Here is a 72089-nt window from a genome sequence, read left to right as displayed (position 1 = left end):
TCATTCACTCATAATTTCCACCAATCCTTGTGGAGACGATACTCACTCATCACTTCACTACTTATTGTGATTGTGGATAGTTGCACATCTTTTGCGTATAATTTATTGGTACTCACAACACGCAACAATATTCCAAGTAAGAAATTATAGGTCGGGTTAATGTATATTACCACAAACTCGATATTGTAGACTATGGGTTCTATCAGTAATGTCACCTCAATCTTTCTATGTACATCCTTTTTAGTTCAATCAAATGGTCCAACAACATTTTGATAGGCCTTCGTATGTGAAGTATCTGTAGGTATCTGTTACAGCGTAGCCATTTTCATAACATTAAGTTTAGAACCATTGTATATCAGAACCTCTTGCAGGACATTGTCATGACAATGAGTGGTGTTATTCAATGCTTTAATAGATACCATTCTACCTTCAGGAATCTCATCATCGTTGAAAGTGATTTACTTGTCGCCAGCTATGTGCCCCACAATCTGATCTTATTTATGGATATATATCTAGGCATAAATGTTTGATTAAGCACTTTTAGAATGCCATTTCGGTGTACTTTTGAGTTATGCTTGTTGTTTGTAGAGCATCTCAAAACTGTTGTGCTCATTGTAATTTAAAAATTTTAAAAACTCTTGTGCCTAAGCCTCTGTCACTAGTTCATTAATTATTGGTGGAGGTTCATCATTAAATATTTTTGGTGCCATTGATACCTTCGCCTTTTCCATCACTTTCTCTCATTACTTTGAGGTTTCACGAGAGTAACATCTCTCACTTCTTGTGAAGTACCTCACTTCACTTACTGTCTCTATTGTTGGTTTGCCCTATGCTACTCTTTTCACTTCTTCTAGCTTTGGTCTTTCAACTAACCTTTTCCTTCTAGTATCAACACATTACCAATGTAATTCTAAGGAGCATTTCAAGGGTAACTCCGTAAAAATACTATATTTAGAGCATTTTCACTTAAGTTATTAATGATCTTGAGGCACGTATAGGTTCATATAGATGCATTTAGGAGCATAATATTGCATTTGGTGGATTCTATTTGTCGTGGCATTTTATTTTGAAATTGGTGTTACTTAAGGAGGAAGGTAGTGCTAACTGATGATGTGCAGGTTTATGAAGCCAATGGTGAGCTAGGAGAATATCCGCAACAAATTTAGATGATAAGGCAAATGCAAATGCAAATGTCGTGGCATTTTGGACAACATTTTTTAGTGCAGAAAAAGACAAAAGCTAAAGATATTTTCATCAAAACATCAGTTTTCCAGACCTCACATGATTTATGATATCAACCACCTAAAAGGGGACCACTGTCACCCTTGTACTCACTTTCACGTGAGGGAAATATCACCTAAGGCACTAAAGGAATTTTGTCACAAAACCCTAAGACATTTGTATAGACTCATTTTCATCCGGGAGTTTAAGGGGTTTTATGACCGTATTTATAGTAAATATGATAACATATATATATATAATAAATTCAATATATATATATATATATAGTTTTTGAAAACATGTTATATAGTTTTTCGAAACATATTATATAGTTTTTTAAATATATGTATAGTATACATAATATTATTATTATTATTATTATTTTAATTTTTTATTTTTATTTTTATTTTATATATTATTATTACTTGTGTTTTCAAGTCATGTCCAATAAAAGTCCAATCCATGATCCAACAAAGGTTCAGTGATAGTACAAATGTCCAGAGGTCCAAAACCCACAAGGCAAGCCTGACCCAATAAGCCTTGAGAGTCAGCTAGGGTTTCTAAACAATGCTCTAGTGCAACAAGCATGTCTGCCCTTGGAGTAGGGTATAACTGGACGGTCAAGATCGAAGCAACGTAAATTTACAAAACCCTAGAAGTTATGCACAGCTGTACCGTGACCATTGGATCTACAATTCAATCCAATGGTCTGGGAGACCGCAGAGTATTCCAGAATGCACAGAGGATGCTTAAAAGTCCTAATCGCTCATCGATTGACGTGTGAAGACCATACACTGACAAAACAGAATCTATTCATCAAAAATTACGAAAGGAATTCCCAATCAGACCAAATCATGAACGAAAATGGAAAGAAAATAGCGTGCAAATTGGAATTGAAACAACAGTGTTGTAAATCGGACATAACAAGTAAACTAAATCAAATAAGACCTAAAATTAAAGATTAAACAAGTATGGAAGAACAAAACAGAGATAAAAGAATCAAGTTATTCCCGTATCACTCGAGACCGAAGCAAATCCCTTGAATCCAGGGATTCAAGAGTTCCAAAACAAAGGGGATTTATCTCCCCAAAGCCTCCTATAAAAATGAACAACAAAAAAGAGAAGAGGCATCAGTTTTCAGGGAAGAGAAAACCATAAAAATAGAAGAAAAATCGAAGAAATAAGAGAGAGAAGGCAAACTTATTTTTGGTCGTCAGGAGGTAAAAAGACACCTTTTAGTAGTCCAAACGCCATTGGAATCTTCAAAAGCTGCCCAAAAAAGTCAGCAAATCGAACACTGTCAAGTGATATCTACGCCGAGGGGGTTATTGTTTCGTTATTTAGTCGATGGAGTTTTCTTGAGGGGAAAGAGCTTTTGGTTGGGATAGGTTAGGATTCTACGGCCAACACGGTGGATGGAGTGAAGGTGGTGGGAGGGGTTTTCGGTCATCGGATTCTTAAAAATAGGGAAAGGGATGAGAGAACTTTGAGAGAAGAGGGGGAGAGTTTTTCAGAAATGTGAGAAATGAGTAAAAAATTGGGTTTTGGGGGTTTTAAATACGAGAGCCCCCCTTGTAATTTCAAGTTTCTTAAATTATTTCCCTGTCCTGGTATTTTGAAACGTAATTCAATTCACTCACTATTTGTAATTTCACTCTTAAATTTTATTTTAAATTAAATTTATCCTTTTTATTTTATAGATTGGTACTGTGATTCAATTTTCTTGTTTTCCAACATTTTATTCACTTTCTTTTATTTATTTGCTTTATTACATATTTATGTTATTATTTTTGTTGCTAATTTTTATTTTTTACTTTAACACTAATTTTATTTTTTAAGGGAACCAAATTAAAGCTCATTAAAGGTAAATAAGTTTGGGATCGAATTTAAATTTTTATTTAAATTTATAATATTCACAATTAAGAGAACCTATTAATCATGTGGTACTAAAAGGGTGATTCAAGGGTTTTTATCCTTCCTAAATCGTAAATGACACCCGGAGACATCTCTGGTAAGACGTAGATCCAGTAAATGGTAAGTAGGTGCCCGATCTACCTAATTCGAAATGATATGTGGTGACTCCAACACATGATTCCAAGTCGAAGCGTAAACCCGAGACCACCTGAAGGGCCGCTACGATAGCTTGGCAACTCTGCTGGGGACACAAGAGAGTCATGCTAAATATCGATTATTTGGTTGTCTTCTTAGGCAAAAATAGAAAGTTTAAATTTCAATTTATTTTCGATCCACTTTATTTACCATTGATTATTTTTTAAATAAATAGTTGTATTGATGGTTTCTTTTATTGTTTTCAGATTTTTCAAAAAATTTCATTCCAAGCTCCAAACCCGAGCTCTGAACCCGTTTAAGTGGGGGTGAAAGAAAAGCCTTCGTGAGAATTTATTCTCCGTGTCAGGCCTAGCATTTAGACTCCGAGATTCATATGTCTAATGTCTTTGTGATAAATTATTCTCCGTGTCAAGCCTAGCAATTAGCCTCCGGGATTCATATGTCTTGTGTCTTTGTAGGAATTTATTCATCATGTTAGACATAGGGAAATGTGTTTCGGATCGAGGTTCTGGCAGGCTCAAGGGGGCACCAGCGAGGAGAACTCAATTCCGTTTTTTAAAACCCAAACCATGTCAATGCGAGAATTAGAGTCCACCCTTAAACCTCATGCAAACCTAGGGATAATGTTGTTTTATTTCTTTCATTTATTTTACAAAGAATGTGAACTAGAGATATATAATGCTTGGATTATTTTTGCCAAAAAGCATATGGGATTAGAAATCATGATTGGGTAGGAATGAAAGCATGTGAGGTAGATATAATGAGGTGTAAGAATTAATTTCTTCCTTAATTATTAATTCACTATACTAACGTATTTTCTTCTGTTTTTTTCTTTCCCTTTTTTATTGATTGTTATTTGCATCATTTCATAAGAGGTATTAATATGTGATGTATTTGTCGTCTCTAAATAGTTTTCATTAATAGACAAGGGGGTTGTGATGCAAGAGGCTAAAAACAGAGGGAAAAACTATGATCTAAGAAGATTCAAAAAAGAGAAAAACTACGTGATGGCTAAGTTAGCTGGCTTCACATAATGGCATCCAGAAACTGCGAAACATATGGGGCAAACGTAAGAACGAGAAGAGGTATTAATACCATTACGTAGCTCTTACACAGTTTAAAAATACGTGGAGATATGTTGAAATTTCAAATCTAACAAAGATTGTGGGAGTAGATTGAGTCAAAAGGTGATGAGGATAAAGAAAAAAGCGTTGAACATAGAGTCTTGGAAAAATGTAAAGCGAGAAACGAGTAAGCTTCAGATAGTCCCTTAAGATGGAGGACTTCAATAAGTGACAAACCCAATGAAAGTAAAGGATAGAGATGCAGTCATCCAGAGATCCTGGTGCAAGTTCACAAAATCACTCATTACTTGCAGGGTTTGATTAAAGACGTTGGGGTAATGAAACAAAGCACTCAGCCTGTGACTAGTGGAATATGAAGACTAATCAACCTACTATAAATTATCTAAAGTTTGAAGAATCTAGCAAGTGTACCTCAAAATGTTTCTATCCTCATTGTAATAACACTTTTATTTCAATGAAGGTTATTTCATCATGACAAACACTTTTTGGATCAATGCCTCAAAATCTTCTTGCATTCATCATACATTTTGTATTCTTGCACTTTAATTTAACAAGGTTATTAACATGCATCCATAAAGAATTGATGAAGATTGTTTTATTCATTGAAAAGGGGAACAATATTGGACCCACCTTAAACGCATAATACTTTACTTATAATTATACAAATAGAAGCCAGGCTCAGGGAAATTGAGGAAAACTTCGCTAGATTGCAAAGAGATGGTTGAAAACTACAAGAACACCATGGACACCATTGAAAAGGACTAGAGAAGCCTCAATGTGGCTAGGCTATCAGGGCTGAACCTTAGGACAAGAACATTTAAAGGAGTAGAGAAGAAACTAGTTACAAAGCTGGTTATCATATTCAAAATTTTCCAATGAATTATTCTACAAAAAAGGGGCAACTTTCGATGACGAATCCTCAAAATAATCTCGAGAATTATCGCATCTTAGATATTTGAGGAGTAATAGGACATTCTAATGTACTTGCATTCTATCTTGTTCGAATTTTTTCTTTTACCTTAAAATTTGTAAGTCGCTTGACGTTTAAACACATTGAATGAAATGCTACCGTTTGAGGTTATGAGCAATGGGCAATTTTTAATCTTTGAGTTCTTTAAATATCAACTGAATTAAAGACTCTTTTAATAATTTGGGTTATAGATCTTTCACAATTGACTTGATTACACGCATCCTAAGAATAGATCCCTTTGATCTTTCACCCAACACAAAATCACTTAATTTTATACCAAAAACAAAATACTCAAAAGACTCCAAACTCACAACCTAGCCTTCTCAGGCACGAAGGAGTTCTTCTTTAGATTTGAATTGTAAGTGAAATACGGGTCTTCCAGCAAACATATAAGATGGGGCATTCGACGTACGTGATATTGCTAGACCATTTAGGCTATAGTTCTATTTAGGATGTTCAATGATGATTCATAATCTACATAGTTGGAATGGTGGAGTAGATAACTTCAACTTAGTCCAATTTGTTGGAAATTGAGCTCTAAAGATGAAATTTCTTGATTTTCACTGACACCTAGACTATAACATATTCTTCTTGATGAGCTTAATAAATATTAAAATTGAAAACTCAAGGAATAATGTGGTTCTAATGAAAGTTAATTTTTATTATTACTTGGGGCACTCTGCTAAAAGTAGTAACTTGTTAGTCTTCGGAGGTAATGTCTGAAGCAACTATGGAGGTAATGTTTGAGCTTTATTAAGTGAGTTTTGTTTGAGTTGTCAAGTCGACTACTTTCTGACGCTTGGATCCTTTAATTAACTGTATTTTGCTTAAGTAATGGGCCATGTCAATAGTCCTAACTTTATGAATATGATTACATTCAGATCATGACACTAGTCTCTATGTGTCAAGATGAATCTCCTAGAAAAAATCTAAGGTGAGGACATCAAAGTTAATGAAGAATAATTTAAAGAAAGGTGGTAAGGCATAATGTAAATGTGAATTGAGATTGAGTTTCAATGAAAGGTGGACTAAGAGAGTTAAAAAACATATGTTATAGTCGACTACACAAAAGCATTCATGAATTCTATTTTTAGATTAATATTTTTGCACTGTATTTGCTAAACGATTCTACGATATATGAACAAATGGAATATTTTAGTGAACTAAAACATGAACGCTCTTTAAAATGTCTAGCACTACAATACCGAATACGCCCACACGGCCATTTCAAGCAATTGCCGGTGATTTGCAAGATTAATAGAGGTTGGGGGCATCTCAAAGGTATACTATCACCATACCAATGAACCCTAAAAAACCAATATAAACCTTTCTCAAATCAACTTTTACTATTAATCTTGAAACTTGTCAAAGAACTATAACTTTGAAAGATTAAATGAGCATTTAATTCTTTTGATATGTAATGAACTCATGTTTTAAAATTTGCTTCAATTGTGAGCCTAAAGCAATGGGCATAATTTCATCTTTTCAAAAATCACATTTTTAAAAAATAAAAAAAGAAGGAAATATTTTCGAACAAGATAGTTTCTCTAGGGATTGCATCTTGAAAATTGGAATGTCGCTTAGACAATGTAGCCCAAGATCAATGGTGGGGAAAGAGTTTGTTGAAGCATTAAAAATATTTTTTCAAGCAAATAATTAGATAAAATACTCGACCAAGATGAGAAAGAATATTGGAGATTTCGAGAATGCAGACTAATAACTCCGTAAAAATACTATAGTTTAGGTCTTCTTAATTAAGTTATTGATTGTATAAAAGCCATTGACATAGCATTTTAGCTGCATATAGTTGCATTTAGGACATATTTGCATGTGGTGGATAAGTTTTGTCGAGCGAAGTTTATTTGACTAAACTGATGCTACTGAGGAGAAAGGTTGTTTGTTGGTTGAGACGATACAAATTAATTTGCTAGGGCTAGTGGAATAGAATATGACGACAATGAGGAACAAATTTTTTTGCAATGCGACTTTTATCTCACTAGTCTGGTGCAGTACGAGACAAAATTGCTGATTTCATATGGCCAGTTGTCCAATGTACCTCTTGTGAACCTCTGCCCCTGCTAATAATTTGGGACCACTGCCAGCTACCATTTTATCCACACAATGGGTATGAAACCAAGGGTATTTATGGAATTTCCAAGGGCACTAAACCCTAGAAATTCCCACTATAAATATCTCATTATACCTCTTCAGAAGGAGGAGGAAATAAGGGAAAAGAGAGAAAAAATCCATAAAGAAAAGCTTGGAGAAATGTGGCTGCAACACCTTTTTTCCACCGTCCCCCTCTAGTTCGTCCTTGGTGCCCTCTATAGTTAGGCTTCGCTGGAGCAATGGCCAATCCCTCGAGAGAGACTGGTGCAATATAACAATCATGGTTGTGGTCTGATGTCATGAAAGAGCTCTTTTCTGGGAGTTTTTCTTCATTTGTTCTTCATTTTCTATTTTTCTAAGGGCTTGTACTTAATAAACATTTTTGGGATGATGTTAACCACACCATAAATTGTTTTATTTGGTGTTGGAAAAGCTTGGATGATATTTTATTTTACTGTAATGAATGATTAAGTATGTTTTAGTTAAGCGTTGTTTTGTTCATTGTTTTAATCTTTTTCCTTGACATTGTAAGATCTTTTGAGAGATTGTCTGGTGCCATGGCAAAGCATTCCTAGTCTTTGTAAGTGTTTTTGAGAGATTGCCATTTTTCTAGGAGTTGATACCTAATATCGAGAGAGCTAGATTAGATCTACGTGAACAAGGGAACTAATCCGGGATGGTGAGGTTCTAATCCTCCTTAGTGATAAGGAGAGAATTTCATTGAAATAAAAATAGTAAATGCTTGAGTAGATAGGCTAGAGCTACAGTTTACACTGAGGGGTATTGACATAGCAACAGTTTGACAAACCATGGGTTGCAATTCACGCTGGGTAGTATTGACGTAGTAATAATTCTAGGAATACTATAGTAAATCATATCAATTAGCATAGGCATAGTATACTAAATCATCTTAGACATAGAATAATTTCTCGCCGTAGCAAATCCAATCCAAATGCTCTGTTAGAATTCTGATTGTGTGACTAGTCTATTAACAGAGTTTCGATAACTTTAGCCTTGACAACTTTTATTTGTTTACCTTTGCATATTTTTCTTTCCATGACAAAACTTTTCTGCTCACTTCACTTTACAATTTTTCTTGCCTCGGCTAAACTTTTTCCATCTGTTCATACCATTTGCAATTGTATATTTTCCTTGTTTATATCATTAAAATTAGAAACTTAGGATTAGTTAGTGACACTTATTCCTAGATATATCAATCTTTTAAAAGACCTTCAATCCCTGTGGAGAAGATACTCACTCACTACTATATTACTTGCATTGATTGTGTATACTTGCACAAATTTATGTGCCACAATACATACATTTACAATCGATCAAGTTTTTGACGTTGTTAATGGGTATTGGCAATTGGTGTTTTTAAAAGTTTTGTTATAGCATTATCTTGTTTCTTTATTATTTTTTCTTTATGTATTTATTCCCTATTTTTGTTTACCCTTTTCGATGTTGTGAGGTTGCATGACTTGTAAGTCTCAAGGAACCATTATCTCATATCAACCTAAGTTCGAAAAAAAATTCTATCAAAGAAGATGTGTTCAAGGAGCTCAAATAACTATATATAAAGTTCAAAATAAAGTGGAGGAACCTAAAGAATTAAATGTTGTGGCAAATAAAAATGCAAAGAATGCTGCAAGGCCACGAACTTTTAGAGATCACTTAGCTCACACCGTGGACGACCTAAAACCTGCTATTGTAGCTCCCAAGATTCAAGCATCTTACTTCGAGCTCAAGCCGATTATATTTGACATGTTGGACTTGATTGGATAGTTTGGTATTGTTCCTCAAGAGGATACAAGGCAACATGTTCGAGTATTTTTTGAGTTCTGTGATTCATTTCGACAACAAGGTGTGCCTGAATATGTGTTGAAATTAAAGCTATTTCCATGTTATTTGAAAGATCATGCCAGGGCATGACTTAATGAACTACCTTCCGGCTCGATAAGGTCCTGGGTATACTTGTGTAAAAAATATTTTCTATGGTATAATCTACCCAATATAAACATTCATCTTAGGAATTCCATAACATCTTTTTGCCAAGGCGATGAAGATTATATGTACGAGTGCTATGGCCGATACAAAAGTTTACTTCGCACGTGCACCAATCATGGATTCCACGACTGGACTCAAGTTGTGATGTTATACAATGGAGTCAACGCACCTACTCGCATGATGTTGGATGCCTCGACGAATGGTATTATGCTTGACAAATCACCCAAGGAAGCCATTGATATCCTTGATAGGATGGCCAACAAAGATTATCAATTCCCGTCTACAAGGCTTGGAACCAGAAGGAAAGTGTATGGGCATTTGAAATTGATGCCAAGGATTTAGTGTCTTCCCAACTTTCTACCATAGTAAATATGTTGAAAATATTACATCGTTCCAGTGAGGTGAAGGAAGTCAAGGTAACCAGCTCAGCATGTAATTTTTTTCACGACAACCATCATGAAAGTGAATGCCCAGAAAATCATGAGTCTATAAATTTTGTGGGCATTTTCAATAGAAGCAACAACAACCCCTACTCTAATACCTATAATCCTAGATTGTGTCAGCATCCAAAATTTTCTTAGGGTTATCAAGGAACCAACAACAACTATGTAGGCAACCTTAACAGGCCACAACAAAATATTTTCTAAACCTACAAATTTTCAGCATCAACAGATGCCTTGGTAAAATATTAACAAGGGTTCAACATCTTCCTCAAATTCTAATTCCCTCAAAGCTTCACTGGAAGATTTTATGGCCTCCGTAAAAGATTTCATGGCTTCAACAAAGGTCTTAATGCATGAACACTCATCAACAATTAAAAGACAGGGCACATTATTGTAAAGTCAGGCAGCCTTATTGAAACGTCATAGCTCGTGTTTTAGAGCATTGGAGAACCAAGTGGGCAAAATTGTCACAGTATTACATGCTCTCCCATAAAGAAGCCTCCCTAGTGATACTGAGGTCACTAAGCCTTACGAAAATGAGAAATGCAGTGAGCTTACAATGAGGAGTGGTACCCAGCTCAATCAAGAAGACAAGTTTTGGGGGAAGAAAGAAATTGTTTGCTGCGACACTATATTAGAAGAATCCGAAGGTCAAACTAAACTTGATGTACAACAAAAATTGTCTATGGAGAAGGACAAGGACGAGGGTTCAACCAATCTCTCTACTGATGGAGAAAAATTGTTTGTCACAGACAAAGTTTCACCTTCACCCACAGCAGATGAAGTCAGACTCCCACCATCTTTCCCTCAAAGGTTGAAGAAGCATAACGAAGAGATCATATTCCACTACGATTTAAATTTATGTAGAGAGAACTTTAAAGGAGAGAGGACTACTGCAAAGGTCCTATAATTCAGATGTGAAAGACATGAAATGTCAGGTAAAATATTTTGAAGGTGTAACTGTTATATGTGTGGGATTTTTTGGTGTATACTAGTGCTCTAATCGAACGCGACAAAACTGCCATATCAATTCAGGATGTTTGGAGTTTGTATCCCTTCAACCCTTTTTCTTTCTTTATTATTTTTTTGTTATGGTAAAATTATTTTTCTTTGTTTGTTTCTGTGTTTGTTTTTTTTTTTTTGCTTTATTTATTTATTTATTTACTTTTAATATTATTTTTTAGAAGAACATGCTCCCAGGTATATGAATAAAGGTAAAGCTCATATGGATGTTGCACCCGTTTAGAAAGAAGACTCAATTGGTGTTGGCACAAATAATGACATTACTGATGATGTCCACCCATTTGGATAAATACCACGATGAATTGTGACACCTCTGATCAAGAATCGCCTGAAGAGGACAACCAATCACGTTTAGACTTCTCCACCTGAGGAATATGCGCAAAATAACCCTACCACCATCAAAGTAGATGTTAGTCAATGTACCTTGCATTGCATTTCATCTTTAATTTAGTCTTCATGCATTAAAGACAATGCATCTCTCAAGTTTGGGTGAGGTATTGTTCATACTTAGTCATTTGCATTGATAATGTTTAGTAGAAATTTTTTTGTTATGGCATTAGTTAGGATTAGGCTAGTTATTTGGAATAAGTTGATGATGCCCGATGAAAAAAATTTGCCTTGTCCAGAATTATTGTACATGACTGTTGAGGAGGATAGAACCAACCTTAAGAATTTATTCTTTGTGATTCTTTTAGCACAACTGTATGTTTTCTATGCTTAAGGTGCTTAGAAAATTTTGAGGATATAACTTTTATGCGACATGGCATCAAATGATTGAAAATATTAAGTTGAACTCCTTAGCGTTATGAATTGCAAATAAATGCCTCAACATAACTATAGAGTGTCACTAACTAAGACCTAATCCACCTTAGAGATAAGGATAGGATTTCAACGACTAAAAGGAGTAGTGCTTATTCGATATGTTTTATGCTACTATTCAATCCGAGAGGTACTGTCGTGGCATTTTTATCTGTCAGGTCCCTTACTAGACATAGCCTAGGGACACTCTTAGTAAACTCTGTCTAGCAAATAAACCATAGAAGTTTGAATCATTCTAAAAGGCAAGGCTTAGGATTCCTTAGTAACCCCACTAATCATTCTCGTTATAGCTTGTTTATGTGAGGATTGTCAAGTTATCTTACTCATTTCTCGATTCTCAATTAAATTTGCCTCAGCATTTTCAATTGGTTAAGCTATATACAATTCATTTTGCCATAACATTTCTATTTTCTACTCATCCACACTACCACTGAGATTCCATCTCCACACATTTCATCTTGACATTACATATTCATTTGTTCATACCATAATACTAACTATACTTAGATAATTTATTCTAGTGTTATAACTTAACTTGCAAATTCATCCAATCCCTGTGGGAACTATACTCACTCATCACTTTATTATTTGTTTGATGTATATACTTGAACAATTTACACATTAGATTTAGTATACCTACGCACGTGACAAGTTTTTGGTATCGTTGTTGGGGATTACAAATAGAAGTCTAACAATTTTGTTATAGCATTTTTATTTTACTTCTTTATTTTTGTATAGTTTTACTTGTTATTTTCTTTGTTTGTCCTTTTTAGATTTTGCTGTTATATGCCCCGAAAAAGATATGGAGGTCTAATCTTACCAATTGAACATGAGATTGAACGACTTTTTCATCAAAGGAGACGTGTTCAATGTACCCAAAGAGACATATATAGATTACAAAATCAAGTAGGTGACCAAGTAGAGGATCTTGAAGATCCAAATGTTGCAGTAAATGCAAATGCTAGGAATGTTGCTCGACCTTGTGCTATTAGAGATCACCTAGCTTCTATCTTGGATGATCTCAACCCTGGCATTGTAGCACCCGAGATCCAGGTAGCCCACTTTGAACTCAAACCATTCATGTTCAACATGCTAAACTTAATTGGATAATTTGGGGGCATGCCTCATGAAGATGCAAGGCAGCATATTCATGCCTTCTTGGAAGTTTGTGGCTCATTTAAATAGCAAGGAGTGCATAAAGATGTGTTAAAGCTAAAGTTGTTTCCTTATTCTTTTCATGACCGAGCGAGGGATTGGTTTACTGGAGTTCCATCTGACTCGATTGATTCATGGTCGGATCTGTGCAAAAGTTTTTTCTTGCAGTATAATACATCGAAAATGGATACTCAACTCAGAAATGACATATCATCTTTCTTTCAAGATGATGAAGAATCAATGTATGAGTATTGGGACCAATATAAGGTATTGATTTCTAAGTGTATTAATCATGGATTCCACGACTGGACTCAAGTTGTGATGTTTTACAATGGAGTCAATGCACCCACCAGAATGATGTTGGATGCCTCAACAAATGTAACTTTGCTAGACAAATCACCTGAAGAGGCTTTTGACATTCTTGACAGGATAGCAACTTGATTACTAGATTCCCTCTTCAAGGCTTGGAAACGGGAGGAAGGCACCAGGAACATTTGAGCTAGATATTAAGGATTCAGTATCCACCTCACTCTCCGTTATCATAAATATGTTGAAGAACTTGCAACGTTCCAATGAGGTGAAAGAAGTAAAGGTAGCTAGCTAAGTATGTTTTTTATGTCGTGGCAATCACCATGAAAGTGAATTCTCGGACAATCAAGAATCCATCAACTATGTGGGGAATTTCAACCAAAGTAGCAACAACAACCCCTACTCCAACACGTATAACCCAGGATGGCGTCATCATCCTAATTTTTTGTGGGGAAATCAAAGAGCCACTAATGCTAATCACTCAACTTTGTAGAATAATGTAAATGATCCCCCCAAATTTTCAAACGAATATGCCGTGGAAAAATTCTAACAAGAGGGTAGTGCCTTTATCTAATACCAACTCGCTGGAGGTTACAATGCAAGATTTTTTTAGCAACTACAATAATTATGCTACAAGAATAGTATACATCTATCAAGAATCAAGGAGTTTTAGTACAAAGTCAAGGAACATTGTTGTAAAGCCATAACTCATCTCTGAGAGCTCTGGAGGGTCTGGTAGGACAAATTACTGCATGATTACAAGAACGCCAACCATGTTGTCTACCTAGTTACACTGAAGTCACTAAAGCTTATGGAAATGAGCAATGTAGTGCACTTACACTAAGGAATGGCACCAAATCAACCAACAAGATAAGTTTGGGAGAAGAAGTACTAATTATTCCAACCCCATGATTGAGCCATTAGAATTAGAATTGTAAGAAGATATATTTGTGAAGAGTGACAAGGGTGAGAGTTCAACTATTGCACCTACTGAGGGATTAAATAAAAATAACACAAAAAAGTTGTTCCCACACCATCAGTAGAACAAGTCAGAATCCCACCACCCTTCCCTCAAAGACTGAAGAAACATAATGATGACATTCAGTTTAAGAAGTTTGTAGACATCTTTGACCAGCTATATATTAATGTCCCACTCTTGGAGGCCATTGAACAAATGGCCACATATGCCAAATTTCTCAAGGAAATTGTCACCAAGAAGAGAAAAGTTTATACGTACGAGACAATACCACGACAAAAGAATTTTTTTCCATATTGAGTAAGCTACCGCCGAAGCAAAAAGATCCCGACAACTTTATTATTCCCTGTTTTATAGGAGACAAATATGTTGGGAAGGCATTATGTGACCTTGGATCAAGTATGATCTAATGCCCAAGTCAATATATTTGAAGCTTGGGATGACAGATGCAAGACTTGCCTCCGTTATTTTATAATTAATCTATCGATCCCATGTTCATCCTGATGGAATCATAGAAGATGTCATAGTGAGGGTGGATAAATTTGTGTTCCCAACTGACTTTCTTATACTTGATTGCGAGGTTGATGCCAATGCACCCATAATTTTTGGGAGAACTTTCCTAGCTACAGGCCGCATCCTTATTGATTATGAGAATAGTGAACTCACTATGTGGGTAGCTGGTCAAAGTGTGACTGCGAATGTTTTTCATTCTCTCAAGTATGTGGATGATTCTGAAGAATGCCATAGTATTTTAGAAAGGAACTCAATGATAGAAGGGAAAGCAAAATAACCGTTTTGTAGGAATTTCATACAGTTGGCAAACTATGAGAAGCTCACTAAAGAGAAAACCATAGAGGAGCCCGAGGAATTTCCATTGGAGGTGCATCAATCTAACTTACTCTTAGTGTAATACCTCAAATATCATGTCATTAACATTTTTGAAAAGATTTAAAATTTGAGGATTTAGTTGAATAAATGATAAAGGATAAGAAATGATTTGGAAATAGTGTTTAAGACCAATTAGTAACAATGGATGAATAAAGAGGGCATTTTGGTCTTTTAAGGGGAAAAGAATTTAAAATGTATTTCCTTATTAGGGATTTAAGAAGGGGAAAATGAGAAAGTTAAAACAAACAAAATTATATCTTCTTCTTCTCGTGTTCACGTGCTCTCTTCATAGCCAAGGCAAGTTTTCTTTGAGTTAGTTTATTCTTTAGTTTATGGACAAGTTTTGAAACCTTAAGTAATATAGAGGCTTAAGGAAAGTTCAAGGATGTTTAAAACTAAGTAATTAGTGAAATATTTTAGATTGAATGAAGTGGGTTTTTGAATGATTTGTTGGTATATGAGTTTTTATTGATGTTTACTAGTATATTTGACATGTCAAAGAAGTAAATAAGAGATTAGAAGTATTGAATGTGATTAAAAACATGTTAGAAAAAGTGGTATGATTCTTGGTTTGAGATGTTCTTTGGAGATTTTAGATGTTATAAGAAGCTAAATAAAGGAAATTTAGTTGGGATAAGTAAAGAAGAGTTTAATAATATTGTTGGAGGTAAAAATAACAGAATTTAACCAAATATAGGTAAAAATTGAGCTAAAAACGAAAAATCTAGGTAAGGGTATCGGTACTGGAAGAACAGTACCGATACTATAGGTTTAAATTTGGGAAAATAAGATGAATAGTATCGATACTGATGCAATTAGTATCGATACTGATATGGGTATCGATACTATGAGAAAGGTATCGATACCATAGATTCCAGAATGCAGAAATGGTATTGATACTTCAAAGGAGTGTCAGTACCATAGTAGAGAAGTATCGATACAATAGTAGGGGTACCGATACTATTGAGTCTGAAAAATTAAAATAGGATGAATTTTGATAGAAATTGAATATAATATTACTTTTAAGTATTATCAAAAGTATAAATGTTAGAGAGTATACTGACATTGGTATGATATGTGAACTTAATGGATGCTTGTATAGATCATAATCAAGCTTCTGAGTCAAGCAAGAAAAAGGGTAAAGATAAAGTTGTTGAATAGCTGGACATTCTCAAAGCATACTAACGAGGCATATCAGGTCAGTGCATTTATTATGTACATTAAGAGTTATAGATGTATGTTGTTAAAGGTATATGTTACATTTATATATCAATACCATGTGTACTATAGGCACTAAGTGTGCAACCCACGGAATTCATCATATGTTGATGAGCAACCATATAGGCACTAAGTGTGCAACCCACGGAATTCATCATATGTTGATGAACAACCGTATAGGCACTAATTATGCAACCCACGAAATTCATCATATGTTGATAAATAACCGTATAGGCACTAATTGTGCAACCCACAGAATTCATCATATGTTGATCAACGACCGTATAGGCACTAAGTGTGCAACCCACATAATTCATTATATGTTGATGAACGACCATATAGGCACTAAGTGTGCAACCTACAAAATTCATCATATGTTGATGAACGACCGTATCAGCACTACGTGTGCACCCAGAGAACTTATAATGTTATGAAAACAATGGATTTTGATATATATAATATACTTAGGTTTTAATTAAGGCATTTAGGTGCAACTCAGGTACCATGTATTTTGATTCATCATATATTGGGCAAACATAGGATAAATTAGAAAATACTGATTTAAAGGTATGCTAGGCATACTAAAGATAGTTATCATGTTATTTGATTGAAGATTGATTCGCCAAGCCTATTTGATGTATTGATTTGTTCATTTGTATTTTGATAATTTGGAATATGCTTATAATTAAGTATAATTCATTTTGAATTACTATGCCCACTAAGTAAACACTTAACGTGTGTTGGTTTCACGCGTAGGTAAAAGCCAAGATTAGAAGTAAAGAGTACCGAGCAACTCCAAGCATCAATGAATATACTACAATATCAGTAAGACATCCTATGATGCAATTTTTGACTTAGTTTAGTGGCATGTACATATGAATGTCCTATTAGCTCTATTTCAAAATTTTGGAAAATGGTTTGTAATAGATTAACTAAATTGTTTTATATTGATTTTAATATGTATAACATGAACTAGTATTACGGGAAAATCAGATGAATAGTATTGATACTGATGCAATTAGTATCAATACTGATATGGGTATCGATACTATGAGAAAGGTATCGATACCATAGATTCCAGAATGCAGAAATGGTATTGATACTTCAAGGGAGTGTCAGTACTATAGTAGAGAAGTATCGATACCATAGATTCCAGAATGCAGAAATGGTATTGATACTTCATGGGAGTGTCAGTACTATAGTAGAGAAGTATCGATACCATAGTAGTGGTACCGATACTATTGAGTCTAAAAAATTAAAATAGGATGAATTTTGATAGAAATTAAATATAATATTACTTTTAAGTATTATCAAAAGTATAAATGTTAGAGAGTATACTGACATTGGTATGATATGTGTACTTAATGGATGCTTGTATAGATCATAATCAAGCTTCTGAGTTAAGCAATAAAAAGGGTAAAGATAAAGTTGTCGAATAGCTGGAAATTCTCAAAGCATACTAACGAGGCATATCAGGTGAGTGCATTTATTATGTACATTAAGAGTTATAGATGTATGTTGTTAAAGTTATATGTTACATTTATATATCAGTAATATGTGTACTATAGGTACTAAGTGTGCAACCCATGGAATTCATCATATGTTGATGAACAACCGTATAGGCACTAAGTGTGCAACCCACAGAATTCATCATATGTTGATGAACAACCGTATAGGCACTAATTATGCAACCCACAGAATTCATCATATATTGATAAATAACCGTATAGGCACTAATTGTGCAACCCACAGAATTCATCATATGTTGATAAATGACCATATAGGCACTAAGTGTGCAACCCAAAGAATTCATTATATATTGATGAATGACTATATAGGAACTAAGTGTGTAACCTACAAAATTCATCATATGTTTATGAACGACCGTATCAGCACTACGTGTGCACCCAGAGAACTTATAATGTTATGAAAACAATGGATTTTGATGTATATGATATACTTAGGTTTTAACTAAGGCATTTAGGTGCAACTCAGGTACCATGTATTTTGATTCATCATATATTGGGCAAACATAGGATAAATTAGAAAATACTGATATAAAGGTATGCTAGGCATACTAAAGATAGTTATCATGTTATTTGATTGAAGATTGATTCGCCAAGCCTATTTGATGTATTGATTTGAATTATACGATTTTCATTTGTATTTTGATAATTTGGAATATGCTTATAATTAAGTATAATTCATTTTGAATTACCATACCCCACTAAGTAAACACTTAATTTGTGTTGGTTTCACGCGTAGGTAAAAGCAGAGATTAGAAGTAAAGAGTACCGAGCAACTCCAAGCATCAAGGAATATACTGCAATATCAGTAAGACATCCTATGATGCAATTTTTGACTTAGTTTAGTGGCATGTACATATGAATGTCCTATTAGCTCTATTTCAAAATTTTGGAAACTGGTTTGTAATAGATTAACTGAATCGTTTTATATTGATTTTAATATGGATAATATGAACTAGTATTGCTAATCGGAGTAAAAGTGTTTAACATCTTATTAAATGGTTTTATTTAAAGAAAATGAAAAATTTTACTGATTTTTAAGTATAGAGAATGTTTCAAAAGTTATGTGACATATGTGTCTCGTGTATGGAAACGTATATAGAAAATGGGTGTTACACTTAGCTAGACCAGGTATGCAATTTGAACTTACTGATTTTGATGAATTTATTCCTCCAAACCCTCATTATAGCATGCACCCAACTTGGAACTAAAAACTTTGCCATCACATCTTTAATATTCTTACTTGGGTAATGATGACACTTTACATGTTATTATTTCTTCTAGTATTAAGTCTGACAAGGAACGTTGCTTACTAAAGTTTTGTCACAGCATAAGAAAATGTTAGGAGGGATAATGGCTGATTTGAAAGGGATAAGTCCTACTATCTGCGTGCATAAAACTTCACTGGATGAATGACACAGTAATTCAATTGAGCCACAAAGAAGGCTCAACCCTCTTATGAAGAAGATGATGATGAAAGAGATCATAAAGTGGCTTGATGATGGAGTTGTCTACCCAATATTCGATAGTTCATGGGTGAGCTTGATGCAATTCGCCCCCAAGAAATGAGGCATAACCTTGGTGAGCGATGAGGACAATGAGCTCCTACCCACGCACAGCATCAGATAGAGGATTTGCATAGACTACAACAAGCTCAACAAGGTGACTAAGAATGACTATTTTCTTTTACCTTTCATTGATCAAATGCTAAATCGATTGGCGGGTAAGGCATATTATTGCTTTCTAGATAAATATTATAGGTATAATCAAATTGCAATAGTGCTAGAGGACTAGGAGAAAAAAATATTCACATGTCCTTATGGTACTTATGCCTTTAGGAGGATGCCCTATGGACTTTACAATGCTCTAAAAACTTTCTAAAGATGCATGAAATCCATTTTCTTAGACATGGTTAAAGTTTTCTTTGAAATATTCATAGATGATTTCTCCGTCTCTAGAGATAGCTTCGAAAAATTCCTTGGCAATCTGGCAAGGGTAATTAAGCGGTGTGTTTGCATGTTATTATGAAAATTCCTTGGCAATCTGGCAAGGGAAATTTGGAAAGGGTAATTAAGCTTCAAAAAACTTTTTAAAGATTCATGAAATCCATTTGAGCTAATGTGTGATGCCAACGACTATACTGTGGGAACAGTCCTTGGGAAGTACTAAGGTAAGATCTTTCATGTTATTTATTATGCTAGTCGTACCTTGAATTATGCTTAACTTAACTACATAACCACTGAGAAAGAATTCCTTGCATTTAGGGCATACTTGATAAGCACCAAAGTTATTGTTCATATTGATCACTCAACTATCAAATACTTAGTGAAAAAAATAATGTTAAACCCAAACTTATTATGTGGATACTACTCTTGCAAGAATTTGACTTAGAGGTTAAGGATAGGAAAGGTACTGAGAACCAAGTTACTGATCATCTTTCTAGGCTAGAGAATAATTTAGAATGCAATGGTAATTTAGAAATCAAAGAAAAATTCCCTGTTGAGAAGGTTTTATTTGCCAAAACAATTTTGTGGTATGCTGACATTGTTAACTTCCTTGTTAGTGGAATTTTACCTTATGATTTGAGCAGCCAAGGAAAGAAGAAATTCAAGGCTGAGACTCTTTCCTTGTTAGTGGAATTTTACCTTATGATTTTACCAAAATATTTTTCTGCGGCATTTTCATAAAGGTCAGTGGGTGCTCCTTCACAACTTAAGGCTGAGACTCTTTCCTGGTAAGCTTAAATCGAGATGGTATGTACCCTTTGAGGTGCACCAAGTATACCCCCCACGGAGCTGTAGACATTAAAAATTTGGATTATAGGGAAAATTTTCAAGGTCAATGGCCAATGATTGAAGGCATACGATGGAGCTCCCAACTTGTGTGACAAGCCAACACTATACTTGCATGACGCTTTAGTTTGCTTCTCTAACCATTCAAAATTGCCACGACATTTATGTTTTGCCATTGTATCATAAATAACACGTGCAATTTTATTTTATTTTGTTATTTTATTTTTTATGTTAATATTTTAGTTATTTTAACTATTTCTATTTTTTCCTTTAGGGAAATATTTTATTTCATATATGTTAGGGGCGATTAAGGAGAATATGGACAAAAAGAAGGACAAAACCCTACTCTTTAGCTTTTGGGCGATAAAAGAAAAAGGGAAGGAGGGAGTTATTTTTTTTTAATTTTCAAATACCCACATTTATTTTTATTATTTTCTTTCTAACACTTTTCACCCCTTATTTATTACTTTTCACATTTTCATCTTCACTCACCCCTAGTAAAACCACCTATTATTTTTGAAGACCCTTTTTACTCTCTATCTTTTTACTTTCCTCCCATCAAAATTTTCACTTATTTCTTCTCTCTCAAGATCGTGTACTCTATAGCCAAAAGTTTCAAGCTTTTGCTTTATTCTTTGTCCATTTTAGCAAGTATGGTGAGAAACCGATCAATAATGCAAAACCTCCCTTCCCACAGTAGTTTAAAGATGAAACAGATGAGGAATGCTTCTAAATCATCAAAGGCCAAAGAGTTTCTTCGAGCAATGGCTTATCTTTCTCGGTGAAAACGATGGTGATATAGGGCCAGACGTGACAGACGTGGTAACTAGGCATAAATGGCAAAATTTTGCAAGGCACCCGAGAAATGTAAACATTTCTCCTTTTAAAGAGTTTTATGTGAACATTTTTGACCCAATGCAACATTCCTTCTATATGTGAGGTAAAAATATTCGCTTTATACCTTATGTGATTAACTATTATTTTAGGCTTCAAGATGTTGTCGATCGTCATATGAAGTTTGAGAATGATGTCGAATATGAGACATATCAAGGTATATTAGAGGATTTATGTTTTCAAAACTCTAAGTGGAATGGTAAACAAATGAGTCAATGATCGGTGGAACAGGGCAGGCTCCAACCAAAGGATAAGTTGTGGAACCACTTTATGGAAACCAAATTAATGCCAACTTCTCACAACTTGACCGTGTCGCTACCCCATATGATGTTTTTGCCTTTGATACTCATGGGACGCACAATAGATGTTGGGAAGACCATTATGGAGCAAGCATATTCATGTATAAAATGATTAGTGAGTCCCTTGATCATTCCAAACCTCATCACCGCACTTCGCCGAAAGAAGTAAGTTATTAAGGATGAATTTGATGAAATCTTACTTGGGTTAATGCACAACACAAAGGCAAAGTTGCCTGTGCTATTGGGATTCAATGAATACAAGCTCGAGGAAACTCTGGAAGATGGTGCGATAACAAATGCCACAACAAGATTAATTGTCATCGTTGCATATTCTAGGTATACGAGGGAATAAGTAGAGGCTCTATCCATTGCCTAAGTATATATGTATAATGGTATGACCAAATGAAATTGATGTTATGGCAGACCGTATGTATAAATGTCAATGGAATGTTATGACAATTATGGTGTGAAATGGAGTGAAATTGTTGTGGCCAAAGTATGATGAAAATATAAAAATGTGTTCAGGCAAGAATTAGTAACTTGTAAAAAGTTGTTGAAGCAGTAAAATAAAATGAATCATAAGAATTGAAATAAGACTGATAACCTCACACAATCAAGCTTCTCTATGGGTAAATGGCATAGATTTTCTATGGAGATTATATTATGTGTTAAGAATGGTCTCTGCACCTATGAGTATGCTTCTCAAAAGGATTAGCTAAAAATCCTCCTAAACTATCTCTGGAAAGGAACCTGATAAAACTAATGCTAGAGCAGCGTAAACTGCAACACTAGTATATCGACTAAGCACTATCCATTTTAGTCGCTTGAAAATCTCTTTATCCATAAGGTGAATTAGAACCTCACCATCCCAGTTTAGTTCCCTTACTCACGTAGATCTAGCCTATCTCTCTCAATACTAGGTATCTATACTTAGAAAATGACAATCTCTCAAAAACTCTTACAATGCTAAAGCGCATAAAATGAAAAAAATGAGCAAAACAACATTTAAACATAAAATCATCAAGCCATACATTAACCATTAAAAAAATCATCCAACACAAATCCAACACCAAATAAGTTAGTTCATGGCGTGCCTAAGTTCATCCAAGATCATTCGATTTAAGAACAAGCCCAAAATAAGATAAAGAATAAAAGCACAAAGAGAATAACACTCCCAATGTGTTGTTGTCGTGACACTTAGCTCCACCGCTATGCACCACTTTAGCAAGCTATCCTCTCTCAAGGTCTTAGCTGTTACCACTTCAAATCTCGACTATGGAGGACACCACCAAAAAGGTTGAAGAATGAAGAAAAATGGAAGATAATGGAGTTCTTTGTTTACCTCTTGTAGCCTCTTTTTTCTCTCTCTTCTCTTAGTTATATTCAAAATATAAAAAAAAGTCTTCAATTCCTAAGAAGTTTTTAAATTCACATCTAACTTCTAAGAGGCTCTTATATTCTCATTAATTCAAAAACTCCCAAAAAACTAATAAATTACCCAATATTCTCTAACTCCCAGACTCTTTAATTATCATAAATTACCTAACTCCTCCTTAATAATGGGATATCCTTATCTCTTAGAAGTTGACTATTCCCTTCACATGTAAGGGCTAGATGGGTTGGAAAAGGAACTCAGGTGCGGGATGGAAAGCTGGTAGCAAAATATCTTTGTCATTCAATCTTTTTCTACACCCAGGAATTTTCTTCCAAAATTGTTGTAGAATTTTGTTGTCTCTGTCATCTTCTGCAGTTCTCCAGATCTCCTTATCCATAATGTTATGACAAATTTTCTCTTTTAAATTTCCTTACATGCACATCATCAACTAAACATGTCCTTTCCCACTAAGCAGCACCAGGTTTGTCAATAAAAAATGTTGTAGCAAAACATTACTACCACTTACAACTAAATGACTCTAAATGCAACTAAATTCTATAAAATGAAATTTAAAGTAACCAATAACCTAAGTAAAAAGGGGAAAAATATAGCTTTTTATAGGGTTATCACAACTCTAAACTTAAGATATTGTTTGTCCTCAAATAATGGATAGCGATCAACGAAAAAAAATGTCACAACAAAGTTTAGATCAAGATAGTTATATGGAATAAAATTTCAGCCCTCAGAAACAATTGGCTTCAACATGCTAGACAAGTTAAGAATTCAAAAACTTTTCCCTAAAATAAATCCTTTGCGTAACAAAGTTAGAAAAATTCTAGTCAATTTCTCTTTTCTATTGTAGCATTTATTCAACCTTTAAGCACATAATTACTCCCATTTTCTTAAGATTTTAATTTTTTATTGCTACAAGAAGTGTCAGCCTATCAAAACTACCATCCCACACTCTAGATGAACTGGAGCAAACATTTCATCCCCGAGCTAGTCAGGTAGAGTCATCTTGTGACTACTTTCATTCACGTGTATGTTGAGCTGCCATTTATTAAAGGTGGTTTCCAGGCAATGTTATAACAAAGAGTAGTGTCCCTATACAATTATGCCAAATCATTTATTAACATATCAACACATTTTATAACATAAGGGAGTTCAATTTAGCCTTTTAAGATATCATTTATTATTTATGTTCATTAACAACAATTTCTGCTAAGGCATGCAAGAGTCTTTTAATAAAAAAACTTTCTAATTTCCTTAAGCATAGAAGCATACAATCATGTATTGATTTGAACGCAAAGAATCAAGTCCTATAGTTGGTTCTATCAATCTTAACAGCCACATACATTTAATCAATTACAGCCTTAAAAATATTCATCATCATTGGCCATCATCAATTTATTCTAAAAACTATTTCAAAACCTTATAATTGTTGTAGCAAAAATTCTGCTACCAACTACCAAATGCAAATGCTTAACTATGAACACTACCTCCCCCAAACTTGAAGAATGCATTGTCCTCAATGCATGAAAATCAAACTAAACTAAACTAATTACGTGAATGAAAATGCTAATGCAATTGAGGTACCTCACTGTAGTGGTGTGTTGCTTTTCAAACACCTGGTGCGCTTCTTTCTCGGATTGGTTAGGCTCGTCTCGGCGCTGCGGGGTGTGTTCCTCTCTCGATTCATAAATTATAAAAGCTCAAAGAAATATTAAAATAAAGGCTAAAAAGATAAAAAGAAAACATTTAAGATAAAATAAATAATTTATTTATGCACAACACACGAAATAAAAATGATATAGCAAATGAGAAAAAGATAGTGGGAGCAAATACGTCATGAGGGAGGATGAAAGACTTGTCTCGAAGGATAGGGGCACCAGTGTAGGCCTTCAGTTGTTGGACATTGACCTTGAAGATTGTGCCATCATCAAGGTTCTTAATATCAGTAGGGTAAACCTTGTGTGCCTCGAATAGGCCTGACCAAAGTGATTAAAACTTTTGAGGGAACAGTTTGAGCCTAGAGTTGTAGAGGACAACTTATTGGCCTTCATGAAAATGTTATGGGAACATATGTTTAACATGCTACTTCTTGATTTTCTCTTTGTACAACCAGGCATTCTCATAGGTTTGGGATCTGAATTTGTTCATCTTGTTTAGCTCCAATAATCTTTTCTCACTAGCGAGTTGAACATTGAAGTTAAGGTTCTTGATCGCCTAATATGCTTTATGCTCTAGCTCCACAAGAAGGTGGCATGCCTTTCCATAGAAAAACTTTAAAGGTGACATCCCAAGTGGTATTTTGAATGTTGTTTGATATGCATATAATGCCTCCTCAAGCTTTGGAGACTAGTCTTTTCTTTTGGGGTTGACCACCTTCTCAATGATTTACTTTATCTCCTAGTTAGAGACCTCAACTTACCATTGGTTTATGGATGGTATGTAGTAGTAATCGTGGGTCGTACCAAGTATCTCTGTAATGTCTTAACAATCAACTTGTTGTCAAAATGGGTACATTTATCGCTTATAATGGCTCTAGGTGCTCTAAATCGTGTGAAGATGTTCTTGTCAATGAACTTGAGCACAATCTTAGGGTCATTTTATGGTGTTTCCATGGCGTCAACCCACTTAGATACATAGTCCACTGCTAAGAGAATGTAAAGATCGTGAAAGGATGATGGGAAGGATCCCATTAAATATATTCCCCACATGTTAAAAATATATATCTCTAACATATTTGCAATGGCATTTCATGTCTCTTCGAAATATTCCCAATGCATTGACATCGATCACATGCCTTGTAGAACTCGTGTGCATCTTTGAAAAGCGTGGGCCATTAGAATCCAGAATGTAAGACCTTTACAGCAGTTATAACACCTCGAAAGTGGCCTCCACTCGGGGAGCTATGGAAATAGAATAGAATATCCTTTTGCTCTTCTTCACGGATGCATTTTAAAATCACTTGGTCAGTATATTGCTTGAGTAAAAAAGGCTCATCCTATTGGTAATGTTGCACATCATGTCTGAACTTTCTTTTGCCCTGGATATTTAAATCAGGAGGCAAAACACAACTAACAAGAAAGTTAACTATGTCAACATACCACAGACATGCAGTGACAAATAAAATTTTCTCGTCAGGGAATTCCACTTTGATTTCAAGATTATCATGGCATTCATTTATGTTGTCTAGCCTAGATAGATGATTAGCAACCTGATTTTCAGTTTCTTTTCTATCTTGAATCTCTAAGTCAAATTCTTGCAATAGAAAAATCCATCTAATAAGTCTAGGTTTGGCATACTTCTTGTTAATTAAGTATTTAATGGTCGAGTGATTAGTATGAAATATGAATTTAGTGCCTATTAAATATGCCCTAAACTTATCAAAACAAAATACTACATCAAGTAATTCTTTCTCAGTGGTTGTATAATTTATTTGTACTTCATTTAATGCACGACTAGCATATTAAACAACATGAAAAATTGTACCTCGCCATTACCCTAGCACTGCTCCCATTGTGTAGTCACTTGCACCGCACATCAGTTCAAATGAAGCAGTCTAATGAGGTATAACAACTATAGGTACTGAGATCAGCCTCTCCTCTAGTTCTGTGAATGTGTTGTAGCAATCTTTGTCAAACACGAAGGGTTGATTTTTTTATATAAGAAGATACAAGGTCTTTGAGATTTTTTAGAAGTGTTTTATGAATCTCCTATAAAAGATTACATGTCCCAAAAAGATTCTTATACCCTTCATTGTAGTGGGATGAGGTAGCTTTTCAATTACTTCGACCTTTTCTTTGTTCACCTCTATTCATTTCTATGAAATCTTATACTCTAACACAATTCCTTCAGTCACAATAAAGTGACACTTCTCCCAGTTCAACACTAGGTTGTCTTCTTCGTATCTCTTCAGTACATTCGCTAAATTACCAAGGCATTTCTCGAAATCATTGTCTGAGATGTAGAAGTCATCTATAAAAATATCCAAAAAGTCTTCCATCATGTTTGAATAGATGTCCATCATACACCATTGGAAAGTTGCTGGAGCATTCCAAAGTCCAAACAACATCCTTCTAAAGGCATAGGTTCCATACAAGTTGTCTTCTCTTGATCCTCCAGCTCTACAGCAATCTGGTTGTACTTGTACCCTGAATATCCATCGAGAGAACAATAATAGGCTTTTCCCACTAATCGATCCATCATTTGATAGATAAAAGGAAGAGGGAAATGATCATTCATCATCGCCTTGCTGAGCTTTTGATAATCTATACATATCCTCCATCTTCTGAAAGTTCTCGTCAGTAATAGTTCATTGTCTTCATTGCTCATCACAATCATGCCTCTTTTCTTGGGCACGTATTGAACCAGCCTGACCCATGAATTATTGGATATTGGGTAGATTACTCCAATATCGATCCACTTGATGATTTCCATCACCATCATCACCACTTTATTTAATAATGCGTTAGCTCTTTTTTGGGGTTCAATAGAGTTATATTGGAATTAATCGATCCAGCATTTGATAGATAAAAGGAAGAGGGAAATGATCATTCCTCATCGCCTTGCTGAGCTTTTGATAATCTATACATATCCTCCATCTTGTGAAAGTTCTCGTCAGTAATAGTTCATTGTCTTCATTACTCATCACAATCACGCCTCCTTTCTTGGGCACGCATTGCACCAGCCTGACCCATGAATTATTGGATATTGGGTAGATTACTCCAATATCGATCCACTTGATGATTTCCATCATCACCACTTTCTTTAATAAAGGGTTAGCTCTTTTTTGGGGTTCAATAGAGTTATATTAGAATTAATCGAGTTGGATCTTATGCATACATATCGTAGGTCTTATTCCCTTCAAGTCAACCATAGTTCAAGCTAGAGTTTTGTTATGTTACACTAAGACATTTATCAAACTGTGTTCTTGCTCAGGGTTAAGACTAGCAGATATTATAACAGTCAAAGATTCATCACTACCTAGATAAGAATACTTTAATTGTAATGCAAAGGTTTAAGTTCCAAGGTAGGTGCATATTGTAGCGAAGGTTTTGGAGGAACAAATTCATCAAAGTCTAAAGGTTTGCATTGCGTACCTAGTCTAGCTAGAAGAAAACTAGACTATTGCACCTTTGATGAAAAATTCTTGGGCTTCTCCATACCTTCATCCTCTTTATTAAGCCTCTCCTAGTCTTCAAGCTATAAAAGTTGCTTCAGTAAAACTGTTGAACTATGTTTTATAATATTTTGATATAACAAATTAAGGCAAAATGTTTTTGGACTTGATTGAATTTGTTCAAATTTTTCAAAAATAATTCAAAGTCCATTAAACTAGAATTTAAGCACAAAACAGTTTTCTAGGTACATAGTATCGATACTGTTCTTACAGTATCGATACTACATGAACAGTATTGATACTATTCATGTGGTACTGATGCTAAAGGTAAGAGAAGTAACGATTCTAGGTAGTATCGATACTACCAGTTGTTTTACAAATTGTTCAAATCTAGAATGTAAAATAGGTATTGATACTCAAGGGGTACCGATACTACTTTACACAGTGGTATCGATACCATGAAGCATAGTATTGATACTAGTCAAGCCCAACGGTCTTTAATGGCTAGTTTATTTAAATATTACAAAGTTAGTACCGGTAATCATTAAAGGAGTATCAATACTCCCTATTTTCGGTAGTTTTATTTTGCAGAAAATTAATCCCCAACGACTCCAAAACATCTCCAACGGCTAGAAACAGCCACAAACTCATTCCAACATATAAAAACAAGTTGAGGTCACTTGAGGAAGGTTGGACAACACCTATCCAAGAAATAAAACACAAGAGAATAGCTTTTCATCCTTATTTTCCTTTCTCTTGTAAATATTAGTGTGTTTAAGCTCATTGCAAATCTTTTAATTATTTTCTTATGAGTTTAATTTTTGTAAACACCTTCCTTTAAGAGGTTTTTCTATTTACATATTTTATTCCTTTTGTAAAGGGGATTGGTTCTAGCTTAGCCTTTGGAGAGCTAGGGTGTTGTAAAGGTTATCTCTTTGTCCTGGAAAAAGAAAGAACAAATTAGTGGATTTGTTAGAAAATCCTAAGTGATGAGCTTAGGTAGTGGATGTAGACTTGATTGAGAAGTCAAACCACTATAAATCCTTGTGCAAATTGTTTCATCTTTATACTCCTTACTCTCTAAACTCAAAAATCCAAATCATCCCCTCTTATCAAATTATTTGGTTGATTAATTTGAGCTTCATCGAATCTCAACAAAAACTTTACAGCCTCATCATCTACCATCGAGTCCACGTCTAACACATATTGACATTCCTCTGAATCATCTACATATTTGAGTGTGTTAAACACATTGATTGTTATACTTTGATCAGTCACTCGCATGGTGAATTCACCCTTCTTGCAATTGATGAGAATGCGACCGGTGGATAGAAAATATCTCCCCAAGATAATGGGCGAATTGTCATCAGCTTCGCAGTCAAGAATAAGAAAATCTGCTAGGAACACAAACTTGTCCACTTTTACTATGACATCTTCAATTCTGCCCTTAGAAAGAACATTTGATCAATTAGCTAGTTGTAGGATCATGGTGGTCGGTCTTGCATTACCCATCCCAAGCTTCAAGAACACGGACTTAGGCATCAAATTAACACTTGACCTCATATCACATAGGGCTCTTCCCACATAGTTATCACCGATAGGACAAGGAATAATGAAGTTGCCAGGATCTTTTCGCTTCATCAAAAGTTTACTCGGTGTAGAATAATATTCTTTCATTGTAGCGACAATTTCAAACTTTTCCATTTTCCTATTCTTTGTGACAATTTCCTTGAGAAACTTATCATATATAGGCATATGATCAATGTCCTCCAAGAGTGGGACATTGCTATATACCTAGTTAAGGATGTCAATAAACTTCTTGAACTGGGTGTCATCATTATGCTTTTTCAGTAATTGAAAGAATGGTGGTGGGGTTTGACTTCTTCTACTACATATGGGGAACAACTTTTGATGACATTTTTTTACCTCCCTTAGTAGGTTTACTTGAGATAACCCTAATCTTTTTCCTTTTCCATGGGTAATTCTTCTTGCACTTCAGGTTTTTTTTGCACATTGCTAGGGTAGGGATCATCTACCATATTCCCCATAAACTTGTCTCCCTAGTTAAGTTTGGTACCACTCTTCAGTGTGAACGCACTACATTTCTCCTTTTTATGAGACTTAGTAACCTCAATATCACTTGCGAGACTTCCTTGTGGGTGAACTTGTAATGTTGTAGCAATTTGGCCCACTTGGTTCTCCAAGGCTTTTGTCGTAACCATCTTTCGGTTGGGCCCCGGAATTGGGCTTCGACTTAGGAAAAATGTGGATTGGGAGTCGTCACCGATCATTTATTTAAAACAAATGGGTTGATCGGATACCCTATTTCTTACCTGATCTGCGTCTTTCCAAATATGTGTCGGGTTCGGTTACGGTCAATGAAGGATTAGCACCCTTGAACCGCCCTTTCGGTACTACGTAATTTCCAGTTGTCTTTGATTAAAAAAATTGCAAGTTAAATTAAAAGGTAAAATTTGATCTGAATTACTTACCCTTTATGAGTTTACAGAAATACCCTTAAAAATTAAAATAAGATGTTAAAAAAATAATAATAATAAAAGAAAGTAACAAAACTAAAGTGTAAACTAAGGAAATAAATGAAACCAATAATAATAAACATAAAATAATTGGATGAAACAAATATAAAAAAAATGAAATTGAATAAAATAAAATAAATGAAGAAAAAAATATATATACAAAAAAGAATAAAAAAAGGTAAAGTGTTTTTTAAAAAAAGAAAAATAATAATAAGAGCAAAGAAACTAAAAACATAATAAAAATAAATAAATAGAATAAATAAAATAAATAAAATAAAAAAATAAAAAATATATATATAAAAATATAAAAATGTATGTATAATATAATAAAATACTAAATAGTAACAATAATAATAAATAAATGAAAAATAAATATACATATAATATTAACTAAAAAATAGTAATCATAGAAATATAAAATAAAATGAAGTAAGAATATATATATATATATAACGTTAGGAAAATATAGTAAAAACATAGTAAATAAGTAAACATATATATATATATATATATATATATATATATATAATAGAAAAATAAATAATATGAAAAAATAAATAAATAAATAAATAAAATATAATATATATATATATATATATACATATAAATAATAAGGGTTAAATTAAAATAAAAAATGAATTATGGGGTCAAAATTAAAAGCCAATAGAAGAAAAAATGACAAAACACGCGGATCCACACGACCTGTTTATAAAAATCCGAATAGTTTTTCAAAAACACAAGCCTCGGGGACTACATCTACAAAACTAGATCTTGAAAATGCCCCCGTTCATCGGCCAAAAACACTTCTCTCAGTTTTCTTTCGAATCAAAACACAGCAAAGGTAAGGAAAAATAACGTGCGAAGGTATGAACTTTACCTTTCAAAATATAAATGCTTCGAAAAATGGCTACGAGTTGCTTGTAATTTTTTTGCTTGGTATTTCGTATATCCTCTTCCGAATGTGTTACAATAGTGAGTTACAATGGCTATTTATAATGCTTGTGGATCCTATCTTTAGGAGTTTAAATAATATTAGAATTCTATCCTATTTTTAGGAGTTTGAATCCTAGAAAAATTCTATCCTATTTTTAGGAGTTTGAATCCTAGTAGGACGAAAAGGTGTGTTGACAGCTGCCCCTCTTTTCCCATAGTCATGTAACGGGGATAGGGAAAAGATTAAAAGACACACTTTTCGTTCAGTAGAGTTGAAAATTGACTCTGATGTTTCAATAACTCCCTGTCGAATTGAGTTACGGATGACTCCTCCATCGTGAAGTTGAGTTCGTCTTGAAATGATATGAAATTGAAGCCGTAGTTTGGAATTTGAATCAGCACGTGGCTTCCCGTTGCCCTTCGGTCTTCTTCTCGGTTTAAAGACCTTGGATCGAAATCGAACTCAGAAATCTTCATTGACAGATAGCTTTTTCTTGACTTAAGCTATGCTGCTTGAAAATGGTTGCTTGTCACTAAGGCACGGCTAACCCAGGTCCTCTTCTCGACTTGAAAACCTCGACTGCAACCGGAAAGTAGTGCGATTGATGTGTCATCGAGCTGAATGGAATCGAACTCGACAATTTTGATGGCAGATAACCCTTCTAGCCTTGAGTTATGCTGTAAATGATGTGCCTTGGAGCTGAGCGTAGTCGAACTCGAAGGTCTTTGTTGACATATACTCCTTCTTTGAGTTGGATATCCTTCATCTTGAAGTTGAAATCCAATCTAAAGAATGATGATGCTTGTGTGCATGATTCCCTTCGTCGTGAAGTTAAAAACCGCGGGTGGCCCCTTCGTCGTGAAGTTGAGCCCGGAATTGGATATCCTTCGTATTGAAGTTGAAATCCAAGTAAGTAGCATTGTTCCGAGTCCAATATCCTCCGTCGTGAAGTTGAAATTGGCTCTGAAATCGGGAAATTGTTTGTTGACAACCAGTCGTCCCTTCGTTGTGAAGTTGAACTTGTGTTTTCTCGAGTCCAATATCCTTTGTTGTGAAGTTGAAATTGGCTCCGAAATTGGGAAATTGTTTGTTGACAACCAGCGGTCCCTTCGTCGTGAAGTTGAACTTGCGTTGTCTCGAGTCCAATATCCTTCGCTGTGAAGTTGAAATTGGCTCTGAAATTGGGAAGTTGTTTGTTGACAACTAGCGGTCCCTTCGTCGTGAAGTTGAACTTACGTTGTCTGGAGTCCAATATCCTTAGTTGTGAAGTTGAAATTGGCTCTGAAATTGAGAAGTTGTTTGTTGACAACCAGTGATCTATTCATCGTGAAGTTGAACTTGCGTTGTCTGGAGTCCAATATCCTTCGCTGTGAAGTTGAAATTAGCTCCGAAATTGGGAAATTGTTTGTTGACAACCAGCGGTCCCTTCGTCGTGAAGTTGAACTTGCGTTGTCTGGAGTCCAATATCTTTAGCTGTGAAGTTGAAATTGGCTTCGATATTAGGAAATTATTTGTTGACAACCAGCGGTCCCTTCGTCGTGAAGTTGAACTTGCGTTGTCTCGAGTCCAATATCCTTCGCTGTGAAGTTGAAATTGGCTCTGAAATTGGGAAGTTGTTTGTTAACAACCAGTGGTCCCTTCGTCGTGAAGTTGAACTTACGTTGTCTGGAGTCCAATATCCTTCGTTGTGAAGTTGAAATTGGCTCTGAAATTGAGAAGTTGTTTGTTGACAACCAACGGTCCCTTCGTCTTGAAGTTAAACTTGCGTTGTCTGGAGTTCAATATCCTTCGCTGTGAAGTTGAAATTGGCTCCGAAATTGGGAAATTGTTTGTTGACAACCAGCGGTCCCTTCGTTGTGAAGTTGAACTTGCGTTGTCTGGAGTCCAATATCTTTCGCTGTGAAGTTGAAATTGGCTCCGAAATTGGGAAATTGTTTGTTGACAACCATCGGTCCCTTCGTCGTGAAGTTGAACTTGCGTTGTCTAGAGTCCAATATCCTTCGCTGTGAAGTTGAAATTGGCTCTGAAACTGGGAAGTTGTTTGTTGACAACCAGCGATCCCTTCGTCGTGAAGTTGAACTTGCGTTGTCTGGAGTCCAATATCCTTCGTTGTGAAGTTAAAATTGGCTCTGAAATTGAGAAGTTGTTTATTGACAACCAGCGGTCCCTTCGTCATGAAGTTGAACTTGCGTTGTCTTGAGTCCAATATCCTTCGCTGTGAAGTTGAAATTGGCTCTGAAATTGGGAAATTGTTTATTGACAACCAGAGGTCCCTTCGTCGTAAAGTTGAACTTGTGTTGTCTGGAGTCCAATATCCTTCGTTGTGAAGTTGAAATTGGCTCTGAAATTGAGAAGTTATTTGTTGACAACCAGCGGTCCCTTCGTCGTGAAGTTGAACTTGTGTTGTCTGGAGTCCAATATCCTTCGCTGTGAAGTTGAAATTGGCTCTGAATTTGGGAAGTTATTTGTTGAGAACCAGTCGTCCCTTCGTTGTGAAGTTGAACTTGAGTTGTCTCGAGTGGCACGATATCCTCCGTCGTGGAGTTGAAATCGCGGATAGCTACTTCGTTGTGAAGTTGAGCCTTGACTTGAATATCCTTCGTCGTGAAGTTGAAATCCAAGTATTGTATGTTGCAGGTGGACACAATTCCCTTCGCCGTGAAGTTGAAACCGTGGAGACCCCTTTATTGTGAAGTTTGGCTTCGAGCTAGATATCCTTCGTCGTGAAGTTGAAATCCACTCTCGAGCAAATTGTGTTGTTTCGAGAGAAACTTTCAATCTGTCTAATTGGTCGAAGTGTAGCTTCTTGCTGCTGATTTAAGCAAACAATATGAATCTTTAAAGGTGCTTTTGAATCGAGTATCCTTCGTCTTGAAGTTGAAACTTGACTCTAAAAGCTACAAAAAATTAAGTATGTGGAAAATGATAAATATGATGCTCTAAAATGTATGCATAAGATGCATGTAACATGAATTGGTTATATTTTATCTCCTGAAAAAGGTCTGATAATTTGTATTAGGATGTTGAATCCCCAAACGATGCCCCAATATCCAAAAATGCCCCAATATTTGATGTTGAATCTTCAAAGATGCCCCAAATGTTCCTCATTTGTTGCTTCAGCATTAATTCTAAGCATGAGTTTTGTGTCTAAGAGTCACATGTCATTTACCAAGATCTACTCTAGAGAGACTGTCTTGTTTAAAAAAATGTTTTTCTTTCTCTTTTATTTTCAAAGTTATCAATTAAAAGAGTTTTGAAAGATGTTTGATCCAAAGTTTTTGAAAATATTGTCACTTTCACGGTTTTACTATTGAGACGAATCATAAAACTAGAATTCATCGGATATCAGAGAATTAATTACAATGTTAATCCTTCAATAAATTATAACTATTTGACAAGTGCCAAGATCAAAGCTATCTTTGGGAAATGGTTAAGTAAGGAAAGGATAAAAAAATTCTCAGGTTATTGTGTTTGGCATTTGATGCTCAAAGGTTTGATATTTGATACTCAAAGGATTGATGGGGTAGCTTGCATGCTTCTCTGCTGGAAGTGTTCTCTAACTCCCAACCTTCGTTGTCACACTCGGATTGTGCGATGCCTTATCAAGGAATTTGCGTGATCGCCTCAATTTGCACAATGTTTATATTCAAGCCGCCTTTTCAGGTTTCAACTCGAACCCTCCTTTGATTTCAAGACATTATTCAGGATTTATGTCTTGAACCCCCCTTTGTTATTTTTCTCTACCATGCATTAATTACATTGTTTTTTGCAAATAAAGATTAATCCTAATGGGCGGGATGAAATATGAAGATAGTCTCTTCTGTTTAGAAATTCATGTATGATTAGAAGGGACTTCTAAGGCACGTAATGTAGGCCAGGGTTCATGGTTATGAAAGAAAAGGGATAAATAGGCTCAAAAAGTGTTTCAGGGTGTTGAACCAATGATCAATTCATTCTGATGTCTTCAATCCTGCTCAAAATGTTTCTCTCTCTTGATGCTCCATGATCTTTGAGTGAAGTGATTCAGTGATTCGGGAATGATTGTGCTTGATCAATCTCATAGTTTGAAGCTTGATGTGCCATTTCAAACAAGTGTTTCAGGGTGTTGAACCAAGGATCAATTCATTATGATGTCTTCAATCCTGCTCAAAATGTTTCTATCTCTTGATGCTCTATGATCTTCGAGTGAAGTGATTCAGTGATTCAGGAATGATTGTGCTTGATCAATCTCATAGTTTGAAGCTTGATGTGCCATTTGTCTTTAGGGAATCTTTGCATGTGTTTTTGTCCCTTTTTTTTTTTTTTTTTTTTTTGTTCTTGTTTCTCTTGTTTCTTTGTTTTTTTTTTGTTTTTTTTGCTTATTTTCTTTTTTTTTCTTGATTGGATCTTCGCACTTGCCATTTGGTCCACCTTTTGGTATCTCATATAAATCAATGTCTTCGCTCATGTGAGCATATTTCTTCCACCTTTCCCCCTAGTGTGGAGGGTGATCCTTGGTTAGGGTTGAATTAGAAGAAAAATACTACAGGCTCAAAAGGGGACACAAGGGATATATTTTTTTCTCCTGTTGTGAAGGGATAAAGAAAGAAAGTCATTCATCATTTCATACATGTAAATCTTCACAAAAGAGGTATCCCCAGGGGGATAGATTTTCAAGATTAATTCTATTCACATGAAAACAATGTAATTAATGCATGATAGAATTATTTCGAATGAATTTTTCTTCTTCTTTTTCCCCAGATGTCTCAATGTTCAGGCTCCCCGTGAGATGCCTTAAGTTGGTTCTTTAGAAGAATGCTCATGTTAAAATGAACAACTCAATGCCTTGGGTTTTAATGGTAAGAAAGGTTATTTTTGAGTCTAAAAAAGACAGTGGTGTGATCTTATTGACTCAAAGAAAGGTGTGGGTGTATCAAAAAGATAAAGGTAATGTTCAAGAATTTCAAAGGGAGGTAATGTCAAAATTTGGTGTTTTTGGTAATGACCATTAATTATTTTGGGTAAAGAATCAAGGTATTTTGTTTTGGGGTTTGAGACAGAATAAGAAAGGTCTAACCTTGCCATATGTCAAAAATCTATAATTCTTGAAGAATTAAAAGAATCCTTAATTCATTTAATATTCGAAGAACTAAAGATTAGAATTTGTTCAATTGCTCCACCTTAGAAAGTAGCATAAATTCAATCCTTTAAAATATTAAGCAAACGATGAAAGATTAGAGACGTGTTTAAACAAAACAATCCTCTAAGTGCAAATGGTATATGCCATGCCCCCTTCTTTAGCCGTTTATGCCCCTGAATCCATCAGGTTTTGGATCTTGCGCTTCAGCGCCTTATAGTTCTTAGAGGAATGTTTGGGGCTTCTTATGTGGTATCACCTAACAGCTTCAACATCGTAGTCCTTAGGATATGGGGATTCTTTTCTTAGATCATCCTGGCTGGCTTTGTCCTACCATCAGCTGATTAGTCTCTTTAATGTTACAATCTTGCTTCCATGTGGTTAAATCCACTTCATCGAGTCCTTAATGACTTAATTTCATGTTTGCGAAAATGCTTAAAAATGTAGATGAATATATAAAAAGGCAAAAAGGCAAAATGCAAGAATGCATGAAATGTTCGAGGCATTGATCCAGAAAAGTATCCATTATTATAAATAATCTTTACTTAGACAAAAATGTTTTATCTTGTAAGAGACATAAAAACGATCAAAGGTACATTCGGACTAAATCCTCTAGACCCCGAACAACTTCTAGTAGATTGACAAGTCTTCTGTCTTCATCTGTAACTGGTTGTATGCCTTGTCAGACCATTCCATCTTCCCTTGCCAGGCCGTGTAGATGATGAGATGCCTTCTATACTTGATCCAGGAAGTCTCGGATGACTGCGTCTCTGGCCTTCACCCTTTGTTGTGCTTGCTCCCAACGGAAACGCCACTGTAAACCTCCGTCGAAGAGCACTATCTGAAGCTCGCTCACTTTCTTCTTGAACCCATCTACAATAGCTTCTAACTCAGCTATTGTTTTGCCATCTCTCTCATGTTGTTTCTCCAGATTAGCCATCTGGATTCTCAAGCATTGGTTTTGATGCTGACTGTCTGCTAAGCGCCTCTGGTCAGTCTTCATCTGTTCCTTCCAGGCTCTCTCATCAGGCCCTTCGAACTTTCTTTTCAGGCTATGAGCTTCGTCTTTCCAGTATTCAGAAGCCACTTTCAACTTGGAGTTATCCTTGACTTTATCTTGATACCCATTTCTCAAGTCTTCAAACAGACTTTTTTCTGTTCTTTTTCAAGTTTATCTGCTCGATCTTTCTGAGAGTCGACATCTAGCTTCCACTGATAGCACTCAGCTTCAAGCTCCTTTACCCTCTGCTTCAGCTCATTATTCACAGCTTCAAACTCTGTCTTGGCTATCTCAAGTTCAGAAAAGACGGGCCTGAGATGTTCTTCCAGGGTTCAGGTGTCCTCATAGTCTGGCACTGGGATATTGTCATTTTTTCTCAATCTTCGCCACTCCACATAGTCCGGAGTAAGCATGTTTCTGGCAGCTACAACATCCATCCAGAATACTTTCTTCCATGAATCGACTGCTTCCTTGATCATCTTTTTATAGTTGTCACCGTGATACTCAAACTCTGATCTGGCTAGTCCACATGTTGTTGGGACAAATTGACGTGCCCCATACTGTCTAAGCGCTAACAACGGGGCATACCCAACTGCACCCCAAAGTCCAAGTAAGGTCATAGTGTCAAAGTCCCCACATCGAAAAAGAACGTCACTGAGGAACAACCAGGGGGCTCTCCAGGTAATATCTTGATCTTGGAGATGAGTGAAGACTTTCATCCACTTCTCTTTTGAAGCGTCTTCATGCCATTTCATGGTGATGAGCTCTCTCAAAGGTGAATACGTAGTGCTAAATCGGCAGTAGGCAACCCCATTAGTCTTCCAGAAGTGGCTGTGAATCCAGACTTGAAGGAGCTGAACACACCCAATGAATCTACCTCCGCCAGCTCTTCGGCAATGGTTGAGAGACTGAAAGGTCTCGGCTAAGATGGTCGGTGCTGGGTTGACTCGTTTCAAAAGTTGCTCAAACAGTTCCACCACGGCTGCGTCAATGTACCCCAAAGTCTTCGGGAATATAATCAGGCCATACAGACCCAGTGCAAACAGGTCTATTGCCTTCCACTCATCGGGATGGTCCTTCATCAGTTGCTTGATATGAAGCCAGGCAATTCCTTCCCCACTGCCTTTACATCGAGCTCGGTCTGTTACCCATCTTTCGTCAACCCCAGCAACCTTGGCTAGTGCACTCTTGAAAGGCTGACTTTTGATGTGTTTAATATAAGCTCGCTCCAGTATGATATTTTCACAGTGTAACAGTGTAGTGTACTCTTCAATGGTGGGCACCATGACCTCCTGATTAAAAGTGAAGCAACTGTATCCCGGGTTCCAGAACTGAACCAAGGCTCTGATCAAGGGCTCATCAGTCTTGACTTGAAGCAACAATGCAATGTCACCGTACCGTTGGCTGAACTTCTGTTTCTGATCATTCTTTCAACTGCCCCAGATGTCCCGAAGCTCTTGCACGTCGTTCTGCTTTAGGCTGATAGAGGTGTAGCTAACCAGCTCTGACACATAGCTTCCTTGAAGAATATCTTCATTTTCCTTCTAAGTCTTCTCGGACCATAGTCGTACCTCGGGGTTTTTAATCTCTTGTATTACAACACCTTTATCCATTAATTCAGATTATTTTATGTAATAAACACCTTTTTAGGGATCAATGGCCTCTTGTTATGATGCAAATGCTTTAAAAACAAACACAAAGGCAAACAGTTAGTAAAATAAAAATAAATAGAAATAAAAAAATGGCAAGAAAAAAACATAAGAGAAAAAAAACATGGTTATGAAAGAAATGTCCTAGGTTTTGGAATGTGGTTTTGGGGTAGGCTCTATTTCTTCAAAGTCTCCCGGTTTAGGTGCTAAAAACGGTACCCGAGTTCTCCTTGCTGGTGCCCCCTTGGGCTTGCCAGACCCTTAGTCCTAAACCCATCATAGGCTTGTGTAGACTAAGTTAAACTCGAGAGGACACATTCCCTTATGTCTATGCGGAGAATAAATTCACACGAAGACATAAGGTATATGAATCCCGAAGGCTACTTGCTAGGCATATGCGGTGAATAAATTCACACGAATGCGTCGCTTTCACCCCCACTTAAAATGGGTTTGGAGCTCGGGTTTAGAGCCTTAGATTAAATAAGACTTTAAGGGCTGAAATCATTGAGAAAACGGTTAGTACAACTATTTACTCAAAAAAAATATAATCAAAAGTAAGCAATAAGGATCGAAATGTTACCTTAAAATTTAAACTTACCCTTTTCGTTAAAAAGACAACTGAAAATTACCTTAGTCTGACTCACTTGAAAGTTCCCAGTGGAGTCGCCAAGTTGTCGTAACCGTCTTTCGGTTGGGCCCCGGAATTGGGCTTCGACTTAGGAAAAATATGGATTGGGAGTCACCACCGATCATTTATTTAAAACAAATAGGTTGATCAGATACCCTATTTCTTACCTGATCTGCGTCTTTCCAAATATGTGTCGGGTTCGGGAGTCGGTTACGGTCAAGGAATGATTAGCACCCTTGAATCGCCCTTTCGGTACTACGTAATTTCCAGTTGTCTTTGATTAAGAAAATTGAAATTTAAATTAATAGGTAAAAATTGATCCGAATTACTTACCCTTTATGAGTTTACGGAAATACCTTTAAAAAATTAAAATAAGATGTTAAAAGAAAATAATAATAATAAAAGAAAGTAACAAAACTAAAGAGTAAACCAAGGAAATAAATGAAACCAATAGTAATAAACATAAAATAATTAGATGAAACAAATATAAAAAAATGAAATTGAATAAAATAAAATAAATGAAGAAAAAAAAATATATACAAAAAAAAGAATAAAAAAAGGTAAAGTGTTTTTTAAAAAAAGAAAAATAATAATAAGAGCAAAGAAACAAAAAACATAATAAAAATAAATAAATAGTATAAAAAAATAAAAAAATATATATAAAAATATAAAAATGTATGTATAATATAATAAAAAAATAAATAGTAACAATAATAATAAATAAATGAAAAATAAATATACATATAATATTAACTAAAAAATCGTAATCATAGAAATATAAAATAAAATGAAGTAAGAATATATATATATATATATATAACGTTAGGAAAATATAGTAAAAAAATATAGTAAATAAGTAATCATAGATAAAAAAATAATATATATATATATAATAGGAAAATAATATAATATAACGCAAAGAAAATAAAAAAATTATAATAAATAAATAAATAAAATATAATTAAATATATATGTATATATACATATAAATAATAAGGGTTAAATTAAAATAAAAAATGAATTAGGGGGTCAAAATTAAAAGCCAATCGAAGAAAAAATGACAAAACATGCGGATCCACACGATCTGTTTATAAAAATCTGAATAGTTTTTCAAAAACACAAGCCTCGGGGACTAGATCTACAAAAATAGATCTCGAAAACGCCCCCGTTCATCGGCCAAAAACACTTCTCTCAGTTTTCTTTCGAATCAAAACATAGCAAGGGTAAGGAAAAATAACGTGCGAAGGTATGAACTTTACCTTTCAAAATATAAATGCTTCAAAAAATGGCTACGAGTTGCTTGTACTTTTTTTGCTTGGTATTTCGTATATCTTCTTCTAAATGTGTTACAATAGTGAGTTACAATGGCTATTTATAATGCTTGTGGATCCTATCTTTAGGAGTTTAAATAATATTAGAACTCTATCCTATTTTTAGGAGTTTGAATCCTAGCAAAATTCTATCCTATTTTTAGGAGTTTGAATCCTAGTAGGACGAAAAGGTGTGTTGACAGCTTTAAAAGAAGAGCTATGGCTTTGTAGCAATGTTCCTTGGTTCTTGATAGTTGTGGAATAATCTTGCAACAAGGTCTTTGTAGTCCACATAAAATCTTTTGTAGTTGACATGAAATCTTATAAAAAAACTTTCAATGAGTTGGCAATCAATAAAGAAGCTTCCTCTTGTTGGTATTTTTCCGAGTAAAGTTGTTCGCATTATTGACTCATTGATTTCCCCATGAAATATTAGGATGTTGACACCATCCTGGCTTGTAGGTATTATAGTAGGGGTTGTTGTTGTTTCTCCTTTTGAAATTCTCCACGTGGTTGATAGACTCATGGTTATCAGGGCATTCGCTCACATGGTGATTGTCATGGCCTAAAATGCATCCAGAACTGGCAACCTTAACTTCCTTCACCTCTCTGGAACATTTTACGTTCTTCAAAATACTTGTTATAGCATAAAGTTGAGTGGATATTGAATTATTTGCATCTAATTCTAATGTCCCATGTGTCTTCCTCCCATTTCCAAGCCTTTAAGATGGAAATTTATAGTCATTATTTGTTATCCTATCAAGAATATCAAAGGCTTCTTCAGGTGACTTGTCCAACAAAGTTTCATTTACTAAAGCATCTAACATCATGCATGTGGGTGCATTTACTCCATTATAGAACATCACGACTTGAGTCTAGTCGTGGAATCCATGGTTGGTGCACTTATGAAGAAGTCTTTTATATCAGTCCCAACACTCACACATTGACTCATCATCAGCTTGATGGAAAGATGCAATGTCATTTCGAGGTTGAGTGATGATTATACCGCAGCAAAAAGCTTTTAAACAGATCAGTCCATAACTCCGTCGAGGCAAAAGAAACTCCACTTAACCAAGCTCTTGCTTGGTCACACAATGAATATGGAAACAACTTGAGCTTCAACACATCCTCATGCACTCCTTGTTGCCTAAATGAATCACGTACCTCCAAGAATGCACAGTTGTGTTGCCTTGCATCTTCATAAGGTATGCCACCAAATTTTTCGATTGAATTAAACATTTTGAACAAGAATTGTTTGATCTCAAAGTGGGCTACCTGAATCTTGGGTGCCACAATACCAGGGTTGAGATCATCCAAGATGGGAGCCAAGTGATCTCTAATTACGCGTCGTCGCACAACATTCCTCCCATTTTGATTTGTTGCAATATTTGGATCTTCAAGATCCTCCACTTGCTCATCTCCTTAGTTTCTAAGTGCATACATGGTTCTTTGAGCATGTTAAGCATTTCTCATTTATTTAAAAAAACATCTCGATCTTAGGCTGAATTGATAGTAGTGGTCCATCGGGTTGTCCTCGGGTCATACACAACAAAACCTGAAAAAGATAAAAAAAATAAAATAACAAATAAAACTATAAAAAACAATAAAAATAAGGTTATAACAAAAGTTTTAAAATCAACAATTGCCAATCCCCGACAAGGGCGCCAAAAATTGATCGCGTGTAAATATATTGTGTTGTGCCACACAAATTTATGCAAGTATACACAATCGATGCAATTAATACAGTAGTGAGTGAGTATCATCTCCATAGGGATTGGAGGTATTGTGCATGCAAGTTATAGCAAAAAGGTGTCACTAACTAATTCTAAGTATATATGTATAATAGTATGAACAAATGAAATTTATGTTGTGGCAGATGATATGTATAAATGTTGATGGAATGTTGTGACAAGTATCTTGTGAAATGGAGTGAAATTGTTGTGGTGAAAGTGCATAAAATAAAAACAATGAGCAAAACAACATTTACACATAAAATCATCAAGCCATCAATTAATCACAAAATAAAATCATCCAACACAAATCCAACGCCAAATAAGTTAGTTCATGGCATGCCTAACTTCATCCAAGATCATTCGAGTTAAGTACAAGCCCAAAATAAGATAAAGAATAAAAGCACAAGGAGAATAACACTCTTATTGAGCTACTGTCATGACGCTTAGCTCCAACGCCATACACTGCCTTAGCAAACTAGCCTCTCTCAAGGTCCTAACTATTACCCCTTTGAAGCTCGGCTGTGGAGGACACTACGAAAAAGGTTGAAGAAGGAAGAAAATGGAAGATAATGGAGTTCTTTGTTTACCTCTTGTTGCTTCTGTTTTTTTCTCTATTCTCTTATTTATATTCAAAATAAATAAATAAAATCAACTCCGAAGAAGCTTTTAAATTCACATCTAACTTCTAAGAGGCTCTTAAATTCTCATTAATTTAAAAACTCCCCAAAAACTAATAAATTACCCAATAACTCTTTAACTCCCAAACTCTTCAATTCTCATAAATTCCCTAACTCCTTCTTAATAATGGGATATCCTTATCTCTTAGAAATAGACTATTCCCTTCATATGTATGGTCTGAATGGTCTGCAAAAGGAATTAATGTGTGGGCTTGGAAAGCTGGTAGCAAAATATATTTGTCTTACAATCTTTTTGTGTGCCCAGGAATTTTCTTACGAAATTGTTGTAGGATTTTGTTGTCTCCGTCAGCTTCAACAGTTCTCTAAATCACCTTATCCATAATCCTACAAAAAAATCTCCTTTAGCTTTCCTTACATGCACATCATCAACTAAACATGGCTTTTCCCATTAAGCAACTCCAGTTTTGTCAATAAAAATGTTGTAGCAAACCATTACCACCACTTGCAACTAAATGACTCTAAATGCAACTAATTTCTATGAAATAAGCTCTAAAGAAACCAATAAACTAAGTAAAAAGGCACGTAAATATAGCCTTTTTTACAAGGTTATCAGTATGACATTTGCATTAATATCATAAGCAGAACTATTTTTCTATGGCATTAGTGAGGATATGAGCTAGTTTCTGGAATAAATTGATGATGCCTGATGATGATGAATTCATATGGCTAGAATAAAATGTACATGATTGTTAAGAATGATAGAACCAACCCTATGACTTGATTCTTTGTGATTCATTAATACACGATTGTATGTTTTCTATGCTTAAAAAACTTAGAATTTTTTTATGAAAGAACTCTTGCATGTCGAGCATAAAATTTGATAATGTACTTAAATGATAAATGATTACTTAATGGTTGAATTAAACTCTCTTATATATATTCTTGAATTATGTTTACTTGTGAATAAATGCTTTGTCATAACTGTAAAGGGATACTCCTCTTTGTCATGGCATTACCTGGATATTGCGTTAAATAAATGGAAGCTATAGTATACTAGTGAATGAAAGTAGTCAGGTTTGCTCCACTTCATTCTCAAGTATAGGAAAGTAGGTGTGATAGGTTGAATCCCCTCATAGCAGTAAAAAAATTAGGAGTAAAAGTGTGCTCAAGGGATGAATATATGTTGTCGTAAAACAAAAGAGCTTGCCTATAAACTTTCTAGCTTTCTTAAACATAGACTGGATACAATCACGACACACACAAGTAAAGGATTTTGAACTAGGGAATAGTACTTTATTTCTCAATTTTCCTAGCATGTTGAAGCCAATTAATTTGAGGGATGAAATTCTATCCCATATGATTGTCTTGAATCTGAGCTTTGTCATAACATTTTTCTTTTGCTGACTACTATTCATTGCTTGAGGAAAATAAATAGCTTAAGTTTGGGGGTATGATAACTCTGTAAAAAGGTTATATTTAGAGCCTTTTCACTTAAGTTATTGATAATCTTGAGGCACATGTAGGTTCATATAGATATATTTAGGAGCATAATATTGTATTTGGTGGATTCTATTTGTCGTAGCATTTTATTTTGAAATTGGTGCTACTTAACAGGAAAGATAGTGTTGGCTGATGATGTGTAAGTTTCTAGAGCCAAGTGTGATATGAGAATTACCGCAAAAAAATTAGATGATGAGGTGAATGTAAATATCGTGGCATTTTGGACAACATTTCATAGCATAAAAAAGACAAAAGAACTTAAGATATTTTCATCAAAGCACCAATTGTGCATACCTCACGTGATTTCTACTGCTAGCCTTCTAAGAAGGGACCACTGCCACCTTTTTACTCACTTTCACGTGAAAGGAATATCACCTAGGGCACTAAAGGAATTTTGGCACAAAATCCTAGGACGTTTCGCTAGTATAAATAGAACATAAAGCTACAAAAAATGAGTGTTTTTCTTTTTAGGAGGATTCTTTTTTAGAAGAATAAGGGATGACTGCAAGCTTCAATTTTTCTTCCCCTTTTCATTTTTTCGTGGTGTTCTCCATTTTGAAGCTCAAGGGAGTGGTGAGCTAATCTTTTGAGAAGATTCAACGTCGCAAAGGTGGTTCGTGGTGGTCGAGGGAGCTCATGGTAGTGCACTTTGGGTATTTTTCCTCCACCCTTGTGTTTTATTTCATTTATATTTTGTGGGTTGTTATGGAACGAATTATTTTCCTGGATGAATTGAACCCCACCATGAACTACCTTATTTGGTGTGGGTTATTATGGATGATTAATTTTTTGTTTTAATGAATTGTTTAAGTTTTTTTGTTTATTATTTCATTTGCTCAATGTATTCATTTACCTATGATTGTAAGAGCCATGAGAGTAGTCACTTCTTAGGTATGATACTTAATGTTCGAGAGAAACTAAGTGAAGATCCTTAGTATTCGAGAGAAACTAAGTAAAGATCAATATGAACAATGGGTTTTAGCTGCTAACTAAGACCTAATCCACCTTAGAGATAAGGACATGATTTTAACGACTAAAATGAGTAGTGCTTATTCGATAGGTTTTATGCTATTGTTCGCACCAAGAGGTATTGTCGTGGCATTCTTATCTGTCAGGTCCCTTACTAGAGATAGCCTAGGGACACTCATAGTATACTTTTTCGAGCAAATAAACCATAGAAGCTTGAATCATTCTAAAAGGCAAGGCTTAGGATTTCTTAGTAACCCCAATATCCATTCCCATTGTAGCTTGTTTGTGTAAGGATTGTCAAGTTATCTTACTCATTTTCTGATTCTCAATTAAATTTGCCTTAGCATTTTTAATTGGTTACGCTGTATACTATTCATTTTGCCAAAATATTTCAATTTGCTACTCATCCATACTACCACTGAGATTCCACCTCCATACATTTCATCTTGCCACAACATAATCATATGTTCATACCATTATACTAACTATACTTAGATAATTTATACTAGTGACATAACTTAACTTTCAATTTTCTCCAATCCATGTGGGAACGATACTCACTCATTACTTTATTACTTGTTCGACGTGTATACTTGCACAATTTGCATATCAAATTTAGTATATGTACGCGCGCGATAGGTATCCCTAACAGGAATGGTAAAGCAGCTGTGATCACAATGTTTTAGGTCACTAACACTGGTCTCACTTCTTTTGATCTTACAGTCGTGATTACTGGTTTGTTTTCTCCATATGCAGGCTCAAAGCTCTCTAATGTACAAATATCAACTTCTTTTTCCCTTCCTTATTGTCAAAAAATTTTATCTCCTTATTATCCATCATTTTTTGAATTGAACCCTTGAATTCTAGGAAACACCAAACCTCATGACCTTCTTCTTGATAGTATTCACAATAAATTCCACAATTATTGGGATTTGGCTAGAAATCTTATATGATCATACCAGTGTCATATAGTTACCTACCCAACTCAAATGAGACTTAATATCTAACTTGACTCTCATACTATTATCCTCCTGAATAATGTTCACCCGTCGACCCCCATGGTTTGGAAACGGGTCAGTTGCATGACATGGTAAATTAAACTCTAGGTTCCCAGTGTTTACCAGATTTTGTATCGCCTTTTTGAAAACCAAAAAATTCTCAATAGAATGCCTAATGATGTCGACATGATAGTCACAGTGTGCATTTGTACCAACGGGGATATAGAGGCTAGAGAATGGTCAAACGATATAATCGAACCATGTCCTCCTTAGTAATGAGGCATACATTTCAGAGTATGGGACTAGAAAAAGACGTGAAGAACATCCTTTCATTTTCTCTCCTAAGTCCCTTACACTCCCTTCTATTGGCATTCTTATTGTTTACGCCTTTTCCAGTCTCGTACTCTAAAATATACACCTCATTACTAAGGGAAGACATGGTTCAACCATATTATTTTACCCATATCTATACCTTGTATCCCTTTTCGTAAAAACGCACATTATGATTATCATGTCGACATTGTTGGACATTCTATTGAGAATTTCTTAGCTTTTAAAAAGGTGGTACAAAATCTGATCAACACTGGGATTCTCGACTCACTCTTTTCATTTTCTTAACTCTAGGTTGGGTGATTGTGATACTCTTCACAGTATTCTTATTATACATGCTCGCATTATTTACTTCGCTTTCATACTTCTTGTATAAGAGTTTCCTGGAGTTACACCCGTCAACCTCATCAATCCTGCCACTCTTTATGGAACTTTCTATATGCTCTCCTGAAATAAAAAGATCCGTAAAGTTATTGCTAGTATTCCTAAGAAAATACCCTAAGAAAGTGTTCACAAAGATTATAGTGTCCTCTTTTTCCATCAATAGAGGTTGAACCTGTATAGCCATGTCTAACCACTTATGGTTATACTATTTAAGAGACTCATTCTGCTTCTTTTCCATGATCTGTTGAGTCCATCAATCAAGGACCAAGTCAATGATATGGTGGTATTGTTCTAATAATGAATTCACCAGATCCCTCTATTACTTAATGTTAGCCCTAGTCAACTGGTTATACCATTTGGTAGCAAATCCTGATAAGCTATCTTTGAACAAATAGATGAGTAGCTTCTCATTTTCTACATGGCCATTCATTCTTCTGTAAAACATCGTGATATGGGACGAGGGGTAGGTGGTCCTATTATACTTCTCAAAGTTCGACACCTTAAACTTTGGCAGAATGACAAGGTCAATAACCAAACTTAACTCTTTAGCATCAAGCCCATAGAATGGCTATACCACCTTATCATACTTCACCCTCTCTTCAATGTTCTTCAACTGTTGGGTGAACTCCTCATTTGATCTCTCCCTTTTGGAGATCTCATTCAGATATGGGACTACATCATCAACATGGAAATATCTTGTCTTTACCCCAGATGTGGAAGGGTAGTTAACATGGAATGACGTTCTAGCTTGATGCTATGGTAGGTTTTTAATAGCAAAGAAAGTTTATGGTCACATTTCTTGATGCATCAGGGTGTACAACGGAATATGGATAGGTGTAAAATCCAAAGGATACAAAGGGCATTCAGAGAGACCCTTTTCAAAGGTAATGTACTTTTTGACCATATCTTTGATTTTATTCAACAGATCAAGCTGAGATATAGCAATATAAGCCTTAATTTTAGCCAACTGACCTATCACTTCTTCTTGCATGTCCTTTTGCTCTTTTTCAATTTTGGCTAGTTGATCATCTGTTTTCTTAGTCATCTTTCTAGTGTCATATGGATACAGAGTTTTCTTGCTACTAGTAGGGCCAGGATCAGTACGATCAAAAATTTTATTATTTGGTGTATTATTGAATGTATTAATGTTTTAATGCTTGATTAATAAAATGTATAAACATAAATTAAATGACAAATGAATGTATGCAAATGCAAAAGGTGATACTTCCAAAAGCGACCACCATAGAATGAAATTCATCAGATCGTAAGTTTTTTATACTAGATAGTCAAATTTCACAAGCTTTTTTTTCTTCGTGTTCCTGTTCTGGGCTCTTCTAACGATCTGATGTTGTCTTCACAGTCATTGTTGGACTAATAAAGATGTTGAACTGCCTCCCATATTTGATGATGTTCACATACAGTGATTGTTGGATCTTAGGACCTCTAATTCTATGAGATTTTCCGAGAGGAAAATGGTTTTCATATTTTGTGCACAGTCTTCTCGTTCTTGATTCAACTTGTATATGACCCTTTAATATCATCTTAGTTTTTGTCCCTTCGACGATAGTCTTCGATTAACTTTAGGGCTCTTCCTTCATCAATTAACTTCGTTTATAAGTCATCGACCTTACGAATTTGACTATCTAGTTATGAAACTCTTATGTCGATATGAAAAACTTTTAATTTGGTCAAACACTTACGAATTAACACAATTGATCATGGTATGAAGATCCATATTTCTTGGTCATGAAAATGGAAAAAATAAGAAAATCAAAATAGAAAAATAAGTTAATATCCACAAAATAATAAGAATATCTTCAAAGAATAAAACATACCCTCACATGTTGTCTACCCAAACATGATTTAGCATGTCCTACCTAGACATGATTTCTAACCTCATGCTTTTATTCGACAAATAAATCTTAACCTCATTTTTTCTAGTTCGCATGCTTTGTATGGAAACGCAAAACCTAACCGCATACTTTTCTAGTTCTCATGCTTTTTGCAAAGAGTAAATTTAAGAGAAGGTTAGAGCACATTTCCCCTTTGTGAATTTTTGAAGATTTGCGAACATAGTTTTAGTGCGAAAAATGGGTAGAGTTTTAGTACAAAAATTGGCAAAGTTTCAGTTCAAAAATGGGTATAGTTTTGGTACAAAAACATGCAAAGTTTTGGTACAAAAACGGGCATAGTTTCGCTACTAATAAAAAGGTCCTCAAATTATCCTTGATGATACCCCTTTGGGCTTGCTAGACCCTCAGTCCTCACCCATTATAGGCTTCAATGGGACAAATTCAATTGAAGAGGATGCATTTCCCTATGTCTCTACGAGGAAACTCAATGTTTCACTTGTAAACATAGAAAAAATAATTTTTCTTACATAAGCATAGTGTTCACCCCTACTTAAAAGGACAGAGCACAATTAGAAGGCACAAGATATTTAAGATCATGATGTTTGTGAGGGGAAACTCACAACCCTTTGCTTCAATCAAGAATAAATAATTTTGAAAATAGTCAAAAATCTAAAACAAATTGAAACCACACATTAGTATAACTAAATAAAATAGATATGTGATATGATGAAATGCAAAAAAAAAATTTAAAGGATCAAAATTTAAATATCATTTGAATATACAATTTTAAAATATAAAGATGACGCATAATCGACTATGTCCTGACTCTCATATGTCTCCAACAGAGTTGCCAAGCTGTCGAAACGGTCTTTAAACTTGGGACCAAGGTTCATACACTAAGGTAAAATCATTCATAAGCCCCAACGAATAAACCCGAAACTCCTAACCCGTATGTCAGGGCATTACAAAAATATATATTTAAATTATGATCCTTTTATGAAAATTGAAAAGGGTATCATTTTGTACAAACAATTCTTGGAAATACCTTCTTTGCCTGTAAAAGCGCTTTCCATATATTCCTCATACAAAGTAATATTGACCTGGTCTTTTTGATAAATTATGTATATTTAATTACCTTAAAAATAGTCACTCAAAAAAATGATACCATTTTGTAAGAACAACCCTCAGGCCTCAGGAACACAATCCTTATCAGTCAAGGTGTGTTCCCATAAATTATTTAAAATATTTAATATGGAAATATATATATATATGTTATAGAAAATAAGGTACAAATATATAACTAAATGAATATAAATATAAAAAATGGTAAAGAATGAGGACTATAATGCAAATAAGGTAAACCACATGAACTGGAAATAACATAAGACCATAAATATAATATAAGGCTAAAATAAAATATAATATAATATAAGGTACAAATTAAAAAATAAAAAAATTAAATACAATAATTGAAAATCTAAAATTTAAAAACTAAAATTAAAGGGGAAGAAATATAAAATATTGAAAGTTAAAAGGTAAAAATGTAAAAATATAAATTAAAAGTTAGGGGCCAATTTTAATAATTTTACCCAAACTATAACAGACTCTTCTCGATGAGCTTAAAAAATCGAATTTGTGTACCCAAGAAGTTAATATAATTATATATAAACAATAAAGTTGAGGTATTCCTATAAAGCAATTGGTTAAAAGTTTTGGCTTTATGGATAGATTTCTTCAGTTAGCTAAATAAAGGCAATATATATATAAACAATAAAGATGAGCTATTCCTCTATAGAAATTGATTAAAAGCCATAGCTTTATGGATAGATCCTTCAGCTAGCCAAAAAAAAGGCAAACTAAATTGAATTTAATTAAATAAGAAGTATCGGTGAAAATGGATTAAATGAGGTGAGAAACACTTGTTATAGTAAACTTCACACAAGCACTTAGGAATTTTGTCTTTAGACTAATATTTCTACACTACCTTTGCAGAAGGAGTCTACGAAGCTTGAACAAATGAAAGATTTCATATAACTAAAATAGAAGTGCCATGAAAGGTCTCGCAATTGAATATGCTAGTTGCTACATTTTGTTCGCATCCGATTTAAATGTCAAGCTGAGAAAAAGGGGCATGTACAATAAGGATTGAGAAAGAAATGACATCTCGGTTACTGAAACCTTAGAAAATAAGAAGTTAACCTGAAACCAACCCATCAATCCTGACACTTGTCAAAGGGTTGTAACCTTCAAAATTTTAAAGAACAATTGATTCTTTTGATATTAATTGAACTCATGATTTGTGATTTGCTTCAATTGTGATCCTAAGAAGGGGCATCATTTTGTTTCTTTAACAAACTTTTCAAAACAAGAAAATATTTTCAAACAAGATAATTTCCATTGAATGGTATCTTGGGAAGGTCACCCAAACTTAGAAGTTCAGAATCAGAAGCTAGGGCAAAGGAATTGAATGATAAAGGCCAATGTGTTTGGGGCAAGAGGAACAATTCGTCACAAGATAAAGGCTCAGGAAATATGAAGACTCGATAAAGAGAATGAAGCAAAGATTAATGAGACATTGGAGATCGCAACACTACAATGACATCATGCATGCATATTTAGGCATTTTCACAATAGGAGCATATGCATTCATTCTTTAATCAAAGACTTGAATGTTCAACATGAATTCAAAAAGATTTCACTTCAAGATTTCGTGCAGGAGAACAAGATTTCAGCAAATATTCAGTCCACATTTTCACCATTCAAAAAATGGATCTCAACAAAGAATTGAGGACCATCGGGTTACTACCTTCGGGTACTTTAAATACATTTCACTGACATATGATAATCTTTTGCATGTTTAAAACTCTTTAAAGAGAGGATAAATCAATCAACATTTCCAACGAAAGGCTTTCTAATGAGAAGAACTCGTCCGATGAGGGAGAAGAAATTCCTAATGAGAAGAATTTGTTCAAACTCGGCTCATCCATCACATAAGAAGTTGGATCAGCACTCTCTCATTGGAGATTGTTTCCCTTGAAACGAAATTTTATTTCACTCGATTACATCACACAAGGAATTGGAACAGCATCATTTCGCTCGAGAGAGTTTCCCTCTAAACTCAAACTTCTAAATCATTTCACTCAAGATTTTATCTCACTTGAGATGATTTTTCTAAAAATAGATTTTATCTCACTCAAGATTGTTTTTTCTTAAAACAAATTTCGTCTCATTCGAGATTGTTTTTCTTAAAATATATTTTATCTCACTTAAGATTGTTTTCCTTAAAACGAATTATATCTCACTTGAGATTGTTTCTCTTGAAACAAACTTTTTTCCTCGCTCAGAGTAATTTTTTAGAGTTTTCACTTCCTTCGAAAATCAGTTTCAATATCCTTGAGATAAAAAATGTTCATTTTTAGTCTTTCATGAGACACCTTCAAAATCCAAACAAAAAAGAAACTGGACAAAACTTGCTATATTTTTATCTTTGCCCTATTCTCGTTCACACGCTAATGTGTAAAGAGTGACAGGTGTTGACACTCGTTTTTTGTCTAGACGTTGATTCAAATTTTTGTTCCTGAGCATTCGAACATTTAACTTTTTTTTAATATTGTTAATTGTTATTTCTTTTTTAATTTTAATTAGTATTAATATAATTATGAGTAAATTACATTTATTAATTAGATTAATTAGTATTATATTATAAGTATGTGAATGTAAATATATAAATATAAAATAAATGCTAATATTTTTTAATTTTGTGTTGCATGCTATTAACACAGCCAAACAGTCCCAAATGTTACAATTCAAGCAGCCCAACACAACAAGCAATACCCCATTATTAAAATTAACCCGATTTAGCCCAGTCGACAACTAATCGATCCGGTTGAAGCCCACAAGCAGATACCCTAGCAGCTAGGGTTAAAGGGGCAGCCAACACCTTTGCACCTTTAGATCTGGTTGATATAAATTGTCCATATCTGTCTAAGATTATGGTTGTTACCCTAACAAACTCATCTCAGTAGCCGCCACCTTTACCTCTACTTAGCTCACGTGAACACCGACCATATCCAACACCCAACTGTGGTCCCTATGTGAATAGCTACAAGGTCCCTCGCGCAACAGACGTCGATCTCCTTTCACCAAGCACATTAGTGAGCCCTTTTTCAATGTTTTTCGTTTGTGTAAATTCGGCCACTACATGTATGTTAATTGCTTCTTGGAATTTTCATTCAATGTAAATTTAGTTTTTAGTCCCTATTAAATTACGATTTTCGCTGTTGAACCCTTATGCTTTTAATTGTATTTGATTTAGGAATGGTATTTACTTATTTAGCCATTACAATGTGTGATCTTTTTAATTTTATTTTTTTAATCTATTGCATGTTAGCCCTAATATTTTAGCACTATTAGATTTAGATCCCTTTAAATTAGGTCCATTTTAGAAATATTTAGGCTTTAGGTTTCGTCCTTGAATCTAGACTTATCTGAGTAGTCCTTAAACTTTAGAACTCTTTGAAATTAATCCTAAAACTTTAGTCTTTTAATTAGAGAATAATTCGATTTGGCTCTCACACTGATGCACAGGGGACCATTTCGATTTTTCTTTTCAATAATTAATTAGGATTAATATTAGAACCTCCATTTTAGGTTTAATTTCACTTTAGTCTTTTAATTTAGGGAATAATTTCATTTGGCCTCCCATAAATGCCCGAGGGGCCATTTCAGTTATTTAAATTAATAATCGGTTAAAAATCAAGTAGGGTTAATATTAGAGCCTCCCATTCTAGGTTTAGTCCTATAGGTTCTTTAAATCACATAATTTGACACTTTAGGTTAGGGGAAGTCTTAATTAATCATTTGATTTAAATAGGTTCAATAAATTGATTGTTTGGCCGCATTTTGATTTCAAAACTAAGGCAATGTTCATTTACTAAGGAGTTAATAGTTTATCCTCCGCATTATGCTCAAGGGATGACCACTGGTAATTCCTAAAGTAATTGGACATCCTTTTCAAAACCCTTCATCATGATTTCTTAATTATCAAGGCAATGTTTATTTATAGAGATAGATAACGAAGCTTTCATGTAAATTCCCGAGGGTGGTCATTATTGGTCTTAGTAAATCGACATCCTCTTCCAAACTTTGCATCCATAATGAATTCTAAATTAAATAAAATCTTGAACTCAAAATTTCCATTTTTTAAAATATAGGGTAATCGACTAGGTACCAATTTCTGGGCATTATGGGGGTGATAATCCTTCCCCATACGTAATTGACTCTTGAACCTGATTTCTAGTTTTCACAAACAAATTTTGGCATTTTATTAAAAAATATAAAATGTTTTATTCAAATTACTTGATTTTAGGTGTTCCAATCACACCTTAAAATGATTGGTGGTGACTCCCAACAGTTTTTTCAGAAACCCCACCGTTGCAACTAGTTGGTCTTTCCCCCGAAGTGTAGGTTATGACACTACCATTTAAAAAAATCGATTTAAAATCCACCAAACATTACTTCCCTTACTTGAGGCAAAATAATAAATGATGAGTCTGCCACGCTCGACGAGAATCGTTGAGAACCACTAACGATGAGTATCGTAGAGCATCAATAATTTAATTTATAAAAAATTAAAGTTTTAAAGGAATTATTAGGATTTAAAGAGGCTTGAATTAACAACCAAAAATGTGCAAAGGGTGTTAATTGATAATATTTTAATTAGGGAGTAAGGAGAGCAAAATATATAAAAATTTGGCACAAGGATTTAAAGTGGTTCGACTTATCAACCAAGTCTACATCCACTACTTTAGCTCCTCATTAAGGATTTTCTAACAAATTCTCTAATTTGTTCTTTCTTTTTCAATGATAAAGAGATAACCTTTACAACTCCCTATATTTTGAATTGGCTAAGATAGAACCAAAAACCCCTTTACAAAAGGTAAAAAGAAGTAAATAAAATAAACCTCTCAAAGGTAGGTTATTTACAAGAATTAAGCTCACACAAACATAATATTTATAAGAGAACTGGAAATAAGAATGAAAAATCTTCTCTTGTGTTTGATTGCTTGGATAAGAGTTTCTAACCCTTCTTCAAGTGTCCTTAACTTGTATTTATATGTTGGAATGTTGTAGTGATCGTTTCTAGACGTTGGGAGAGATTTAGAGCCATTGGGGATCAAATTTCGTGCAAAATAAAGCTATCCAGAATAGAGGGTATCAGTGCTACCTTTGCTATATTTAAATCAACTAGTCGTTACTAGCCGTTGGGGACTGATGCTATCGATTCTATACTCATGGTATCGATACTACTATGTAGAGTAGTATCGATACCTATTTAGGAATCGGTGCCATTTTTGCGTTCAGGAATTTGAGCAATGTTGGTAGTATCGACACTACCTAGTGAGTATCGATACTTCCCTTACCTTTGGTATCGGTACCATATGAACAATATCGGTATTGTTCACGAGGTATCGATATTGTAAGAACAGTATCGATACTACTTGTCCAGAAAAATGTTTTGTGCTCAATTCCACTTTTAAATGGACTTTGAATTATTTTTGAAAAGTTTGAAAAACTTTGAATAAATTCAATTCAAGTCCAAAAACATTTTGCCTTAATTGTTATATCAAAATCTAGTTCAACAATCTCCCCCCTTTTTGATATAACAAAACATTTGAAAAAATATTTGGCAAAAACTCCCCTTAATAAAATGTTTAATGAAAAAAAAATATCAAATGTAGGAAAATATGTGAAAATGTTCAGCTCCCCCTTTTTCATTAAGAAATTGAATTTTTCAAACCCATATTTCTCCCCCCTTTTTGTTATATCAAAATAATTCAACTTTAAAGTTCTAAAATAACTTTGGAGAGTAAGTGTTAAATTTTATCATAAAATCATTTGAAAAATCAAAAGCCCCCTCAAAAAAATGCATTCCAAACAAAAATTAGCTTTAAAATCTTGACACTTAAACAAAATGGAATTTCAACAAAGAGTAACAAACATGTTAGTAGCACATGAAATTCAATATATCTAAATCTAAAATACTTTATGCAATACCAATAATTGAAATTAAGTACATGTGCATAAAGCTTTCAGAAATGTTATGCTTTTGAAGAATTTGAAATCAATTGTTAGAGACATATCTTTAACATTTAAAACACATGCACAAACATTCAAATTTAGGTCAAAAATTTAAAATTTGTAAAAACAAAGCATTTGAAAAGTTGATATCAATTGTTAGAGATATATCATTTGCATTAAAAATCAATTTTGACCAAAATTCATTATGATGAACTAAAAATTATGAAAAATCATTAAAATTTAAAATGTTCATCATAAAACTTTTTCAACATGCATGATATGAAAAACAAAACATAGCCATTTAAGATCAAAATTCATGCATGCTTAAAACTAAATGAGCAACCAAATAATCAAATTCAAAAGCATTAAGCTTAGAGGTTAACCATTCCATTTCAAGTGTGGCTAGAGCATCTTCATTTCTTCATTTTCATCACCATTGCTCCACACATCTACAAGAGACATTTATTTGAATTTTTGTATCCAAATTGATTTGGATCCTTGGACGTTAGTTTCAATGCCCCTTGTTCCCTTAGGAACTCATACTTGCCTAATTTTAAAAGATTTTCTTTTCTTTATGGAACAAGTATGTTTCTAATGACCATAAAAAGGGCAATGTGAACATTTTTCCATTTTTAAACATAATGAGTTGTTTTGAGAAATTAATTATTTTTCTTTTGTTAAGCTCTCAAGCTTAACATTCAAATCAAAATTTTCTTTTTCTAAATCATTAATTTTAACTTTTGAAAGCTCTAAATCACTTTTCAAATTTTCATTTTGATTTTCAAAATCAACTTTGGCTTTCAAAATCAAATCATTTTCAACTTTAAGCTTTGAAATCAATTTCTTATATTTGGAATTCCTGGTCTCAAATTCCAAATACAACTCATTATAAGCATCTTGTAACTCATCAAAAGAATGTGAATTTAAATCACATGAGTTAGAAGATACCATTGAATCTCCTTCAATGGCCATGAGGCATTGGTTAGCTACTTCATCTTCATCATTGGAGTCATCTTCATCACTCCAAGCCGCCACAAATGTCTTTTTCTTGATAGATCCCTTCTTCTTTATGAGAGGGCATTCATACTTGACATGCCTCGTTCTTTGATAATTGAAGCACACTGAGGGACTGTAATACCCCAAATATCGAATTAGGGACTTTATTGAAAGGATTTAAAAATATGAGGATTTATTCGATTAAATGACAAAATATGATAATGAATAAGAAAAATGGTTTAGACTAAATTGTGACAATGGATTATTAAGAGGGCATTTTGGTCCTTTAAATGAAAGTAAATTTAAAATTTTTATTTAGTAATGTATTAAAGTTAAGGAAAAAGGGAAAGTAGATACCAAAGCTATTCCCTTTTCTTCTTCCTTCACGTGGGTAAAGCCTCCTCCATAGCTCCAAAGGTAAGCTTCAATTAATCAGTTTTTCCTTTTGATTATGGGTTGTTTTTACAACCTTAAGTGTTATAGAAGCTTAAGGAATGATTAAATGAGATTAAAACTATGAAATTGAGAAATAATGGAGATTTTAGAAAATAGGTTTTGAAACGATATGTTAGTATATGAATGTTTGTTGATGTTAATTGGTAGATTTGACTTGTCAAATAGATAAATAAGAGGTTAGAAGCATTGGATAAGATTAAGAACATAGTAGGAAAAGTGGTGTGATTCTTAGAATTTAATGTTCTTGAAAGAGTTTAGATGTTTTAAGAGACTAAATGAAGGAATATTAGTATGGATAGTTAAAGAAGAGTTTAATAGTATTGTATGGTATAAGTATAATGAAATTTAACCCCAATTGGGTGATAATCGGGTTGAAAACTAGAAATTATGGGCACGGGTATCGCTACTGATAGAACAATAATGATACTATAGGCTAAATAAGAAGAATCTTCTAAGTAGTATTGATATTAATTCAATCGGTATCAATACCGAAAGGGGAGTATCGATACCGAAGGCAAGGTATCAATACCATTCAAAAATAGAATACAAAAATGGTATTGATACTATAGCATAGTAACGGTACTATAGTATGGTAGTATCGATACCATAGTATGGGTATCGATACTGAGGAGCCAGAAATTGTAAGACATGATGATAATGTTGTAGAAATGTTAATAATAGGTTCTTTTGATTAATGTTTAAGTATAATTGTTAGGAAATATACTAATAATTGTTAGGAAATATACTAATAATTGATATTATACATGTATTTAATGAATATGGAATAGATCGAAATCAAGCTCCCGAGTCGAGTAAAGCAAAAGGCAAATGCCAAGTCCCGGAGTAATCATCTTAACATTTTGGATATCAAAGTAAGGTAAGCCAGGTGAATGCGCTTAAATGTGTAACTATATGTTGTACTAATCATATATGTATGATTAATTAATATGTATGTGGTGATTACCAAATATGCACTAAGTGTGTATTTCACGAAATTCATCCTATGTGGATGAATAACTATTTCGGCACTAAGTGTGCATTTCACAGAATTCATCCTATGTGGATGAATAACCGTTTTGGCACTAAGTGTGCATTTCACAAAATTCATCCTAGTTGGATGAATAGCCTTTTTGGCACTAAGTGTGCATTTTACAGAATTCATCCTAGGTGGATGAATAATCGTTTCGGCACTAAGTGTGCATTTCACGGAATTCATCCTAGGTGGATGAATAACTGTTTCGGCACTAAGTGTCCATTTCACGGAATTCATCCTAGGTGGATGAATAACGCTTTCGGCACTAAGTGTGCATTTCACAGAATTCATCATATGTGGATGAATAATCGTTTTGACACTATGTGTGTAAACCACGGGATTCACAATTTGTTTATGAACAATCGAATGGGTACTACAGGTGCATTGTAGAGAAATGATAAACTGAAAAATAATGAATTGGCATTTCATATATAAGAAATAATGATATAATGAGTTCTTTGTATAATTAGTTTTTGCCTCACTAAGTAATATTTAACGTGTGTTTATTTCACGCATAGGTTGAATACAAGCTGAGTAATGAGATCATCGGACATCCAAGACAGAATCGCCTCGTCGGTAATAGTATGACATACATGTCTACTTTTGATGTATTTTAGTTGGCATGTAATAGGTTTAGTAAAAATGCTCTGAAAAGCTTTTGAATTAAACTTCTGTAAAAAGGTGAATTGTTGAACATCTCTTTTTATTTGTCTATTTAAGTTTAATGCATGATTTATTATTAGTAAATTAAAACGTTTTTAAAAAGTAACAAAATTGTGCTGGTTTTCAAATGAGGAACTGTTTTAAAAGTGATGTGAGATATGTATCTCGTATATGGAAAGGTATACGGGAGATGGGTATTACAGGGACCCTTTTTCTTGGTTGATTCATGCTTCACTTTCTTAGAAGACATGTATCTCTTGAACTTTTTGAAGAGCTTAGCCATATCTTCTTCTTCATCATCTTCATCCACCTCTTCACTTGAATCTTGATAACTCTCATTGGTGGACTTGAAGGCAATGCCTACCTCATTCTTCTTCTTGTTTTGCTTCTCTTCATCTTCTTCCTCTTCCTTTACCATCAACTCATGAGTAAGAAGAGAACCAATTAATTCATTGAGAGTGAGAGACTTTAGGTCTCTAGCTTCGATAATCAATGTCTTCTTCGATTGCCAAGACTTTAGAAGAGAGTAGATCATCTTCCTCACAGGCTTCTCATTGGAGATTATTTCTCCAAATCCCTTGAGACCATTGACAATCACGGAAAATCTATCCGTCATAGCTTTGATGTCTTCTTCAAGTTTCATCTTGAAATTCTCGTAGCTATGGTTGAGAAGACTTATCTTGGTTTCCTTCACTTCATCGGTTCCTTCATGAGTGATTTGGAGCTTATCTCATATCTCCTTCGCATTGGAACAAGAGAAGACTCTTCCATATTCATACAGGCCTAATGCACAAAAGAGAATATGGATATCCTTAGCATTGAGTTGAAATTTTTTTCTTCTCTCCATTACTCCAATCATGCATCTGGTCGGTTAGAATGGTGTAGCCTTTCATAATAAAGTTCCAAGCTCCTAGGCCATTGGCTTGAATGAATAGCATCATCATATTCTTCCAATAGGCATAATTTGCTCCATTGAAGTAGGGTGGCTTATTGATCGGTTGTGAATCTTCAATGTAGTATGCACCGGAAGTTGATGCCATTTCTTTGTCGGTTACGTCGGGAATTGGTAAAGCTTATTCGAGGATCGTCTCAAGGTGGTTTAACATTCTAATAAGTCAAGCTCTGATACCAATTGTTAGGATATGAAGAAGTTCAAATTAATAATCAAAAATGTGTAAAGGGGGTTAATTGATAATAATTTAATTAGGGAGTAAGGAGAGCAAAATATAGAAAAATTTGGCACAAGGATTTAAAGTGGTTCGACTTATCAACCAAGTCTATATCCACTACCTTAGCTCCTCACTAAGGATTTTCTAACAAATTCACTAATTTATTCTTTCTTTTTCAAGGATAAAGAGATAACCTTTACAACTCCATATCTTTTGAATTTGCTAAGATAGAACCAAAATCCCTTTATAAAAGGTAAAAAGAAAAACAAATAAACCTCTTAAAGGTAGGTTTTTTACAAGAATTAAGCTCACACAAACACAATATTTACAAGAGAAATGGAAATAAGAATGAAAAATTATTCTATTGTGTTTGATTGCTTGGATAGATGTTTCTAACCCTTCTTCAAGTGTCCTCAACTTGTATTTATATGTTGGAATGTTGTAGTGACCGTTTCTAGCCTTGGGAGTGATTTGGAACCGTTGGGGATCAAATTTCGTGCAAAATAAAGCTACCTATAACAGAGGGTATCGATCTCCTAAAGGGAGTATCGATACTACCTTTGTTATATTTAAATCAACTAGTTGTTACTAGCTGTTGGGGCCTGATGGTATCGATAATATGCTCATGGTATTAATATTATTATGTAGAGTAGTATCGGTACCCAATTGGGTATCGGTACCATTTTTGCATTCTGGAATTTGAGCAATGCTGATAGTATCGATACTTTCCTTACCTTTGGTATCGGTACCATATGAACAGTATCGATATTGTTCATGAGGTATCAATACTGTAAGAACAGTATCGGTACTTCTTGTCCAGAAAAATATTTTGTGGTCAATTCCACTTTTAAATGGACTTTGAATTATTTTTGAAAAATTTGAAAGACTTTGAATAAATTCAATTCAAGTACAAAAACATTTTGCCTTAATTGTTATATCAAAATATAGTTCAACAGGAATCAACATATAATTATAAATTAGTTAAAAATTTAAAGGTAAATTATTTAAAATAAGATATTAATTACATATTTTCCATAATTGTTTAACAATAAAAAAATAATTTACCTTGAAAAAATAATTTAAAAAATTATTTAAAAAGTTATAAAAAATAGTGTAATTAATATTTTATTTTAAATAATTTACCTTTAAAATTTTAACTAATTTATAATTATATGATGATTCGTTTAAAACTTTAATTTTTTATAAATTAAATTAATGGTGATTAAATGCTCATCGTTAGTGGTACTTAATGATGCTCGTCGAGGGTTATAGAATTTTTCAATAATAAAAGTATATTAAAATGAAAGAAACTACAATTGTCCCCTACCATCAGGGGCAGATCCAAGCCTAGGCCTGGCCTCCCTATGCCCAAAAAAAGGCAATTACTTATTGAGTCACTCATAAATTATTTACTTTTTATTTTAGTTATATAATTATTATTTATTTTAAATCACACTTAATTTAATTTTTATTTTTGTTTTGGTCACTCATTTTTGACAATTTAGCAGTGATGTTGACGTGTCATCATAAGATAATGTCTTATCAAGATTAAAAATACTAAAAAAATGTTATTTTAACATCGTTAAACTATTTTAATGGCGAGTGATCAAAATAAAACCAAAATATAAGGTTAGCTATGATTTTGAAAAAAATAATAGTTGAGTGACCTAAACATAAACTAAGTATTAGACAGGTAACCAAATAGTTAATTTACCCTAAATAAAAAATACATATAAATTATGTTAGATAAAAAATTTATAATATATTTATATTGGTCTTGTCTATAAAATTTGCAACATTCATTAATAAGGATTACGGGAGAGAGGGTGATTATTCTATAAGTTTTTTCCGTAAAAAGTAATAGATAAATGTTCGGAAATAAAATAAAAGATTGACCGTTGGCGGCTTTTGCCCTACAATTATTTTATGCAACTAAACTGTATCGTATTCGTATCTCAATCGATAAAACCGAGGTGGAGTTGTATTTCGTCATATGCAAATAAGTCAAATAATATTAGTCAATGCCAAGCCACGTGCAAAATTATATTAGTCAAATAATATAAGCCTTTGATCCGACACACTTTCATTTGTTTATTTAAAAAAAACAATATATATATATATATATATATATATATATATATATATATATATATATATATATATATATATATATACATTCCTCAAAATATATACATACACTTATTTTTTTTTGTTAGTGACCAAAATGTAAGTTTTGAAAGTTTGATGGCTAAAGTATAAAGGTTAGAAATATTTAAGAACCAAAGGGTAATTTTCTAAAAGTTTAGGAACTAAAAGTGTAATTATCAAAAGTTATGTATTTGGCCCTGTAAATAAATAGTTCACCCCAAGATTGACGTTATGGTGAGAATCGAATTTTTATCATGAAATTGCAATTAAAAGCTAAAAAGTGTTTAAGTTAGGTAAAATTTGGTAAATCAGATCGAATAGAAATTCCATGAAAGTTGGAAGTTATTAAATTAAGCTTAGAAATATTATTTCCACGTGTTAAAATAATAGAAAATAATATGGACCATTGGATTTGAAAATTTATTTCATCGAGAAAGTTTGGAATAAATGTTTAACATGCGATTTGGATTTTAAAGCTTATTATATGTACATTGAGAATCATAGGTGCAATTGTAATACCATAAATAAGGTGGTATTGTAGTAGTACTTTGTATATTGTAGCACTATGTATGTAATTGGCATACTTGGTGTGTGATGGTTATCGATCGATTTTGTATAATGCATTTGTTGCATATTTATCTTAGTACCTTGCACACTTTCGGCACTTTGTGTGCAAGGATGGTAATCGTACGAGATTAGTGCTCCGAAAATGGTTAGTGTAATGCCCCAAATGTCAGGCCAATGACTTTATTGAAAAGATTTAAATTTTGAGGATTTAATTAATAAATGATAAAGTATACGAAAATAAATTAGAAATTATTTGGTTAAGACTAATTTCTAAGAATGAAAGAATGAAAAGGGTATTTTGGTCCTTTAAGGGGGAAATGAATTATGGTATTAAAGTAAAGGGGAAAAGGGAGAGTGTTAATACCTTGGCTATCTTTCTTCTTCTTTCTCGTTTTTCATGTGGCCTTCTCTATAGATAAGGTAAGCTTCATCAAACTAGCTTTTCCTTTAAATTATGGTTTATTTTTGCAACCTTAAGTGATATGTAAGCTTAAGAAATGGTTAAATAAGATTAAAACTAGGAGATAGAGGAAATATTTTAGATTTAAGAAAATGGCTTTTTGAATGATATGCTAGAATATGAGTTTTTATTGATGTTTATTAGTATATTTGACTTGTCAAATAAGTAAATAAGAGATTAGAAGCATTAGATGAGATTAAAAAACAAGTTAGGAAAAGTGGTATGATTCTTAGATGGAAATGTTCTTAGGAGATTTTAAATGTTTTAAGAAGCTAAATGAAGGAAAGTTAGTAAGGATAAGTAAAGAAGAGTTTAATAGTATTGTTGAGGGTAAACATAAGGAAATTTGACCAAATTTGGGTAAGAATCGGGCTGAAAATGGAAAATCTAGGTAAGAGTATCGGTACTGATAGAACAGTACTGATACTATAGATTTAAATAGGTAGAAATATGATGAACTGTACCGGTACTACTATAATTAGTATCGATACTGATTAGGTATCGATACCAAAAAGAAAAGTATCGTACCATGGATTCCAAAATACCAAAATGGTATCGATACTGGAAAGGAGTATCAGTATAATAGTATAGAAGTATCGGTACTAGAAATAAAGTATCGATACCATGGATCCAGAATATAGAAATGGTATCGATGCTAAAAGGGAGTATCGGTACCACAGTATAGTAGTATCGATACCATGGTAGGGGTACCGATACTATTAAGCCAATAATTTTAAGATGGGCTGAGATTGTTATAGAAAATTTAATAATAGTATTTTTTAGTATTGTTAAAGTATAAATGTTCGGGAATATACTAACAATTGGTATGGTATGTGTCTTTAATGGATGTTTGAGTAGATAGAAATCAAGCTCCCGAGTCAAGCAAGAAAAAGGGCAAGGACAAAGTTACGAGTAGTTCGACATCACTACAACATATCAGCTGAGTGCATACAATGTAATTATATGGGTTGAGGGAGACTCAACATAAGTCAACCTCAAATATTTAAATTAATGTATGTTTTACTTTATATTTTATATGTTTATAATGCGTGTGAAACTAATATTATGAATGATTTTTAGAGTAAGAATTGTTTCAAATAAAAGAATAATTGTCTAGTTGTGCATTTGACAGAAAGGTGTTAATTATGCCAGTTAGATGAAAGGTTAAATATCTTTGAGTAAAAGATTAATTACCTAGTTGTGCATTTGAAAGAAAGGTGTCAATTATGTCAGTTAGATGAAATACATTTGAGTAAAAGATTAATTGTCTAGTTGTGCATTTGACAGAAATGTGTCAATTATATCAGTTAGATGAAAGGTTAAATACCTTTGAGTAAAAGATTAATTGCCTAGTTTTGCATTTGACAGAAATGTGTCAATTATGCCATTTAGATGAAAGGTTAAATACCTTTGAGTAAAAGATTAATTGTCTAGTTGTGCATTTGACAGAAGGGTGTCAATTATGCCAGTTAGATGAGAGGTTAAATACCTTTGAGTAAAAGATTAATTGTCTAGCTATGCATTTGATAGAATAGTGTCAATTATGCCAGTTAGACGAAAGGCTAAATGCCTTTGAGTTAAAGATTAAATGCCTAGCTGTGTATTTGGTAGAAATGTGTCAATCATGCAAGTTAGATGAAAGGCTAAATGCCTTTGGGTAAAAGACTAAATGCTTAACAGTGCATTTTGACATAAACGGTGTCATTTATTGATTTGACTAAAAGGATTGTAAAGGAATCCCATAAAGTAGACAATTTATCATGGTTTTGATAGTCAAGACATACTTATGAATAAATTGTAATTCTTTTACAAGGTTATGCATCATTAAGTAAATACTTAACGTGTGTTGATTTCACGTGTAGGTAACAATCAAAGATTTGCTGAGTAAGGAGTGCAGCTGCTACAACTTTCATCAATTAAAGGTTGACTCATCAGTAACATGGAGACAATCTTATTCATTTTGAAAACTTAGTTGGCATGTAATTGAACTTAAGAAAATATTTTGTAATTTATTTAAAGTGATAGTTATAGTAATATGCTTCTATGAATGTTATACAATTGTGTGGCTTTAAAATTTGAAACAAAATTTTACAGGTTTTTAAATGACAAAATGTTTTAAAAAGTGATGTGACATATGTATCTCGTGTACGGAAAGGTATACGGGAGATGGGTGTTACATTTATTGGTATCAGAGCTACAGGTTTAGCCGATTCTTGGCCGAAACCGAGTTCATTTGAAATAAGAAAAAAGGATTACATGCCACTAATATTGTCAAGGTTAATGGTATGGTGTCATTAGAGTGTAATTGATGACCATCCTTACTAACTATAATGTTATTACTACGCATGTTCTAATAGATGTCAGAATCCTCAAAGTCGCATAGAGCGGGGGAACAAGAGATGAGAGAAAGAACTGGTAGTGAAAGTTATGAGGATAATAATGAGCTGCCGATTCCATCTAAAAAATGCTAGCGTGCCTGCACATCAAGGGATGACAGTACCAGTGTTTGGAGTTTTTATACAAGCTCTCAACGCTATATTGACCCGTTTTTAACCTCCTCCACCTCCCCTTGCTCCTCCAGTACCGAGGATGTTGAATCCAAAAGAACTGAAGAGTTTAAGAACTCTCACATTTCGTGGAGAAGAGGAGGAAGGCCCTATGGAGGCTGAATGATGTAATGATAATGCTTGAAAGTCTTCACTGCTCGGATTCAGAGAAGCTGGGTGGAGCTGTATCGTTGCTAAAGGGATCCACTCGAGTGTGGTAGTCAAATACTACAATGTATACACTACCTGAACAATTGGTCTAGTAGTTCTTCTAGGAAGAATTTAACAATAAGTATATTGGTGAGCAGTTCAGACGAGCGATGTTGATGAAGTTTCTTAATTTGAAACAAGGCAACTGAGCAGTATATGAGTACGAGGATGAGTATAATAAGTTTAGTCATTTTTCTACTGAGGTGGTTCCCAATGACAAGGCCCATCGCAATTGGTTGATTGAGGGGTTGAGGCCAAAGTTGAAAGAAATGATGTTGGCTTTGAGTTTGCCTAGCTTGCAAGAAGTTATAAACCGAGCCAAATCTATCGAAAGAGCTCAAGCGGAGACATTAGCAGTGGAACAAGATTTGCATACGTGGCAAAGGGTTGGAATGTTTCAACTCCCCATTATGTTAATAGAGGCAAGGGCTCGAGTTCTAGATATACAAATAGAGAGGGTTCTGCTGCAGCTTCACAAAAAATTAAACAGTCTCAGCCGATTATTGCTAGCTCGGGTAGAGTAGTTGGAGAAAGAAATGTATGTCATATATGTGGTAGAGTACACCATGAAGTATGCAGACTTTTTAGTGGAGCTTGTTTTCAATGTGGTGATACTGGTCACTTTGCTTGAAACTGTTTAAAGAGATTTGGGGACCATTCAGCACAATCTGAAAGATCTGTGGCAACCTCTAATAGAAGCAGAGGAAAGGGTAGATCCAGGAGATCATAATAGATACATTTCATCTTTTTGATGAGCCTGTATTTGTATTAGTTGACCGTGATTCTATAGATTCTTACATTAGTATAAAGTTGGTTAGAGCTAGAGGAATTCCTTTAGAACCAAACTTTAGTGAAATGATAGCGGTACATCCTATTGGTCACAGTGCGAAAGTAGACAAGTGTGTAGAAAATACCCAATAAAAATCCAAGGGATTTTGTTTCCGGTAAACCTAATGGAGTTGTCTTTCGATGAGTTTTGAAATCATTTTGGGTATGGACTGGTTGCCTCCACATCATGGATGGGTTGATTGTCGCCATAAGCAATTATTTCTAAAAAATGTGGAAGGCTCTGAAATTGTAGTGATCGACGACAAAGTGAAATCACTATCCAATATGATATCAGCCATGACTGCAAAAAAATGATGTCAAAGGGGTGTATAGCTTTTCTAGCTAATGTGGTAGATACTCGAGTGTCTGAGGTGAGAATAAACGATATTTCAATAGTTAAGGAATTTCCAGAGGTTTTTCCGGAGGAATTACCAGGGTTACCTCCAGATCGTGAAGTGGAATTCAAGATTGAGGTTTACCCGGGTATCAAACCTGTTTCTATGGACCCGTATCAAATGGATCCAATGAAGTTAAGATAATTAAAAGCCCAGTTACAAGAGTTACTTGATAAGGGATTTATCAAACCCAATGTTTCTCCTTAGGGAGCACCTGTACTATTTGTGAAAAAGAATGATGGGTCTATGCGGTTATGTATTGGCTATTGTCAGTTGAATAAAGTAACGATAAAGTAACTATTGATGATCTGTTTGATCAACTGAAAGGTGCAGCGGTGTTTTCTAAGATAGACATGAGGTCGGGGTACCACCAATTAAAGATCAAAAAGGAGGATATTTCCAAGACAACTTTTCAGACTCGGTACGAACACTATAAGTTTGTGGCAATGCCATTTGGACTGACTAATGATCCTACAACATTTATGGACTTGATGAACCGAGTATTCTAACCTTACTTGGATCAATTTGTGGTGGTATTCATAGACAATATTTTGGTGTATTCCAAGTCAATAGATGACCATGATGACCATATTCGAGTGGTTTTTTAGATACTTCGAGATAAGAAGATGTATCCCAAATTGTCTAAGTGAGAATTTTGGTTATCTTAGATTTCTTTCCTTGGTCATATATTCTCCATAGAAGGCATAAGAGTAGATCCTAAAAAGATCTTAGTTATAGTAGATTGGCAACCCCTAAAGAATATTTCTGAGGTTAGAAGTCTCTTGGGGCTTACTGGTTATTATAGATGGTTCGCGAAGACTTTCTCAATGTTAGTTTTACCGCTAACTAAGTTGTTGGGGAAAGATGTGTCTTTTGTTTGGTCAGAAAAATTCCAAGAAAGTTTTGAATTGCTAAAGAGAATAGTAACAGAGGCCCCACTGCTTGTGCAACTAGAGTCAGGTAAATTTTATGTCATTTTCAGTGATGCATCCCATAATGGAATGGGATGTGTGCTAATGCAAGAAGGGAAAGTTATGTCTTATGCCTCAAGACAACTGAAGAATCATGAGAGAAATTACCCGACGCATGACTTAGAATTGGCAGCGGTAGTGTTTGCTTTGAAAATTTTACGCCATTATCTGTACGATGAGTGTTGCCATGTTTACACGGATCACAAGAGTCTCGAGTACTTGTTGACTCAAAAAGAGCTAAATTTGAGGCATAAAATATGGATTGAGCTTTTAAAATATTATGATTTGATTATTGATTATCATCCTGGAAAGGCTACTGTGGTAGCGGATGCGCTCAGTCGAAAGACTTTTGCAGCTTTACGGGCTTTGGATGCGTGTATGTCTCTAAAGGAAGATGGTGCTTTAATTGTTGAACTTAAATTAAAGTCGATGCTTTTGGATCAGATAAAAGAGCTGCAAGGTCAAGATGAGAATTGTTTAGCGATGATGGCCCAAGTAGAAAGAGAAAAAACCAAAGACTTTAAAACGAAGGTTGATAGATGTTTATATTATCGTGGAAGACTTTGCATTCTCGATAATGATGAATTGGAGAAATATATTCTTTCCGAGGCACATAGTAGCCCTTTGCAGATGTATCCAGGTAGGAATAAGATGTATCGGGATTTAAAGAGTCGTTATTGGTGTCCTGGTATGAAAAGAGTTGTATCAGAGTTTGTTGTAAAATGGTTGACATGTAAACAAGTGAAAGTTGAACATCAAGTTCCTTCTGGATTGCTACAACCGATATACATTCCTCAGAGGAAGTGGGAGCAGGTTACAATGGATTTTGTTTCAGGGCTAGCTTTGACACCAGGTAAAATGGGCTTGATATGGGTAATTGTAGACAGATTGACTAAGACGGCTCATTTTATTCCAGTTCGAGTAGATTACTCGATGGATAAGTATGTGGAGTTGTATATAAAAGAGATAGTCAGACTGCATGGAGTGCTTATATCAATAGTGTCAGATCGAGACCCAAGGTTTACTTTATGATTCTGGAAGTCGTTGCATGAAGTTTTGGATACTCGATTGAACTTCAGCACAGTTTTTCATCCGCAGAAAGATGGGCAGTCCGAACGAACTATACAGATATTGGAGGATATGCTAAGGGTATGTGTGATTGAGTTTAAAGGATCATGGGAAAGGTATTTACCTTTGGTTGAATTTGCTTATAACAACAGTTATCAATTGAGTATTAAGATGGCCCCGTATGAAGCTTTATATGGGAGGAAATGTCAAACACCATTAAATTGGAACTTAAAGATCGAAATTTAATTGGCTCTGATTTGATGAAAGAAATGGAGGATAAAGTAAAAATTATCTAGGATAATTTAAAGATAACCTTTGATCGATAGAAATCTTATGTTGATTTGAAACGAAAAGAAGTCGATTTTCAAGTGGGAGACAAAGTATTTCTGAAGGTATCACATTGGAAGAAGGTATTGCGATTTGGGAGAAAAGGGAAGCTGAATCCGAGATTCATTGGACCTTATAAGATATTAAAAAGGGTCGGACCCGTAGCTTATCAATTAGTGTTGCCTCCGGATATGGACAAGATCCACAATGTTTTCCAGGTATCGATGCTTAGAAGGTACATATCAGATCCATCCCATATCATCGAGCCTGAAGGGATAGAGATCCGATCAGATTTAACTTATGAGGAAGAACCAGTACGGATCTTGGCTAAGAAAAACAAGGAATTGCGTAACAAAAGAATTTCATTAGTTAAAGTTCTTTGGCATAATCATAAGGTAGAAGAAGCTACTTGGGAAATAGAGAAGAGCATGAGGAAGCAGTTTCCACACCTCTTCGTTCCAATTACTTCAATAAATTTGAGGACGAATTTTCTTAAGGGGAAGAATTGTAATACCCCAAATGTCAGGGAAATGACTTTATTAAAAAGATTTAAATTTTGAGGATTTAATTAATAAATGATAAAGTATAATAATATAAATTAGAAATTATTTGGTTAAGACTAATTTCTAAGAATGAAAGAATGAAAGGGGTATTTTGGTCCTTTTAGGGGGAAATGAATTATGGTATTAAAGTAAAGTATAGGGGAAAAGGGAGAGTGTTAATACCTTGACTATCTTTCTTGTTTTTCACGTGGCCTTCTCCATAGATAAGGTAAGCTTCATCAAACTAGTTGTTCCTTTAGATTATGGTTTGTTTTCGCAACCTTAAGTGATATGTAAGCTTAAGGAATGGTTAAATAAGATTAAAACTAGGAGATGGAGTAAACATTTTAGATTTAAGAAAATGGGGTTTTGAATGATATGTTAGAATATGAGTTTTTATTTATGTTTATTAATATATTTGACTTGTCAAAGAAGTAAATAAGATATTAGAAGCATTGGATGGGATTAAAAACATGTTAGGAAAAGTGGTATGATTCCTAGATGAAAATGTTCTTGGGAGATTTTAGATGTTTTAGAAAGCTAAATAAAGGAAAGTTAGTAGGGATAAGTAAAGAAGAGTTTAATAGTATTGTTGAGGGTAAACATAAGGAAATTTGACCCAATTTGGGTAAGAATCGGGCTGAAAAATGGAAAATATGGGTAAAGGTATCGGTACTGATAGAACAGTACCGATACTATAGGTTTAAATAGGTATAAATATGATAAACAGTACCGGTACTAATGTAA

The sequence above is a fragment of the Hibiscus syriacus genome, unplaced genomic scaffold (genome assembly GCF_006381635.1).
Source record: "Hibiscus syriacus cultivar Baekdansim isolate YM2019G1 unplaced genomic scaffold, ASM638163v2 tig00111356_pilon, whole genome shotgun sequence".
NCBI lineage: Eukaryota > Viridiplantae > Streptophyta > Magnoliopsida > Malvales > Malvaceae > Hibiscus > Hibiscus syriacus.
The sequence above is the reverse complement of the archived record's forward strand: the minus strand, read 5'-3'. Positions refer to the sequence as shown.